Genomic DNA, 72,089 nt, shown 5'->3' on the forward strand with positions numbered 1-72,089 from the left:
ACCACCAGCAATCGTTTTACACATTGCTTTGGTATGTCTTAAAATGTCATCAAAGTACACAGGACGTGTTGCACATTCAGTCCTTGATCAGACATGAGACAGAGAGATACAAAGTAACATTGTTTATAAACATTGATCAGACACGAGACAGAGAGATACAAAGTAACATTGTTTATAAACATTGATCAGACATGAGACAGAGGGATACAAAGTAACATTGTTTATAAACATTGATCAGACACGAGACAGAGAGATACAAAGTAACATTGTTTATAAACATTGAACAGACATGAGACAGAGAGATACAAAGTAATATTGTTTATAAACATTGATCAGACACGGGACAGAGAGATACAAAGTAACTGTTTATAATCATTGATCAGACATGAGACAGAGGAAGACAAAGTAACATTGTTTATAAACATTGATCAGAAATGAGATAGAGGGAGACAAAGTAAAAGTGTTTATAAACATCGATCAGACAAAGTAACATTGTTTATAAACATCAATCAGATATGAGACAGAGGGAGACAAAGTAACATTAATTTTGTATCTACTTTGTTTCATTCTTCTGCAGATAAAAGGGATGAGCTTCCACCTGTGGATGCTGCCAGTTAAAGCAATTGAACAAGTAAAAAGTAGTTTTTTTTAAATTGTCTCCTTAACCCCTTATTAACCCTTCGTTTACTCTCATCAACCACAATTGACTCCTTCTTCCCCTTCCCCTTCATCTATGTTTTACCTGCTGTTTTTTTATGTCTAGTTTATTAGCTATTAACATTTTTTTTTTAATTATTTTTTTTTTAAGTTTGACCAAAAACTTTTGCAGGTTTGCCACCAGAGGTAATTGAGTGGAGTTTAGACCTGAACTCACTGAAAGCTGTTACATGATAGCAATCTACTAGTGGTGAAATCCCCCAGCCCACAGCCACTTGTAACAAAGGGTTAGGGGTGCTGGTGACATCCTTGGTATAATATGGCTACATGCAAGGCCGTGCTAGACTATCTTGACCCTAAGCAAGACCAGCTGCTTGTGCCCCCCCCCCCAAAAAAAGTAAAAACAGTAGAAAATATTAAATCAGCAAAACATGAAACTGTCTTTTAATTTGCAAAAATAAGTGCCATAAGATCCCACCAGCACCAATATTAAAGACAAAACATATAGTAACCAAATATAAATGAACTGTATTAACCAAGCAGACAGAGAAACAAAAAAAACAGACAGAGTTACAAAACTTTAGAATGATCAGCAGTGATCAGCAGTCGCCAGCAGTAAGGGACTGAGTCTGAGAGGAACACTGGAAGGATCGGCAGCTCAGCTGCTACAATGGCCCCAGACTCGCCTCATTCATTCACTAGCTGGCTCCCTGTTACAGCTGGAGGATCGTGTGTGCCAGTGTGTGTACTGGAGATGTACGGATCAGAGACTGCTTACCACCTGGGAGGGTCCTGGGCTAATGTCATCACTTTCCATCCTAGGGGGAGCCGACAATTCACTTCTACATGGAATACTGTCATATATATATATATATATATATATATATATATATATATATACACTAAATGCTCATATGTATGGACAGGCTGTGAGACAATTGTGCTGAGTACAGATACCATCCTCCCCTGTGTATGAGGAGAGGGGGCTCTGCAGAGAAATGAAGAATTCATACAAGAGATCCATAGGCCACAGAGAGAGAGTACTGGCCTGTGCTGCACCCAGGCGCCCCTATGTGGCAGGTGGCTGCCTAGTTTGCCTAGTCCTGGCTACATGGAACATGGATGAACCTTAGCCCATCACTAATAATGAACAACCTGTAATGCAGTACATACCCTTTGCCCCTATCAGCTGAGTCACACGAGGAATGGACAGGCCAATCCCCTTATTATAAATGTTTGGGTTCCCAGCAGCCATATTGTCCATATGTGTTGGCACCGTTAGGCCCCTTTCATACAGGCAGATAGAATTCCTCTTTAAGCTATGGATAGATAAAGGTATCCTCAGACAATGCATTCCTCTGGCCCCATTCACAAACTGCGTTTAGCGAGGGTTTTCTTTCATCCACTTTGAAGCAGTTAGAAAATAATAGATTTGACTGCGCCCAGGACTGATATATCGCAGCTGACAATTCTGTGTGTTACTTTTTCATTTTGTATTTTACATTTGACATTAGTACATGTTGTTTATTGCAGGCCAGCCCATCATGCCTTTTTTATTTTAGTAGTGGCTTGCTTATTAGTGCTACAGACAGCTCAGTGGCGTCCATAAGGGGGTGCGGGCCGCACGGGTGATACCATCACAGGGGGTGCAGGATGCCAGCAGAGCTTCTGGGCTCTGTGAAGGTCCTGGCCAGTTATTGGGGTGATCCTGGATTCCCAGCACAGTGACAGCCCCGGTGTAGCGGTAAAATGAGTATCCCGTGAAGATATGTATCCCCTGAAGCAACTGCGCATGTGCCGGTTTCAGGCTGAAGAAGCCGATCGCCGATCTCCGACTTTAGCACAGAGCTGCCACAGTTAACCCCTTACAGGCTGCAAACCGCTAAAGCTGATCCCCCAGATCACTATGGGTTGCAAGATCAGTTAACCCCGTATAGGTTCAACCTATAAAGTCAGAGATCGGCTTCTTCGGCCTGAAACCGGCACATGCGCAGTTGCTTCAGGTGATACATATCTTCACGGGTCCGGTATACTAATTTTACCGCTACACTGGCACCGCTCCTTCCTCTCTGGAGGGGTGACACCACGTGTTACCGTACCGGGTGACACCGACCCTAGGGACGCCTCTGAGACAGCTAACAAGTTTTTTGCCCCCCACCATAGAATTTAGTAGGGTTCAACACAAAGTTCACAAACTTTGAGCAAATTTTGCAAAACTGTTCATTCGCTGAACCCAGGCAGATTGGCCATCACTATTACCACAACATGGCGCTTATTGTGTATCCATTGCGTTGCATTGGATGTCCTTGTGTAATGCGCAAGACCTTTGTGCTGACCCCTAGTGGTAACCTAGTGTAACTGTAATGTGTGATGTCGGGAAAATGGTATCCAGTTGACCTGCATGTCCACATTAGTTAACTTAGCCCTTAGTTATATTCCTTCCTTCTTCTTCTTGTGCCCTAAGTTAGTATCCAGCCATCATAGTGGGCACAAAGTGTAGAAGATCATTGTCCATTTACACTTTGATATGACCAGTTAACAATCATGTACTGCATTTTGACAAGTAAAACTACTGTATGTTGGTTTAAACTGCCATGTCCTATTGAAGAGTTGAGCTGTATGTGGAGCAGATGATCATAGTGGCTGGATGGACTGAGGTCTAACAGAAGTCTGTCAATGCATAATGTGGTGTTTGAAAGAGAACAATGTTAAAGTGTTACTAAACCCACAACAGTAAAATCAGTCTGTATATGCAGTAAAGCATGCTTGTTATACTCACTGTGGAACCTAAGGGGTTAATCCTCTGCATTGTGTTAAAAGGCTGTCTGATTCTCCTCTTCTTCTACTGTCCCCAATCCATCTGCTGATAGTACAGAGCTCTAAGAGTCACTCTGCACATGCTCAGTTTAGTGTGTATTGCTAAAGAGTTTTTATTTCTTTGAGGAGAATGCATGTGATCAGCACAGGGCCATATAGCACTGTCCAGACAGAGGGTCTACTGTTATACAGCCTCATAGGACAGTCAGAGGAGAATGAAAACTCCTCCTACAAGCTTTAGAAAATACTGTTTATTGTTTTCTTGGTTGTACAATAAAAAAACACACAAGGAAAAACCGGGGTCCAAAGCCATCCAATCCCAGAGGACGCCATTTTTGGAGAAACATTTTCTGTGAAGTCACCTCATTCCGGCCGGTGGTCTTACACCACAGGAATTTTAAATGTTTACACTGCCTTTATGCACCTTATCTAAGTAAGTGCAATACTTTAATACATTTTTTGCTGGTTTATCAGGTCGCACTATGAAGTTTTCTTCTTCTGTTTTAAACCTTTCCTTGCATGATGTGGAGAGCTGTCTAATGTGATGGATTTGTTCAAGTGAACCTGCAGTTGTCCATTCATCTTCTATTCTTCTTCTTGATATGGCTAATTAGGGTGTCAGTGTGGGATCTGAACACCATCTGCTCGTTTGATCTCTTGATTGGAGATCAAAGTGTCTGGTAAGAGGCTGATTTTTTCTTTTGTGTCAAGCATTTGTGGACACCTATGCACTTTCTGTTGGAGGATTTCTTTAGCACACAACACTGAGTTATTGGATTTTGGGACTTTTAATTATTTAATATATGAATGTGGACTTATATCATTTCAGTTAATTTATGCACATTTTTATGTAGCAGTATTTATTTGATTTATTATTGTTTATGATTTTTTAGTGTACAGTGCACTCATTTTTTTATATGTTTTGTATTTTCTGGTGTTCAGGGAAAGAGTAGCAGCAGTTCACTAATTGTTACAGAATATATATTTTTTCACAAATTTATTCGCTTATTGTATTATCTGGGGTGTAGCGCAGGTTTTGTCCCCCTTTTATCTATACAGCTTGATTTGTTAGCATTTATTAGCGCCCTCTTAGGGATTTGATTAGTAGCACTTTGAGGGCTAGTTCACACTAGATGCAGTTCAGCACGCTTTTTTTCTGCATCACAAATGCATGCACAGTATTTTCCATATATTACAATGGCCCTGGTTCACATTAGTGCAGTCAGTTCCAATCGGTTTCCGGTGCAGAAAAACAAAGTAGAACATACTGCATTTTTTTCTGCACAAAATCATACTGGAACATAGCAAACTGCATCAGAACTGTGCGTAGTGCAGGGGCGGACTGAAAACTCACGGGGCCCCCGGGCAATAGGGGATCATGGGGCCCCTGTGTCCTTGCCCAAACTCAAAAAAGCCTATGAAAAAGGTACCAGGGGCATCTCATGGGGCCCCCTACTGACCCCAGGCCCTCAGGCAGTGCCTGAGTTTCCATATGGTCAGTCCGCCCCTGGTGTAGTGTGAACTGTAACCAAAAACGTATCCAGAAAGCATTCGTAGTGCATTTTTGTGGTGTAAACTGGCCCTGAATGTATTTATCACGTACACAGAGAGTCAGCTTTTATTTCACATTTCTTTAATTTGAGTTGTATGTACACATACAACTTGGTGTTCATCAGAACATTATTTCATTCACATTCAGTGGCGTCCCGAGGCAGGTACGGTCCGCACTGGGTGACACCGACCGCACGGGGTGACACTGGACCCGCTCCATGAAAAGGTAAGTTGTAAAGCAAGGTGACGATCCCCGCAGGATGGATCCGATCCATCCTGCAGGGATCGTCGGCTTTCTTTACAACTTACCTTTTCTTGGAGCTGGTCCGTTGTCACCCCATATAGTTTGCATGCCGAAAATCCTGCGGGGATCATCAGCATGCAACCTATACGGGGTGACACCGGTGTAGCGGAAAGATGAGTCTTCCATGTAGATATGATCCCCTGAATCAACTACACATGTCCCGGTTTCAACCGGAACATGCGCAGTTGCTTCAGGGAGGACATATACAGTTGCAAGAAAAAGTATGTGAACCCCTTTGGATTACGTGGAGTTTTGCATGAATTGGGCATAAAATGTGCTCTGAACGTCATCTAAGTCACAACAATAGAAGAACACAGTCTGCTGAACATAATACTACACAAACATTAGATGTTGCCATGGTTTAATTGCACATAACATGTAAACATTCACAGTGCAGGGAGGAAAAAGTATGTGAACCTTTGGACTTAATAACTGGTTGACCCTCCTTCGGCAGCAATAACCTCAACCAAACGTTTCCTGCAGTTGCAGATCAGACCTGCACAACGATCTGGAGTAATTTTGGACCACTCCTCTTCACAAAACTGTTTCAGTGTAGCAATATTCTTGGGATGTTTGGTGTGAATCGCTCTCTTTAGGTCATGCCACAGCATTTCAATCGGGTTGAGGTCAGGACTCTGACTGGGCCACTCCAGAAGGCGTATTCTGTGCTGTTGCAGCCATTGTTTTGTTGAATTACTTGTATGCTTTGGGTCATTGTCCTGTTGCATCACCCATCCTCTGCAGAGCTTCAGTTGGCGGACAGATGGTCGTACGTTTTCCTGCAAAATGTCTTGATAAACTCTGGAATTCATTTTCCCATCAATGACAACAATCCGTCCAGGCCCTGAGGCAGCAAAGCAGCCCCAAACCATGATGCTCCCTCCGCCATGTTTTACAGTGGGGATGAGGTTTTGATGTTGGTGTGCTGTGCCTTTTTTTCTCCACACATAGTGTTGTGTGTTCTTCCCAAACAACTCAATCTTGGTTTCATCTATCCACAGTATATTTTGCCAGTAGTGCTGTGGAATATCCAGGCGCTCTTTTGCAAACTTCAAACGTGCTGCAATATTCTTTTTGGACAGCAATGGCTTCCTCCGTGGTGTCCTCCCATGTACTCCATTCTTGTTTAATGTTTTCCTTATTGTAGGTGTGTCAACAAAAATGTTAGCATGTGCCAGAGATTTCTGTAGGTCTTTAGCTGACACTCTGGGATTCTTCTTTACCTCATGCAGCATTCTGCGCTGTGCTCTTGCAGTCATTTTTACAGGACGACCACACCTAGGGAGAGTAGCAACAGTGCTAAACTTTCTCCATTTGTAGACAGTCTGTCTTACCATGGACACATGAACATCAAGGCTTTTGGAGATACTTTTGTAACCCTTTCCAGCTTCATGCAAGTCAACAATTCTTGATCGTAGGTCTTCTGATAGCTCTTTTCTGCGAGGCATGGTCCACATCAGACAGTGCTTCTTGAAACCAGTAAACCCAAAACAGGTGTGTGTTTTTTAAGGGCAGGACAGCTGTCAGCAACACATCCAATATCATCACACTGATTGGAGTCAAGGTTGGCTCACTCCTGGCTCCAATTAGCTCTGGGAGAAGTCATTAAGCTAGGGCTTCACATACTTTTTCCTCCCTGCACTGTGAATGTTTACATGTTATGTGCAATTAAACCATGGCAACATCTAATGTTTGTGTAGTATTATGTTCAGCAGACTGTGTTCTTCTATTGTTGTGACTTAGATGACATTCAGAGCACATTTTATGCCCAATTCATGCTAAACTCCATGTAATCCCAAGGGGTTCACATACTTTTTCTTGCAACTGTATGTTCATGGAAGACACATCTTGCCACTACACCAGACCCGCTCCAAGAAAAGGTAAGTTGTAAAGAAAGTCGATGATCCCCGCAGGATGGATCGGATCTGCGGATTGAACATAATGGATTAGAGTCCAATCCATTATGCTCAATCCGCAGATCCGATCCATTCTGCGGGGATCATCGGAGGGGGTGTCACCAAGTGTTACCGCACCAGGTGACACCAACCCTAGGGACGCCTCTGTTCACATTATTTTCATTTTTTGAACATTGAGGCACTAGTGACTATAAATGTGCTAATACTGCATAACATACATTTGCAACTGCCACTTTTTTTTTATTCTGCAAGGTCTCTACTCTCAGAAAATATGTGACATTTGGAAGTTTAAACAAATCTTTAGGCCAAAAATGTGCATTTTAACATGCGTGTGCAAAAAAAAAAAAGGATCAAAAAATGGCTCTGGTAGTAGTTAATATTTATAAAATGTTTAGAGATAAGTGTAAAGTTACACAGCATTCAGTGAATCAAGAGTTTTGGTTTCTGGAGAAAACACCTCGTATTCTTTTGAACAGTTTTGCAATGAAAAAGGAAGGCAGCTGCACCTTCTTGCAGTCCGTGGATTAAGAGAAAGGCAGGCGGTTAGTCCCAAGCTAAAAATATACCGACACGCCTAGTCCTGCATGTGATCACGGTCGGTGTTACAACAATAATGCGAAGCCTGTTAGCCAATGGGTGGCAGAATACACTGGAGGGTCACCTGTTGCTGGGCAGGAGGTTGACTCAACTTGCATCTTTTGGAGTGTTTCTGCACAAACAGCAACCTGAAGCCAATACGGGGAAATTCCTGTTCTTCTGGCACTTCGAATATCAACCAACACAATATTATATTCCCAGCCAAGCTGACAAGAGGGACTCTGAACCTTTGCTGCTGGCTATGAAAGAGTCGCAGCAAATTGCAAGACTTTTCCTACTGATGTTATGACTTTTCAGCTCATTCAGTTGGTTAACCCCTTGGTGCCAGCGCCTCCCGGCCCTTTAAGGGTTTCAGAATCTGGGAGGCGGAGCGGGGTTTTAAGGTCATGTGACATTTGCGTGCGGCTGGCGCAAAGAGGTTAAAGAATAATTTGCAATATCCAATACCTTATGACAAGGTATTAGAATTTTCAAAGCCATGGGTAGCCTTCCTCTTCCTTTTAAAGCGTAGTAAACACCACTTGGTCAGTTACATCTACAGGTAAGCTTACAATAAAGCTTACCTGTAGGTACAGTGGGGGAAAATAATGATTTGATCCCTGCGGATTCTGTAGGTTTGCCACTTACAAAGAAATGAAGGGTCTATAATTGTTATCATTGGTGTATTTTAAATGATAGAGACAGAATATAACCAAAAATCCAGAAAAAAACACAATACAAATGTTATAAATTGAATTGCAGTTCAGTGAATAAAATAATTATTTGATCCCCTACCAACCAACAATAATTCTGGCTCCCACAGACTGGCTATGTGCTCATGTGGTACACAGATTAGTCCTGTTACTTTAAGAAGGTGCTCCTAATGACAACTCGTGTGTATAAAAGACACCTGTCCACAGGATCTCTTTCTTCCATTCAAACCTCACCAACATAATTCTGGCTCCCACAGACTGGTGTATTGTGTTACCAATGGTTTATTTGGTGACTGTGGCCCCAACTCCCTTGAGATCATTCACAAGCTCCTCCCGTGTAGTTCTGGGCTGATCCCTCACTTTTCTCTTGATCATCCTTAACCCATGAGGCAAAACCATGCATGGAGCTCCAGACCGAGGGCGATTGGTGGTTATTTTGTATTTCTTCCATTTGTGAATAATCATTCCAACAGTTGTCTCCTTCTCGCCAAGCTTCTCCTTCTCGCCAAGCTTCTTGCTGATGGTCTTGTAGCCCATTCCAGCCTTGTGCAGGTCTACAATCTTGTCCCTGACATTCTTTGATAGCTCTTTGGTCTTGGGTCATGTTGGTGAGGTTTGAATTGAAGAAAGAGATTCTGTGGACAGGTGTCTTTTATACACATAACGAGTTGTCGTTAGGAGCACCTTCTTAAATTGACAGGACTAATCTGTGTACCACATGAGCAGCACATAGCCAGTCTGTGGGAGCCAGAATTATTGTTGGTTGGTAGGGGATCAAATAATTATTTTATTCACTGAACTGCAATTCAATTTATAACATTTGTGTCATGTGTTTTTTTTTTTTTGAATTTTTATGTGATATTCTGTCTCTATCATTTAGAAATACAAAGTAACCATCAATCGCCGGCGGTCTGGAGCTCCATGCATGGTTTCGCCTCATGGGGTAAGGAAGATCAAGGGAAAAGTGAGGCATCAGCCCAGAACTACACGGGAGAAACGTGTCAATGATCTCAAGGCAGTTGGGACCACAGTCACCAAACAAACCATTGGTAACACAATACGCCAGTTTGTGGGAGTCAGAATTATTGCTGGTTGGTAGGGGATCAAATAATTATTTTATTCACTGAACTGCAATTCAATTTATAACATTTGTATTGTGTTTTTTTTCTGGTCTTTTGGTTGATATTCTGTCTCTATCATTTAAAATACACCTATGATAAATATTATAGACCCTTCATTTCTTTGTAAGTGGGCAAACCTACAAAATCTGCAGGGGATCAAATCATTATTTTCCCCCACTGTACCTACAGGTAAGCTTTATTGTAAGATCACCTGTAGACCAGGGGTGGACTGACAACTTATGGGGCCCCCGGGCAATAGGGGATGATGGGGCCCCTGTGTCCTTGCCCAAACTCAAAAAAGCCTATGAAATAGGTACCAGGGGCATCTCATGGGGCTCCCTACTGACCCTGGGCCCTCAGGCAGTGCCCGAGTTTCCAAATGGTCAGTCCTCCCCTGCTGTAGACTTAACTGACCAAGTGGTGTTTACTATGCTTTTAAAGGAAGAGGAAGGCTGCCCATGGCTTTGAATAATCCTAATACCTTGTCACAGGGTACTGGATGTTGCAAATTATTCTTTAACCAACTGAAAAGGCTGAAAAGTCATAACATCAGTAGGAAAAGTCTTGCACTTTGCTGTGACTCATTCATAGCCAGCAGCAAAGGTTCAGAGTCCCTCTTGTCAGCTTGGCTAAGAATATAATATTGTGTTGGTTGATATTAGAAGTGCCAGAGCAACAGGAATTTCCTCGTATTGGCTTCAGTGTGCTGTTTGTGTAGAAACACTCCAAAAGATGCAAGTTGAGTCAACCTCCTGCCCAGCAACAGGTGACCCTCCAGTGTATTCTGCCACCCATTGGCTAACAGGCTTCGCGTTATTGTTGTAACACCGACCCTGATCACATGCAGGACTAGGCGTGCCAGTCTTTCCTTTCTCTTAATCCACAGACTGCAAGAAGGTGCAGCTGCCTTCCTTTTTCATTGCAAAATTCTCCAAAAGGTGTTTTCTCCAGAAACCTAAACTCTTGATTCACTGAATGCTGTGTAACTTTACACTCATCCCTAAACATTTTATAAATATTAACTTCAACCAGAGCCATTTTTTCATCCTTTTTTTTTTTTTTTGTACATGCATGTTGAAATGCACATTTTAGGCCTAAAGATTTGTTTAAACTTCCAAACGTCACATATTTTCTGAACGTAGAGACCTTGCAGAATAAAAAAAAAGTGGCAGTTGCAAATGTATGTAATGCAATATTAGCACATTTATAGTCACTAGTGCCTCAATGTAAAAAAAAATTAAAATAATGTGAATTAAATAATGTTCTGATTAACACCAAGTTGTATGTGTACATTCAACTCAAATTTAGGGCCAGTGCACTCCAAATGCATTCCTGGAAACATTTTTGCTTACGGTTCACACCACACGCAGTTCCAGTCCAGTTTTGATGCAGTTTGCTATGTTCCGGTATGGTTCTGTGCAGAAAAAATGCAGCATGTTCTGCTTTTTTTTCTGCACCAGAAACTGACTAGAACTTATTGTACTTGTGTGAACCAGGGTCATTGGATTATATGGAAAACACTGTGCATGCATTTTTGATGCAGAAAAAAAGCGCACTGAACTGCATCTAGGGTGAACTGGTCCTCAAAGTGCTACTGATCAAATCCCTAAGTGGGCGCTAAACCAAAAATGCTAACAAATCAAGCTATATAGACCAAAAAGGGATTTGTGAAAAGAGATTCATAGGAAAGCGGCTACATTATGAATAGAATGCAATACTCAGAAAAATTTCCAAAAATTATGCTTTATTACACTATATCAAGCTATATACCCTGTGTATCAATTAAATTATTCAATTGTGCATTTACACATAAATCTCAAGTTTATGCTTAAAGTGTTACTAAACCCAGGACCCTGCATCCACTATATCCGGTCTCCCCGGACCCTGCATCCACTATATCCGGTCTCCCCGGACCCTGCATCCACTATATCCGGTCTCCCCGGACCCTGCATCCACTATATCCGGTCTCCCCGGACCCTGCATCCACTATATCCGGTCTCCCCGGACCCTGCATCCACTATATCCGGTCTCCCCGGACCCTGCATCCACTATATCCGGTCTCCCCGGACCCTGCATCCACTATATCCGCTCTCCCCGGACCCTGCAGTCACTATATCCGCTCTCCCCGGACCCTGCAGTCACTATATCCGCTCTCCCCGGACCCTGCAGTCACTATATCCGCTCTCCCCGGACCCTGCATCCACTATATCCGCTCTCCCCGGACCCTGCATCCACTATATCCGCTCTCCCCGGACCCTGCATCCACTATATCCGCTCTCCCCGGACCCTGCATCCACTATATCCGCTCTCCCCGGACCCTGCATCCACTATATCCGCTCTCCCCGGACCCTGCATCCACTATATCCGCTCTCCCCGGACCCTGCATCCACTATATCCGCTCTCCCCGGACCCTGCATCCACTATATCCGCTCTCCCCGGACCCTGCATCCACTATATCCGGTCTCCCCGGACCCTGCATTCACCATATCCGGTCTCCCGGACCCTGCATTTACTATATCCATTCTCCCCGGACCCTGCATTCACTATATCCGCTCTCCCCGGACCCTGCATTCACTATATCTGGTCTCCCCGGACCCTGCATTCACTATATCCGCACTCTCCGAACCCTGCATTCACTATATCTGGTCTCCCCGGACCCTGCATTCACTATATCTGGTCTCCCCGGACAGTGCATTCAGTATATCCAGTCTCCTCGGACCCTGTATTCACTATATCCGGTCTCCCCGGACCCTGCATTCACTATATCCAGTCTCCCCGGACCCTGCATTCACTATATCCGGTCTCCCCGGACCCTGCATTCACTATATCTGGTCTCCCGGACCCTGCATTCACTATATCCGCTCTCCCCGGACCCTGCATTCACTATATCCGCTCTCCCCGGACCCTGCATTCACTATATCCGGTCTCCCCGGACCCTGCATTCACTATATCCGCACTCTCCGAACCCTGCATTCACTATATCTGGTCTCCCCGGACCCTGCATTCACTATATCTGGTCTCCCCGGACAGTGCATTCAGTATATCCAGTCTCCTCGGACCCTGTATTCACTATATCCGGTCTCCCCGGACCCTGCATTCACTATATCCAGTCTCCCCGGACCCTGCATTCACTATATCTGGTCTCCCGTACCCTGTATTTACTATATCCATTCTCCCTGGACCCTGCATTCACTATATCTGGTCTCCCCGGACCCTGCATTCACTATATCCGGTCTCCCCGGACCCTGCATTCACTATATCCGCTCTCCCTGGACCCTGCATTCACTATATCTGGTCTCCCCGGACCCTGCATTCACTATATCCGGTCTCCCCGGACCCTGCATTCACTATATCCACACTCCCCAGACCCTGCATTTACTATATCTGCTCTCCCACAGTACACAGAACATGAAAATGTAACTATTTCAGCAAATATAAACTGTTAAATACCTTTTCTCATCAGCAGTTAGAGCAGTCTTGTGACTTCTTTCAGTGTCCAGCAGAGCACTGGTTAAAGTTTGTAGGAGGAGTTTTCTTTCTGCTCTAGGAGGATGCAGAACCCCTGACCTCTGTCTTGACAGTGCTGATTAACCCCGTGCTGATCAGATGCACTCTCCGAAGAAAATAACAACCCTCTTTATAAATATACACCAAACTTAGCATGTACAGCGTGTCTCCACACGATATGTCTCATCAGGAGATATGAGGGGGACACTAGAAGAAGGGGAGGATCAGAGAAGACAGGATCAGACAGAATTTTTACACAATGCAGAAGATTAACCCCTTAGGTTCCACAGTGAGTATATCAGGCATGCTTTACTGCATATACAGACTGATTGTACTGTTGTGGGTTTAGTAACACTTTAAATTTTATGTACAACAAAAAGTTTTCACTTCTTCAAAAAATCTTCTTGTGATTTCACCTCCACCAGATAAAGAATCTACCAACTGTGCTCTAAGAGTAAATCACTCACCGAACCACAATGACCTCTTTAGTTATAAAGAACGTCATTAAGCGCTTGTTTGTTTTTGGGATAATCCACCACTTACACCAAATATGAAGATCTGTATCAAGATAAGAAACCTCATCTCCACCATGGAAACCAAAGAACAGGCTGATCTAGTGTAGTATATTTATTAAAACACTTGTGACAAACTTACAATATATACATTATGCTTACATTAAAAAGTGCCCCCGTGGCACCTAAAATCCTGCTCAATAAAACTGCCAAGTGAATGCTGCTGCTCCACTCACACCCTGGAGCGGGCGTGCAATCCAATTACCGGATGTGCAAGAACAGAAGTGACATGGCCGGAAGTTGTGCCTCGATGTATGTTTTGTGAAGTGACGTCATCAGGAAGCGGTTTAGCACATTGCTTTATCAAACCCATATTTTCAGTTAAAAATACACTAAAGTTAATTTTAGTGCACACAAACACATTATATTACCCAATGTTTTAGTACAGTATATAAAATGAGGTTGCATTGAGTAAATAGATACCAGACATGTCAAGCCTTAAAATTGCAAGATTTCATGAACTAGTGACAAACTTCAATACCTTAAATTGTCTATACATGATGCCTTAAAGCCTACTGGAAAATCAAATAAAAGTTAAATAAAAAAAAATAATAATAAAAAAAAAAATTAAGCCTAAGTGCAACCAAAATGTAAAAAAAACCATTAAAATCAGCACAAGGGACATAACTTACAGTCAGCAGGAAGTGTCCCGTATGCTGATGAGTCTTCTGTAATGTTAAATCTTTCTTACCCTCCTTCCCCAGGTAACCACCCACTCTTGCTCGCTCCCAAGATGGACTAGGGACTATGGACTATGTAGTTTGCAGTGTACATAGAGGAATGCATAACTGCAATTAACATACAGTGAGGGGGAAAAAAGGAAGGTTCGGGAGCTCACAGAAGACGTTACAAGGAGGCAGAAAAACACAGTAAGAAATAATTTAATGAAAAATAGATTACAGAGCCATTGGGTAGTGTAAGGATTATTTTTGGAGAATAAGTATATCATTTAGTGCCACTTGAACTTTATTGCTATTAAATATAGGCTGGTGGCCTAATGTGTGATTGTGATGTAGAAATAACAGGTAATTTCATCTAATGGGCCCCAACGAAGCTAATCAAGCACAGATCATGATTGATCAGCTTGTTCCCACACAGCAGCTGGGAAATGACAGCTCTGAACCCAGAAGTGTTAACATACTTGCAGCTTTTGGGTTCCTTCGCCACTCTACTTACCTTGCCTGTTCCAGGCCTGCATGATGACAACAGAGTCTGTTGGGGTAATTGGGTGGTGGGGTTGATACCTTTGGGAGGTGTGGAATTGATTGAGAGGCTTTAAATCCACCCTTGAGGCTGCAAATAGAGTTGGAGATTTGGTTGGGATCAATGGTGTCCTCAATGCTGAGAAATACAGGCAGAGTCCTGGAAGTGATGGTTATGCCCCCACAAAGTCCTGATCTCAACACCATGACGTCTGTCTGGGATTACAAGAAGAGACACATGGATTTGAAGCAGCCTATGTCCACAGAAGATCTGTGCTTAGTTCTCCAAGATTTTTGGAACAACCTACCTTCCGCTCTCCTTCAAAAACTGTGTGTAAGTCTACCTAGAAGAATTGATGCTGTTTTGTAGGCAAAGGGTGGTCACACCAAATATTGATTTGATTGGGATAACTCTTCTGTTCATTTACTTTTTCTTTTTTTTTTACTCATTTTGTTAATTGATAAAAATAAACTATTAACACTTTTCTGTTTCTATAAGCTTTCTTCATTTTACAGAATTCCCCTCCCCCCGCCTAAAACTTTTGCACAGGTGTGTGTATATATATATATATATATATATATATATATATATATACACACACACACACACACGCTATATTGCCAAAAGTGTTGGGACACTCCTCCAAATCATTGGATTTAGGTGTTCCAATCACCTCCATGCTTACAGGTGTATACAATCAAGCACCTAGGCATGCAGACTGCTTCTACAAACATTTGTGAAAGAATGGGTCGCTCTCAGGAGCTCAGTGACTCCAAGCGTGGTCCCGTGATAGGTTGTCACCTGTGCAATAAGTCCATCCGTGACATTTCCTGGCCACTAAATATTCCACGCTCAACTGTTAGTGGTACTATAACAAAGTGGAAGCAACTGGGAACAACAGCAACTCAGCCACTAAGTGGTAGGCCATGTAAAATGACAAAGCGAGATCAGCGCATGCTGAAGCGCACAGTATGCAGAAGTCGCCAATTGTCTGCAGAGTCAATAGCTAAAGACCTCCAAACTTGGTGTGGCCTTCAGATTAGCCCAACAACAGTGCGTAGAGAACTTCATGGAATGGGTTTCCATAGCCGAGCAGCTGCATCCAAGCCTTACATCACCAAGTGCAATGCAAAGCGTCGGATGCAGTGGTGTAAAGTACGCCACCACTGAACTCTAGAGCAGTGGAGACGTGTTCTCTGGAGTGACTCTATCTGGCAATCCGATGGACATGTCTGGGTTTGGCGGTTGCCAGGAGGACGGTACTTGCCTGACTGCATTGTGCCAAGTGTAAAGTTTGGTGGAGGGGGGATTATGGTGTGGGGGTGTTTTCAGGGGTTGGGCTTGCCCCCTAGTAACAGTGATGGGAACTCTTAAGGCATCAGCATACCAAGACATTTTGGACAATTTCATGCTCCCAACTTTGTGGGAAGAGCTTGGGGATGGCCCCTTCCTGTTCCAACATGACTACACACCAGTGCACAAAGCAAGGTCCATAGAGACATGGATGAACAAGTTTGGGGTGGAGGAAGTTGACTGGCCTGCACAGAGTCCTGACCTCAACTCGATAGAACACCTTTGAGATGAATTAGAGCGGAGACTGTGAGCCAGGCGTTCTCGTCCGACATCAGTGCCTGACCTCACAAATGTGCTTCTGGAAGAATGGTCAAACCTTCTCATAGACACCCTCCTAAACCTTGTGGACGGCCTTCCCAGAAGAGTTGAAGCTGTTATAGCTGCAAAGGGCGGGGCCAACTCAATATTGAACCCTACGGACTAAGACTGGGATGCCATTCGTTCATGTGCGTGTAAAGGCAGGTGGCCCAATACTTTTGCCAAAAAAGTGTATATAAAGACTAACTAGATTGGGCTTGATTTTGGTTATTAAATGTCAGTATTAACCCCCGTTCACATGGGTCATATGAATCTGTGCCCCATGTCAAGACTGGGATGTCATTAAAGTTCATGTGCGTGTAAAGGCAGGCGTCCCAATACTTTTGGCAATATAGTGTGTGTGCGTGTGTATATATATATATATATATATATATATATATATAAATACAGTATGCCAGGGATGGGTCCTAAGTGGTAGATACGTGTCACCATTACTTGGGTTGCAGTCTCTTTAAAGGGGGCAACAGGAGAAGCAGCCTAAATTGCTCAAGATTGGCCCATCCATGAAAGGGCATAAAGTAGACAGCATATCGAGGTATTGTGTGCAGCAGGGAACAGTGTGAAAGGACTGCGGACTGTCTGGCTAAGACACTGCTGGACTTCTGTGCCCCTTTTCCGGAGCTGGGCAACAGGCAGGAACTTAAAAACCCTGTTGTGAAAATTTTGGAGAAATAAAAAAACTGATTACAACTATACAGCTGACTAGCAGTTCTAACCCCAGATATCACAGTGTGTGTGTAAGTTATGAGTAATGCGAGAAAAATGTCAACCGAGCTCCTGTTCCCCCACCATATGTGATTCTACCTGTTTATCTTTCATTAAAGATGATCTGTTGGAATGCTGCTGTCCGGGATTTTCATTGTTCACATATGTGTATGTGTTTCTAATATGGTGGCTACAAAGGCAAGGGAATGGGTGCTCTGTCCAAGAAGAATCAGGGTGGGGATGTTGCAACTTGGCGCCATCATCTGTCCAATCAAAAGTCTCCCTTATGAACTGAGGTCATCAATCATAGACTGTGTGCTGGAGCTCCCCCTCCCCTTCAGTCTCTTGCCCAGCTTGTCAGAAATGACTCATGCAGATAGCAGAGGAACAAGGTAGCAGACAGAAATCACACAGTGTTTTGGATTCAGGCAAGTACATACTATAGAAGGATTTGCTTTGTTCATTTTTCATGGCTGAGGTTTAAAACCACTCAAAATATATGTGCATGTTCTTTAATGAAGAGTTATGGAAATATAGCCTGCATTTTTACTGCATCATATCCATAGAAATACCTGATGATCCTGCCAGTTCCCCTTCTACCCTGCCCTTCATTCTGACCACGCCAAGCACGGAAGCTGATCCATGCTGTTGTGGGCAGTTTGTGTCTTTATGCTTCTTTTGACAGAGATACAGGATACTATGCTGACACACAGAGTGTCTGTATCTACTGTAGTCCATGTGCCACGCCTCTCCAACCAGTGCTTCCCCTTCTGGAGGTTTCCTTTCTGTGTTCTATGCTGGCACTTGCTGCAGTTGCAGTTGGCTAGAGGACAGTCATCTTTATTCCAAAGTGGACAAAAGAAAAGGAGCAACTCCAGCCAGTACTAAAGCCACAGAATTTAAACTTCTAGAACACATGATATGCACACAGGGAAGAACTTTCCCTGCTGTATGACATCAATACATGCCTGACCGCTGAATAATCATGCATGCCCATCACTTTGCAGATAGGAAAGCTCTTATAAAAGTACACAAAATTCAGTTTCCAAGATAACTAGATGCCATTATGTTAAAATATGAATATTTCATTTATTTCACTGTGCTTTTGCTGTTTTGTCTTCACATTATAATTTAATGTGTATAGCATTAAGGCAGCCATGTCATCAGGAATGGGCTGCCAATGCACAGCAACAGAAAAAAAATGTTTTTTTTCTAATGCAGCACACGTAAATCAAATGCAAGGAATGTGCATTGTGGTGTGCTCCAGTATGTGTCTGTTGGCTTCTACTGTACTTGTGCATTGGGATGCCATTGTAAATGTACATTATTGCAACACATAGGTCTGAAGAACACCTTAAAGGTGTCAACTAAACCCCCTTGAACTGACCGTAGATCAGCTAGAGATATGTTCCAGAAGCCTGCACCATACTGGGTGTTGCTCAGTTAGGGGACGCCTCCTTATAGACAGCTTTTGTATTTGGGCCAATGAAGAACCCAGTACTCCTGGCACTCTGAACCCTGAGATGCCCCTGTCACCCAGCACCCCTGACTCTGAACCTTCCTGCCTCCCTTAACACTGTGACTTTCTGTCAGCAGAGAGAAGGAGAACCTGAGTGTGAAAGACCCATCCGGGTCAGGGGCTTTTGGAGGGGACTAAGGGCTAGCCTGCTACCCAATGATTATGGCCCATGGAGGAGACCAGGGATTTTGTCTACTTCTACCAGTCAGAGCATGGAAAAGAACTCACATGGAGAGTGCAGATCAGTCTGTGACGATGTATAATAGCGTGATGAACATAGAAAGCGAGGCTAGGATTATCTGAATATAGACAAAGCTTCCCTTCTAGAGTGGATGGAGAGGTGTAATATTAATCTTGTACAGGTTAATGGTCAGAGGAAATATGAGGCCTTCCTGCATACTGGGTTGGAGAAGCTCCTCCACTTGGGAGAGAAATATTTATCAACAATCTCCATCAAGAAATCTATGAAGATAAATTAAGGATAGCAAACACTGAGATGTCCACCACCTCTTTTACTATGGAACCCTTCCAATGCAGCAGCCATTTTCTAGAACATCAGCATCCAAATGTATTCTTTATAGCATTTACGTTTAAAGTAAGCTTTTTATTTGAAATAAAACACCAATAATTATCACTGCTCCCTCATATTAAACCTTCTATATTATTACTTTGAATATGTAATGTCTATATCAGACTGAAACTAAGGGGGAAACTAAAACCCAATTTTATTCCCTGTATTCTTCTTGCAGAATAAAGATAGAATAGGATGTTAATCCAAACAATAGACTTCTCTTACCTGCTCCCATTTGGTCTGATAAATATACAGTGGGACAAAAAAGTATTTAATCAGCCACCAATTGTGCAAGTTCTCCCGCTTAAAAAGATAAGAGAGGCCTGTAATTGGCATCATAGGTAGACCTCAACTATGAGAGACAAAATGAGAAAAAAATCCAGACAATCACATGACTGATTTGGAAAGAATGTATTTGCAAATTATGGTGGAAAATAAGTATTTGGTCACCTACAAACAAGCAAGATTTCTGGCTCTCACAGACCTGTACCTTCTTCTTTAAGAGGCCCCTCTGTCCTGCACTCATTACCTGTATCAATGGCACCTGTTTGAATTTGTTATCAGTAAAAAAAAGACACACTCCAAACTCCACTATGGTGAAGACCAAAGAGCTGTCGAAGGACAGCAGAAACAAAATTGTAGACCTGCACCAGGCTGGGAAGACTGAATAGGCAAGCAGCTTGGTGTGAACAAATCAACTGTGGGAGCAATAATTAGAAAATGGAAGACATACAAGACCACTGATAATCTCCCTCGATCTGGGGCTCCACGCAAGATCTCACCCCGTGGGGTCAAAATGATCACAAGAACGGTGAGCAAAACTCCCAGGACCACACTGGGGGACCTAGTGAATGACCTGCAGAGAGCTGGGACCAACATAACAAAAGCTACCATCAGTAACACACTACGCCGCCAGGGACTCAGATCCTGCAGTGCCAGACGTGTCCCCCTGCTTAAGCCAGTACATGTCCAGGCCCGTCTGAAGTTTGCTAGAGAGCATTTGGATGATCTAGAAGAGGATTGGGAGAATGTCATATGGTCAGAGGAAACCAAAATAGAACTGTTTGGTAGAAACACAACTCATTGTGTTTGGAGGAGAGAGAATGCTGAGTTGCATCCAAAGAACACCATACCTACTGTGAAGCATGGGGGTGGCAACATCATGCTTTGGGGCTGTTTCGCCGCAAAGCGACCAGGATGACTGATCCATGTACAGGACAGAATGAATGGGGCCATGTATCGTGAGATTTTGAGTGCAAACCTCCTTCCATCAGCAAGGGCATTGAAGATGAAACGTGGCTGGGTCTTCCAACATGACAATGATCCCAAACATACCGCCCGAGCAACGAAGGAGTGGCTTCGTAAGAAGCATTTCAAGGTCCTGGAGTGGCCTAGCCAGTCTCCAGATCTCAACCCCATAGAAAACCTTTGGAGGGAGTTGAAAGTCCGTGTTGCCCAGCGACAGCCCCAAAACATCACTGCTCTAGAGGAGATCTGCATGGAGGAATGGGCCAACATACCAGCAACAGTGTGTGCCAACCTTGTGAAGACTTACAGGAAACGTTTGACCTCTGTCATTGCCAACAAAGGATATATAACAAAGTATTGAGATGAACTTTTGATATTGACCAAATACTTATTTTCCACCATAATTTGCAAATAAATTCTTTCCAAATCAGCCAGTGTGATTGCCTGGATTTTTTTTCTCATTTTGTCTCTCATAGTTGAGGTCTACCTATGATGCCAATTACAGGCCTCTCTCATCTTTTTAAGTGGGAGAACTTGCACAATTGGTGGCTGACTAAATACTTTTTTGCCCCACTGTATAGTCAGGTTGCCTACTTTAGGTAGATATTTAGCAGATTTAGCAGATCAGGGTCATCAGCGTCATATTTAGCAGATCAGCAATGTAAATAAACAGGTGCAGCGCTGTGACTGATTAAAATCCAGATAATGACAAATAAAACCAACATAACTTAGGATGGTAATATATTATGAGGTAAGTAACACAATCGTCCTGTTTAAAGTGCAACACGATATCAATAAATATAGGTGCCAAAGGTGGTAATATCTTACTTAGGTGACGGTGACAGTCCCAAATAGTTATTGATAGAAAAAACACTTCTATATCCCGGTGTGAACCAGTAATAATCCAGTGACGTGCGACCAATGGAAAGATTGCCCACCCACCGGAAGCGCAATCTTAATGTGCATTGATCAAATAAGCCAGAAGCAGAGGTCCCCTTTAAGGTACAGCCTGAGACGAGATACTCTCATCTGTGGGTATGGGTACTGGAGATGTGACTCAGAGGGCCCCTTTACTGGATAAACTGCACTAGGGTCTGGTCATAGGCTTCCCTCCTCTGGTCTTGATAGATCACCTGGGGTCCTGGGTGGATTTCATTGCTCGGTACAGAGCAAGAAAAATGGATGCCCATAGTGTAGTGTGTAACCATATTTATTGGAAGATTTAGCAGATCAGCGCCTACTTTAGGTAGATATTTAGCAGATCAGCGTCATGGAGGTCCATGGCCTAGCCACTAGGTACAGGAGGAAGAGGAACAAAGTGCATGCATGAGGTCTGCACAAAGTGCATGCTGGGACCCCATTCTGTTACTGGGAGTGAGGCGACGGGAATGCTGGACAGGTGGACTGAGCAAAGGTTCAGCGTGTGCCTTCTAAATGCCAACAGTTATGGTCAAGGTGTGCATTGACATGGGACCAGAGGGTTACTTGGAGTCCAGTTTATTCACTCAGTCTACACGGTGTATGGCCCATCTCTACGTTGGAGGACTGCCTAACGTTGGCTTTTCCTGAAAATGGTTCCTGCCTTGTCCCAGGACATTGATGAGCACGACACAGCAAAAGTACCCGATGCTCAGGGTGAGTGACCCCGCCCACAGTGCCTACCGTAGCCCCAGAAGAACATAACTACCCCTTGCAAATATACCATTGAAAGTGTTTTATAAGATCTGTTGCTGGAAATCCAAGAACTTTTAACTGCTTTCTGCACAGTTATCAGCTCTGCCTCCGTCTCTGTAGACTAAAGAACACCTTTCCCTATGTTATGCTGAGAAGAAAAGGGGTGTTCTGTACTCCTAATATACTTCCTGTCCTAGGGTGACAACGCAGTTTCTCTGTAGATATAGTACAGTGAGTGAGCACTGAAACTCTTGGACAGAAAGTGTGATACTTGCAGGATCACCAGATGAAAATTAACGATGCAAAGCATGAAAGAAAAAAACGAATGCAAACACCATATCTAGGGACTGGAAAGCTGGCCTTTATTACATTTTTGTTCTTAAAGCAGACCTTCACCCTAAATTAACATTCATTTTCCCCTGCCTTCTGCCACTTTCTGCTCACTTATTTAAATACTATTTTTATTTTATTTTTTTTCTTATTCACAGAGTTTTGCAGCACTTCTGAATTTCTCACTTAGGCAGGAAAGACATTTGCCCCCCTGAATTCTGCACATGCTTTGGATCCTACCAGAGCCCTGTACAGGGATTCCTGCACAGTCACAAAGGCTGGACTAGAATGGGAGTTTAAAGCTCAGGTGGTCTGTGCATGTGCAGGCAATCCACCCACACGTGCATAGATGTTTTGCAGGGCTCTGAAAGGACCTGAATGCTAAGCAGAGCTCTGAGGCACATCGGTGTACTGGCCAGAGGGGGGGGAGAGCCAAAACTAAAGAGAACTGAAGTCTCTCTTTAAGTTTAGATATACTTTAACCACCTGCCCTCTGGAAGATTCTCCCTCTTTAACCAGGCCATTTTTTGCACTGTGCCATTTCAACTGGTAATTGCACGGTCATACAATGCTGTACTCAAACGAAATTTATGTCCCTTTTTCACACAAATAGAGCCTTGTTTTGGTAGTATGTGATCACCAAAGGTTTTTTTTATTTTTTATGATATAAACAAAAAAAAGACCGAAAATTAAAAAAACAAAACAATATTTTTTACATTCAGTTATAAAAAATATATAGTAAACTCAAAGTTAGTCATAAATTTAGGCCACCATGTATTCTGCTACATGTTTTCGATAAAAAAAAATCCCAATACATATATATTAATTGGTTTGTGTGCAAGTTATAGCGTCTACAAACTATGGTATATATATTGGAATTTATGCAGCTTTTACTTTCTGACTGCCCATCACATTTCTTGAGGTGATAAAATGCCAGGGCAGTACAAACCCCCCAAATGACCCTTTTTTGAAAAATAGATACCCCATTGAATTTGCTGTGAGGCATGGTGAGTTTTTTTTGCCACAAATTTTTGGAAAATGACAAAAAAAATGTTTATTTTACACAAAGTTGTCAGTTAAATTATATATTGCTCATGCATGCCATGGGTATATGTGGAATAACAACCCAAAACACATACATCTCCCGAGTATGGGGGTACCACATGTGAGAGACTTTTTGGCAGCCTAGCCAAATACATGCCCCCAAAATCCAATGACCACCTTCAGGCTTTCAAAGGGCATATTTCCTCACTTCACTTCCGCACTACCTATCATAGTTTCAGAGGCCCTAAAACGCCAGGATAGTACCCCTCCCCCCCAAATGACCCCTTTTTGAAATGTAGAAACCCAAAGGATTTTGATAAAAGGCACAGTGAGTATTTTACAGATATCATTTTTGTCACAGGATTTTGAAACAGAATAAAAGAATAGAAAAAATACATTTTCGTTTTCTTTCTTTGTTTTCCAAAAACTTGTGCCAACAACTGAGATCTGTAAAATACTCATCAGGCATCTTAGCAAATACCTTGGGAGTGTCTACTTTCCAAAAGGGGGGCTTTTGGGGTGGGTGCTTCTACTGTCCTGGCATTTCAGGGCCAACATTAGAAACTTCTGCCACACATCACCCTCTTTTCTAAACACTTGAAGACCAAGTCTTTTCTGACACTCTTTATTTTCTGGAAAAAAACAGTTTTTTTGCTACAAACTTACTTTGAACCCCCAAACATTTTTAATAAAAAGAGAATAAAATGGTGGGTGTTGAAATTTTTTATGTCACACAGTATTTGCGCAGCGATATTTCAAATGCAATTTTTTGGGGAAAAAATACACTTTTTAGAATTTTAATGCACAAAAACACAATATAAAGGGATTTATATGTTATCAAACAATTGCATGTGCACTGCCCTACCCACACCGCCATTTGCAGCTACAGCTGTTGATCACCGGGTCCCACCCAGTGTTTCCCTGCCGGCCCCGTGCAATCGCTGAGGAACACTGACAGGGGAGAAGTCTGTGTGTAAACAACACAAATCTTGCCCCTGTCAGCACCGACATGCTGTTTTGTATTGAGCAATGTTTCCCTAGTAAAACAGTACACAGTTAACCCTTTGATCATCCCAGATGTTAACCCCCTTCTGTCCAGTGTCATTAGCAGTGGTTTATTTAGGTTTTGTGCTGCCCTAGGCAACACAAAGATCATCTGCCCCCACGGACACGAACCAACACCCCCTCCTTCCCCCTCTCGCGGAGAGAACCTGACATTGACAAACAACACCCCTCTCCCCCACTCAGGAGAACCTTCCACTAAACCCCCCCCCCTGGCAATAAAGAGAAAGACACCTATCTTCACAGCTCTGGACATCCCTGGGAATGAGAGTCAGATCCCACCTGGTTCCCATGGCTCGCGTGTTCCTTCTCCATTTCCCTTCTTCTGGGGGGGGGGGGGGTGCTGCCCCCCTTAAAAATGTCGCCCTAGGCAAGTACCTTGTTTGCCTTCTGGTAAATACACCCCTGGTCATTAGTACAGTGTCGGTGCTTTTTATTAGCACTGATCACTGTATTAGTGTCATTGGGATGTCAGTGGCATTTAGTCAGTTCCCCCCCAGTGTCAGAATGCCTGCCGCAGTCCAACTATAAGTCGCTGATCGCCACCATTACTAGTATTAAAAAAAAAATCCAGTATATATACCGCCATTTGTAAAAGCTATAGCTTTCACATAAACCAATTCATTTACATGTATTGGGATTTCTTTAGCAAAGACATGAAGCAGAATACATTTTGGCCTAAATTCATGACGAAATGTGATTTTTTAAATTCTTTTATTGGACATTTTTAATAGAAAAAGACAAAAATATTGGGGTTTTTTTCAAAATTGTTGGCCTTTTTTTGTTTATAGCGCAAAAAATTAAAAAAGCAGAGGCAAACAAATACCACCAAAAGAAAGCTCAATTTGTGGGGAAAAAAAGGTATAAATTTGATTTGGGTGCAGTGTTGCATGATCACACAATTGTCAGTTAAAGTAACGCAGCGCCGTATCGCAAAAAATGGCCTGGTCAGGAAGGGGGGTAAATCCTCTGGAGAGCAAGTGGTTAATAAATCAGCCTCACTGTGTACTGCTGAAAACTTCTATGTGGGTTAATCAGCCTCAATATTTAACAATCATGTTTTTACCCACCATTTTATGAAATCATTTTTTTCAATATATTGTGGAATACAATTTGCACCAATCAACTTTTCTATTTTCTTCTCTTTTATTTTCAAAGGGGAAATCACAAAAGCTGTAATTTAGAACTGCTGACAGTAACATTTTTATACAAGTATTTCAGTTCTCTTAAAGCATGGGATTAAGGTTATGGTACTGAAAGCTTTGAATAGAGAGAAGATGCAGTATGCTGACTGTTCAGTATCAGATGATCTCCTAGAAGGTTTTTTTTCTTCATCCAAAATTTCATTTAGCATTTTGAAAAACTACAAATATGAAAACAGCTCAGAAGCTCAAAGATTGATGACAAAACCTGCAAAAGAAAGAAAATAAAAATGAATGTCATTTATCTAGTGTGTCATAAAAATAGATCTTAATCTTACCTGCCTCCTCTTCATATTTCCATTTTTTTGCTAGTTTTAACATAGTAAAGGTAATTAAACTATGACAAAAGTCATAGTAAAGTTTGAAGTTGTAAATTTGTATTTAAGAAAGAAGTGTGTTTTTTCCCCCACAAATTATACACACCGAGGTGGATACAGCATCGATCTGATGCTGCATCTGTACCCTGCCGGCTCATGACCACTGATTGTTCCCACCGCCGCTGTGATCAGAGAGTGGTGACTGTCAGTCACCGCTCTCTGCTCTGCCACCCCCACCCAGTGGTGTATTTAGGTTCTGTGCAGTCCTAGGCAACACAACATCCCCCCTCCCCCCATGGAGAGAGCCTGACATTGATCAACAACACCCCTGTCCCCCCACCCGAGACAGCCTTCCGCTACTGTCGCCCCCATACACCGGCCACTCCCCTCCCAGCGAGAGATAGAAAGACACTCACCTTCACAGCTCTGGACATCCCCAGGAAGGAGATTCAAGCAGCCCACAGCCTCTCCCACCTAGTTCCCAAGCCACATGTGTCCTTTCTTCCATCCCCTCTTCCAGGGGGGCGGTGCTGTCCCCCTGAAAAATTCTGCCCTAGGCAAATGCCTTGTTTGCCTTGCTTAGAATATGCCCCTGCCCCCACCCCCATGCTCACTGGAGCGCTGGGCTGTGGATGGAGCGGCTGGCTCAGGCTCGCAACAGATCACTGAGAAGCTGACGGTCAAGAATTTATGTCCTTTGCCTCTGAAAGACCAATACACTCAACAGTTGACTCTAGCTGGTGTTTTCATTACTCCATTTTCCATTACCTTTCTTATACAGATAGTTCAGCTTCACCAAAGAACTGTCTATGCAGGTAAGGGGATAAAAACAAACCGTGTGTCTCTGACTAAAGTTTATAAATGTCCTTGCTATAGGTGTAGGCCATTTATGTACCACATGAAGCCTGGCTGGAGTACTCCTAGGATATTGCTAAGTACTTCCAGAACATTGCTATGTGGGGCCTAGTCATTACTGCTCACCCCCACCATCACAGGAGTGAGCTTTTTCTCTGATTCAGACCCCCTCACATGTGCTTTCTGTCCCCTAATGCAGTAGATTCAAGTAGATCCAAGCACAACATTTGAGAGCTCACTCCTGTGATGGTGGAGGTGAACAGTAATGACTAGGCCCTAGGCCCTAGGTGAACAGCAGTGTCCTAGGAGCAGGGGCGTACCTAAGGTTGGTGTCACCCGGTGCCGGAACACTTGGTGACACCCCCTCTCTCTCTCCCTCTCCTCTCTGCCCTCTTTCTCCCTCCTCTCTGCCCTCTTTCTCCCCCCTCTCTCTCTCTGCCCTCTTTCTCCCCCCCTCTCTATCTCTCTCTGCCCTCTTTCTCCCCCCCCTCTCTATCTCTCTCTGCCCTCTTTCTCCCCCCCCTCTCTCTCTCTGCCCTCTTTCTCCCCCCCCCCTCTCTCTCTGCTCTCTTTCTCCCCCCCGCTCTCTTTCTCTCCTCCCTCTCTCTCTGCCCTCTTTCTCTCCCCCCCCCCTCTCTCCCCTCTCTCTCTCCCCCCTACCTACTACATGAAGCTGCAGTGCTGTCACCAGGGTCCAGGGATTACACACTGACCTGCTGCATACTCTGCCCGCCCCTCCAACTCTCCGACTTCAGCACCCGTGGCAGGGATGTGGACCCGCCCCTCTGCTGAGGTGTCCGAAGTGCCTGCCTCACTGTCCATCCCCTCAATGCTTGCTTATTTCAGCAGCGGCACATACAGGGATGGACTGAGCCTCTCATGGGGCCCTGTAGTGACCCTGGGCCCACGGTCAGTCCGCCCCTGGTGAAGCGGGTCCGGTGTCTCCCTGTGCAAAAGGTGTCACCCAGTGCAGCACGCACCCCCCTGCACCTGCCTAGGGACGCCCCTGCCTGGGAGTATTCTAGTCAGGCTTCATGATATCCATAAATGGCCTACACATGTAGCAAGAGCATTATTCAACTTTAGTCAGTGACACACAGTGTATTTTTATCTACAGGCACTCATGATCTGCATAAGCAGTTTTTTGGGAAAGGTGAACAATCCTTTTAAATAAAGAATTAAAGTGATACTAAAGGTTAATTTTCTTTTTTTTGTAAAATAACAAACATATCTATACTTACCTGCAGTGTGCAGTAGTTTTGCACAGAGCAGCCTGGATCCTCCTCTTCTCGGGTCCCCCGCAGCCTCCCCTCCTTTCTGTCGGGGTGCCCCCATAGCAAGCAGCTTGCTATGGGAACACCCGTTGCTCTGTGTGTCCATTCACACACGGAGCCATGGTTTGGCCCCGCCCCCTCTTTATCCTCATTGGCTAACTGGCTGTGATTGACAACAATGGGAGCCAATGGCTTGCTGTCTCAGCCAATGAAGAGGCAGAGACCTGGGATAACCGAGGCTGTTGTGTACATCGCTGGATCTCGATGGGACTCAGGTAAGTCGGGGGCTGGGGACACTGCTGCATACAGAAGGTTTTTTACCTTCATGCATAGAATCCTTGAAGGTAAAAACCTTGAGCCTTTACAAACACTTTTTAGAAAAAAAACAAAAAAACAAATGTAAAATACCTGCAGTTAGTTCCGTCTTCCTTCATTCGCATTCTTCATTCCTTTACAGATCAGCACAATTGCAGCAATGACACCACACATTCCGTAAAACAGACCCAGACCGCAGATCACATTCTCATAGGTCTCAGAAACTGGCTTGGATACATCTGGATCTGCCATAAGGGAACACAACAAACAGGTTTTAAAAGTTTTAAATTAATTATTCTGAAATATTGATCATAAAGATACACAAATCAAAATCAATTTATGTTTATCAAATCCTGTAGAACAGGGATGTCAAACTCCATTTCATCGTGGGCCATAGCAGTATTATGGCTGCCATCAAAGGGCCGGTTGTATCTGTAAGACTAGATGTCCACAGCACCCCACTCCCCATTACATCAGATATCAAGAATCCCATTCAGTCCTGGGCTCTCCTGTTTGGCAGAAGGCAGCGAGAAGAAGGAACCACCTTCTGCCCCATGCCCTGAGCGGTTCTACAGCTGCTCGGATTGTGTTTACATTATTCAATATCATCGGAATAAACATTGATACCTGAGTCATGACTGCAGCTTTAGCCATGTTTCGGGTATAACCACTTCAACCTGAGGACATATGGGTGTGTCCTACGGGCAGGAAGTTGTTATGCCATTGCCTAATTTTAGGTACTGTAGTTTGTCACCATTTTGCAGAGGCAAACAATTTCGAGACTTGACATGTTTGGTATCTATTTACTTGACAGAACCTCATATTTTATATTTTACAAAAAAGTGGGTATTATATTTTGTTTGTGTGTACTAAAATTTATTTTAGTGTATTTTTTCCTGAAAATTTGTGTTTGATAAATGGCTGTGCAAATGATATGTGACACAAAAACTTCATATTCATACTTTCTGAGATGGGAACAAAGGACACCTATTAGCTAAAGCAGCCTTTCTCAACCAGGGTGCCTTGACACTTCTTCAGGGGTGCCTTGACACTTCTTCAGGGGTGCCTTGGAAAAATGTCCAAAAATTGCCCAAAACTTGTATACAAGTCAGCGGGTGGAACAATCCTGTCTTTTAGATACACAAAGCCACAGGTTTTCATAGTGCACCATTACAACCCTCTAGCCGCCAGCATCCTGACAACCAATGGCATCATCAGTTGATAAGGAGGACGTTTGTCATCTGCACAGCATCCTAGTTTGCCCCTCCCCTGCCCCTCTCCATCAGTGCTGGGGTCACATTAGCTCAGATGGAGAAAAACTGAGGGAGAAGAGAAACACTGGCATACTAGTCAGTACCAGTGTGCAAAAGTGTATTTGCTTTGGAAGAATAAATCACCTCTAATGTTGGGTGTCCTACATGTGTGGATGTTGCTGCGTTATATAAAACTATCAGAATAGTTTTTCACATTTTAGAATGGGGTGCCTCAAGGCTGTTCATAATTTTAAAGGGTGCCTCGGAACTGTCAATAATTGTAAAGGGTCCCATGACTGAAAAAAGGTTGAGAAACACTGAGGTAACGTATGTAAGAATAAGACACACACCCTGCCACACCCCCTTTAAAGGAGAATTGTACAAAAAAAATTTTGGTTTAACTCATAAGTGCTTTTTTTTCCCTACCACTAGTATTCCTTTATATTTGACATTAACATTTACAAAGGCAGCAATTTAGAAACTGTCTGAAAGGTTTAGCACTGTAAAACACTTTGTGATACATAAATAGTGCATTTTATATGCAACTCTATAGATCAAACCAAAATGAGGGACAAATGAGGAGGAAGGAAGGACAGAGGGACCTTGTTCCAAACCAGGGACAGTCCCTCAAAATCAGGGACTGTTGGGAGCTATGCATATTCCCTAAGACCTCTGCTTTAAAAATAACAAAAACTGATAATTGGGGGGTTTCGAGTAATATTATTTAAAAAAAAAATGCTGATTTTAACATTTCAGGTACTTATATATAGCGCCGTCCATTTAGGCAGCGCTTTACATATATATAGTACATTCACATCAGTCCCTAACCCTCAAGGGGCATACAATCTAAGGTCCCTAACTCACATTCATACATACACATACTAGGGCCAATTTAGACAGGATCCAATTCACCTACCAGCATGCCTTTGGAGTGTGGGAGAAAAACCACGTAGGAAGAACATGCAAACTCCAGGCAGGTGGTGCCGTGGTTGGGATTTGAACCAACAATCCTAGTACTGCCAGGTGGAAATGCTAACCATTTAGACACTGTGCTGCCCAGTGGAAAAATTTTAAAATGGCCCCGGACTGCAAGTGGTTAAATGACAAATCTGGTTTTACTGAGTAACTATTACTTACACCAGAACTTGTTGGTGGGGTTGGTGCTCTGTCCAGCGTGTTCCACAGAACAGGTGTACACTTCTCCCTCCCGTGGGATGGTAGTTAAGTACAAGAACTTGCTGAATGATCCATCAGGTGCGGGGTAGAAGTCTGTCTCTGACACTCCTTCTGTCACAAGGTGATTGTCCTTCTGCCAGCTCATCTTGATCACTGGGGGAAAGAACTTAGTACCCATACAGATCAGTATATTAGGCTCACCCACAATCACAGGGTTTTCAGGGAATACATGAAGTTCAGGAGCAACTGCCAGGAAGAACAGAATATTATGGATTAGCATTAGTGACAGATGATGAACAGTTATATGCATAGTTACATAGTTCATCTTGTGATAAACACTCTTCAGGGAAAGATCAGTCTTCATCAAATTCTCCATCAAAAAGTCCTCAGTGAGTCCCGTCGCCATTTAAATTCGACGTCAGCACTCTAACTCCATCCAATGCATTTCATGCTCTAGAGCAGGGATGCCAAACTAGTGGTCCTCCAGCTGTTGCGAAACTACAAGTCCCATCATAGCTCTGCCTTTGGTAGTCATGCTTGTAACTGTCAATCTTGCAATGCCTCATGGGACTTGTAGTTTGGCAACAGCTGGAGGGTCGCCAGTTTCATACCCATGCTCTAGAGCATCTAGCTACAGAGTGAAACGCGTTGGGTAGAGTTGAAATCATCAAAGCCACATGTCTGGATGTGGCGGCTATAGTTGTGGATACTGTTTGTTTGTTTTATCCTGTTTGCTTTTAATATTTAAATAAATACTACACTATACACCTCTGTTTTGGTTCTGCATTTGTTCTATACAGTCCTACTGATTGTTTGGAAGCTCATATGTGACATCAACTCTGGCCGGTGCTGCACCAAGATGTTTTCTCCTTAAGAGTGTTTGCTGTGGAGATCTGGTGATTGATATTGTACCTGTTTGTTGTTCATATGATGTACAGCCATTTGTTCTGGTGAGTGCATTGGACTAGTGGTGGTACAACATGTGTAGATTCATATATAGTTTTAATTAAGTCCAATTTATTCAATCTTTTTATATACAACCTACTACACTATATATGCTATTTTACTTTTGGGGAGCATTTGTCCCCCTGCTTCTAGTCTTGCCATCTATTTACCACTTCCATGGAGGGATTACTCTAGTGGTTGCCATCTCTAAAGAGCCATTCCCTTTAAGGAGTTCTTCCAAAGAATTCAATCTACTGGGAAGGATGTGGTTGAGCTCAATTTGCTACCTATAATTTAACTCTCTGGTGAGTGCATTTGAGTGGTGTTGGGACTCATTGAGGACTTATTGGTGGAGAATTTGATATTCACTGAAGAGTGTTTATCATTAGATGAACTGTTATTACCAGATTCTCTTTAATGGATAGACTCTTTGTATGTGCTTATGTTATGACACTTGCTCACATACACTGCTCAACAAAATTAAACACTTTTTAATCAGAGTATAGTATCAAGTCAACTCCTGGGATATCGATCTGGTCATTTAAGTAGCAGAGGGGGTTGGTAATCAGTTTCAGCTGCTTTGGTGTTCATGAAATTAACAACAGGTGCACTAGATGGGCAACTGTCAGGAATGGACTTGCCAGTGGTGGTGGGACTCACCTGCCTTGTGGGCTGCAGTACCAGGGCTGGCCAGCGGGTGCTCTGAGCAACCAGAGGCTCACTCCTGCAACGAGCCATCACCTGAGGCTGATTACAGCAGGTGTATTTAAGGAATGGCTAGCCCTGTGATCAGGGCCTTGGTGTATGTTTCCCATGAGCCCCTGTACCTGCATCCTGTCTGCTTCCTGCCTGATCCTGATTCTGCTTTAATCCTGACTTTGCATGAACTCTGCCTGTCCTGACCTCGGCTATTCCTGAGTACGCTTCCGTTTGCTCCTTGTACCTTGCCTGCCCGTTTGCTACCGACCCGGCCTGCCCGACTACGTTTAGTATTGTTCTTATTGTTATCTGTTAGAGGTTTGGTTGCACTGTGTTTATGTTTAGTCTTGCACTGCGTTTATGTATTGTTTAGTCTTTAATAAATTGTATTGTTTATACTATACCTGGAGCCTGTGTTTCCCTGTGTCAGTCCACACATTTCTGGTCATACCCGGATCCCTAACAGCAACAATGAGATGACCCACAAAACAGGAATGGTTTTACAGGTGGGGGCCTCTGGCATTTTTTTCCCTACTCATCTTTTCTGACTGTTTTTCACTAGTTTTGCATTTGGCTAGGGTCAGTGTCACTACTGGTAGAATGAGGTGATACCTGGACCCTACAGAGGTTGCACAGGCAGTCCAACTCCTCCAGGATGGCACATCAATACATGCCATTGCCAGAAGGTTTGCTGTGTCTCCCAGCACAGTCTCAAGAGCATGGAGGAGATTCCAGGAGCCAGGCAGTTACTCTAGGAGAGCCAGACAGTGGCAAATAAGGTCCTTAACCCTTCAGCAGAACCGGTATCTTCTCCTTTGAGCAAGGAGGAACAGGATGAACACTGCAAGAGACCTACAAAATGACCTCCAGCAGGCCACTGGTGTGAATGTCTCTGACCAAACAATCAGAAACAGACTTCATGAGGGTGGCCTGAGGGCACGACATCCACTATTGGGCCCTGTGCTCACTGCCTGGCACCATAGAGCTCGATTGGCATTTGCATTGGCATTGAACACCAGAATTGGCAGGTCTGCCACTGGCACCCTGTGCTTTTCACAGATGAGAGCAGGTTCACCCGGAGCACATGTGACAGACGTGAAAGGGTCTGGAGAAGCCGTGGAGAACGTTCTGCTGCCTGTAACATTGTTCAGCATGGGTCAGTGATGGTCTGGGGAGGCATATCCATGGAGGGACACACAGACCTCTACAGGCTAGACAATGGCGCTCTGACTGCCATTAGGTATCTGGATGAAATCCTTCAGCCCATTGTCAGATCCTACGCTGTTGCAGTGGGTCCTGGGTTCCTCCTGGTGCACGACAATTCCCTGCCTCATGTGGGGAGAGTATGCAGGCAGTTCCTGGAAGATGAAGGAATTGATACCATTGAACGGCCCCCAAACTTACCTAACCTAAATCCAATAGAATACCTCTGGAATATCATGTTTTGGTCCATCCGACACCGCCAGGTTGCACCTCAGAATGTCCAGGAGCTCAGTGATACCCTGTTTCAGATCTGAGAGGAAATTCCCCAGGACACAATTCGTCGTCTCATTAGGAGCATGCCCCGACATTGTCAGGATTGCATACAAGCACGTGGGGGCCCATGCAAACTACTGATTACCATTCTGAGTTGCTCCAATGAAATTTCAGCAAAATGGAGTAGTCTGCTGCATCATTTTTTCACTTTGATTTTTGGGGTGTCTTTGAATTCAGTCCTCTGTAAGTAGATAATTTCAATTTCCATCAAACGATGGGGCATCCTTACGTTCCTAACATGTTACCCAGTCCATATCAGTATTGAGATCCAGCAGGAGATTTTTCCCCATTGAGATCTGATGTGTTTTCAAAGTGTTCCTTTTAATTATTTTAAACAGTGTATTTTAAAAGCTGCACTTTTCTCACAGTTAATTTTATCATAGCAACTTAGCCACCAAGTGGTAGGCCACATAAAATGACAGAGCGGGGTCAGCGCATGCTGATGCACACAGTGCGCAGAAGTCGCCAACTGTTTGCAGAGCCAATAGCTAAAGACCTCCAAACTTGGTGTGGCCTTCAGATTAGCATAACAACAGTGTGTAGAGAGCTTCATGGAATGGGTTTCCATGGCCGAGCAGCTGCATCCAAGCCTTACATTACCAAATGCAATGCAAAGCGTCGGATGTCGTGGTGTAAAGCACGCCGCCACTGGACCCTAGAGCAGTGGAGATGTATTCTCTGGAGTGATGAATCACGCTTCTCTGTCTGGCAATACGATGGACATGTCTGGGTTTGGTGGTTGCCAGAAGAATGGTACTTGCCTGACTGCATTGTGCCTAGGGTAAAGTTTGGTGGAGGGGGGATTATGGTGTGAGGTTGTTTTTCAGGGGTTGGACTTGGCCCCCTAGTTCCAGTGATGGGAACTCTCAAGGTGTTAGCATTCCAATACCTTTTTGGACAATTTCATGCTCCAAACTTTGTGGGAAGAGTTTGGGGATGGCCCCTTCCTGTTCCAACATGACTGCACACCAGTGCACAAAGCAAGGTCCATAAAGACATGGAGGAGGGAGTTTGGGATGGAGGAAGTTGACTGGCCTGCACAGAGTCCTGACCTCAACTCCATAGAACACCTTTGGGATGCATTAGAGGGGAGACTGTGAGCCAGACCTCCTCCCCCGACATCAGTGCCTGACCTGACAAATGTGCTTCTGGAAGAATGGTCCAACCTTCCCATAGACACCCTCCTAAACCTTGTGGACGGCCTTCCCAGAAGAGTTGAAGCTGTTATAGCTGCAAAGGGCGGGGCCAACTCCATATTGAACCTTACAGACTGAGACTGGGAGGCCATTGCAGTTCATGTGTGTGTGAAAGCGTGTCCCAATACTTTTGACAATATAGTGTATATAAAGATTAACTAAATCGGGGCTTGATTTGGTTTAGTGAGTATCAGTATTAAGCCCCTTTCACATGGGGCATATGAATCTGTACGCCATGTCAGGGCCATATTTACCCACACAGGGATATACAAGTGTTTTGCAAATCCCTGTGCACGCAGTCCTATTGTGAGAAATAGAGAGAGCAGAAGCAGAGAGAGCAGTATGTGTTGAGATGACCTGTCCTTTCTGGTTGTATGCACTATGGATCCCATCATGAGCATAGTGCGGAACGTTCTACCATTTTTTCTTCACGCAAAACCTGGAACTGACTGCGCTGGTGTACCGGGTCCATTTGAATACATGGAAAATGCTTTGCATGCATTTCTGATGATGAAAAAAGGCTCTGGGCAGCATCTGGATATGGAACAGTTAAAAAAACCGCTTACAAACGCAAACACTTATAAACGCAGTTAACCGCGTTTACAAGCGTTTGACGTTTGAAACGCCGGTAAAATCTACTCCTGAACGCAAGTTTGGTGCGTTCAAAAAAACGACTGTAAACTCAACTGCCTGTAAACGACGATGTGTACATGGACACATAGGAAAACATTGAATGTCAGTTTATCAGCTGCAGTGTACATGAGCCCTACACAGGGGCGGACTGACAACTCATGGGGCCCCGGGCAATAGGGGATCATGGGGCCCCTGTGCCCTTGCCCAAACTCAAAAAAGCCTATGAAAAAGGTACCAGGGGCATCTCATGGGGCCCCCTACTGACCCCGGGCCCTTGGGCAGTGCCCGAGTTTCCAAATGGTCAGTCCGCCCCTGGCCCTAAATGTCAAGTAGTAGTATAATAGCGTGACATTTAAAGCTGGGTCAATAAATATGAAAGTCATTCGCATGTTCCTAGCTAATACACGTGTACAGTGCATTTCATACATAGAAAATGTTTTTTTTTTTACCATTTTTTGCTTCTGAGAAGTTTGACCGTTTCTTATAAATATCAAGATTAAATTTCAGCACAGCAATATTCTGCAGAGCTCCAGCTGCCTCAAAGCTGGCCACTTCACCAAATTGTGGGAGCCTCCACATGGTCTGCTTTTTATCCATGTCTACATAGAAGATCTCATCCTTGTCAAACTGAAACATGTACTCTCCTATCGGATCCTGTGCCTGGTAAAAGTTTGACTGCGTCAGAACATTCTCATCTGTGGAAGACAAACATCACATCATTAATTACATGGATATATTTGACCACTGCAGCAGTTAAAGTCAACCTGTAATCTTTTAAAGTGCTAACCACTTGCCCTCCAGAGGATTTACCCCCTTCCTGACCAGGCCATTTTTCGCGATGTGGCACTGCGTTACTTTAACTGACAATTGCGCGGTCATGCAACGCCGCACCCAAATGGAATGTATGTCCTTTGTTTCCCACAAATAGAACTTTCATTTGGTGGTATTTGATCACCTCTGGGTTTTTAATTTTTTTGCACTATAAACAATAAAAGACCAACATTTTTTAGAAAAATCAATATTTTTGACATTTTGCTATTAACCACTTCCAGTCCAGACACTTTTACCCCCTTTCTGTCCAGGCCAATTTTCAGCTTTCAGCTCTATCACACAGCATATGTACCCATATGAATTTTTTAGCATTTTTTTGAGACAGATAAAGCTTTATTTTGGTGGTATTTATTCACCACTGGGATTTTTTTTTTTTTTTTTGCTATGTAAATGAAAAAGTCCAAATATTTTGAAAAAAAGTGTTTTTCTTATAAAATTTTGCAAATAAATAATATTTAATCATAAATCTTAGCCAAAATTTATTCTGTTATCTTTTTAGTAAAAAAAAAAAAAAAATAACCCAAATTAGTTTATAACCAGAAATTATAATTTTTAAACATTTTTTTTTACACTTTTATTTTATTTTTTTATATTATTATTTATGTTTTTTTTATACATACTGTCACCCTAGCAGTGACACTGTACTACTTGTGGGGGGGTGATAATGATTTTTTTTTTTTTACACTGATTGCTTTTACAACCATAAAGGCTGTAAAAGCAATAATTTCTCCTTCTCTCTGGCTGCATTCTTGCAGCCATTGAGAACTACCGTGTGAGCTGTGATTGGTAACAGCTTGTCACATGGTACAAGGCTGTTGATCATTCACAGATTTAACACGTAGTAAGCAATGATGTCAAAAGTGAAATCTTACTTACTACTCTGCATGTGATCACTGATTAGCCAATCAGTGATCACATGATCGGGACCTCGCAGAGAGGTCCCGTACGACAATCGGTGTTCCACTGTGTTCCACATCGGGCACCAGATCGCGGTGCTGCACGTTCCCAGGGAGCGCGCAATCGGGGCTTGGAGGCTGTTTATAAACGGCCACCCTACCCTGCACTGCCACTGTCCGGCCGTTTATATACAGTGCCCGGACGGGAGGTGGTTAAACATGTCCAGTAAAAAAAATTTTAAAAATCAAATTTCATCATAAATATAGGCCAAAATGTATTCTGCTCCATGTCTTTGCTAAAAAAAAATCCCAATATGTGTAAACTAATTGGTTTATGTGAAAGTTATAGCATCTGCAAATGGCGGTACATATACTGAAATTTTTTTTTATTATGCTAGTAATGGCGGCGATCAGCGATTTTTAGCGGGACTGCTGCGGACATTCTGACGCTGGGGGGGAACTGACTTGGTGTCACTGACATCCCCAGTAACACCAATACAGTGATCAGTGCTAATAAAAAGCACTGACTCTGTACTAATGGCACTGGGCAGGAAGGGGTTAACATCTGGGGAGATCAAAGGGTTAACAGTGTGCTGTGTGTTTTACTGTGTCAGCACATTGCTTTGTATTGCTCTGCTATGCAGAGCAATACAAAGCAGTATGTAGGAGGGGAGAAGGGAGGGATCTGTATTGATTACATACAGGTCTCTCTCCCTTCAGCGATCGCTGGGAGGCAGAGGGGAATCACCGGCATGGACCCAGTGACCAACAGCTGAGGCCGCCAATGGTGGTGTGGTTAATCCTACCCGGAGATGCAAAATCCCGTATACTATGCTGTACGTGATTTAGCGCAGCCCTGCAGCAGTATTTCTGCTATAGGGTGGCGGGAAAGCCGTTAAAGTGTATCTAACTCCCCTAAAAACATAATATAGCAGCTTACCAATCCTTAGATGTGGTAGCTGCATTAGTTTTCTTAGGCTTTTTTTTCTCCTCTGTTTTCTATTTTTATCTGGTTATCCAGGTAATTCTTGACCCTTCGTAGTTACACTAATTTTTTTCATTATATCTATATAGGAAGGAATTGTTTTCACATAGGGTTCTGTGTGAGTACAAGCAGCACATATACACTTGTATACACTACACTTGTTAGGCAAATTTAACCTATTAATTTCCCTGTCACACAGCCAGTGTCATTAGTACAGTGACAGTGTACAGCATTATCACTGATCACTGTATTAGTGTCCCTCCCAGCCAGTGTCAGCTAGCACCAGATTACCCACCACACTTTCACAGTCATACAAGTCGCTGATCACCACCATTACTAGTATCAGGCCTGATCTCTGCTAGCACTAGCAGTTCATTTTATTTCTAGCGCACAAAAAAGTCCATGATTGCCAGCCAGGAGTCTTTTTTTCCACTAGGTACCTGTAAAGTTAGTGCCCAAAACGTGCGAAATAAAGTACATTAGTGAAGAGGCCTACATGATTCTGAGCATGACACATTAGAACGAATGGGAGGCCTTCACTGTCAGTGTCAAGTTTAGAATATGAAACTGTAGAAATCAGTGGCACCCTGACAGCTAGCTTGGACGATAGTGAAGAGGTCCCTGCTAAAATCAGGAGTACCCAACCCCATGTTGCTGATGTGCTAGAAATAGGTCATTATGCTCCTATGCAGCAGGGTGCAAGCATTACTGCTGCACTACTTTTTGGTGATCTGGCAAGCACCAGTGGCATAGTACATCCTGACTTTTTAGACACCAACACTGCAGTAGCCCATGGTGAAGTGGTGGGTGCCAACAGTGCAGTACAAGCTGGTGATGTGGCTATCACTCGTAGCGTAATGCAACCACAGCCACCAAGATATTGAGCACAGGTCCACAGAGCCCATAGTAGCCTTTCAGGAGTGCTTGCAAACCCTATTGGCTGCCCACAGATTTAACAGCACCTGTTATCCCCCCATTAACAGCCCAGCCTTGTGGAAACAGCCAGCTTAACTACACCCCTTGACTTTTTAGCTGCTTTTTAGAAGATCTCTATAATTTGATTGGGCACCAAAGTAATGTTTATGCCCTGCAGTACATCTAACACAAATTCAATCTTTACCCTCTTGCCATGCCATTCGAATAGAAACCTATCATTGTTCCTTAATGTAAAACTTTTTTGGGTTAAGCCTTAACATTGACATTAGAAAAAAAAAATAAATTGCAGTCACATTGGTCCCCAGACACGAATTCTCATATGCCCATGACTGGTACTACAATGGCCAGGAAAAAACAATAATGCATTTTATGCTTTCAGTAATAATACACTCTGTGGTCCTTGGGGTGACCCTGACTATGATCAGCTCCACAAAATTTGGCCCCTAAAATATAACCTGTCCAAGAAATCTGCAGATGTGTATCCGACCCAACAAAACATCTGCATAGATCTGTCCCTTGAACATTTTACTGGCAGGCTTGCAATCAAGCAATATCTCCCCAGCAAGTGTATGAAGTCAAAATGTATAAGCTTTGTGAGAGGGCCACAGGCTATACATACAGCTTTAGAATTTATGAGGGAAAAGACAGTCAAGTAGAGTAGGAAAACATGGGGAACAGTGGTAAGATAGTGTGGGACTTGTCATCACCCTTGTTCCATATAGGGTACCATTTGTACATGGACAACTTTTAAGCAAGCATGCCACTTTTTAGATGTTTGATCCTTAAAAAAATTGGCTGCTGTGGCACCATGCAAATTAATTGCATGGGCTTCCCCCAATGGCTCATTAACACCCCACTTAGAAAGGGGGAGAAAGCATGCATGGAGAATAAAAAACTACACACAGTAAATGGAGCGACAAGCACGATGTATTCATTCTGTATTTCATTCACCCAGACATGACGGTCCACATTCTCATTGTGACTGGTTTAGCTGAATATCCTCTCTACGATCACAACTTTAATTTAAATAAGGGAGGTGTAGACCAAATGATGAAGCCGTATGTAGCCTCCTGCAGAGCTAGACACTGGTACAAAGAGTGTCTATATACAGTATTTATTTCAATTGGCTCTATACAATGCATTTGTTATTTACAAAGCTACTGGAAGAACTGGATCCTTCCTAGAATTTCAGGAAGCGATCATCTCAGCACTTTTGTATCCAGAAGGCATTTTCCAGATGTCCTTCCAACAAAACAGTCACCCCATAAAAGATATCTTTGGTTTTTTTTGTTCCTCCTGTCCTGGCCAACCTGGCCTCTGCATCAAGGATTGCTTCGATCACTATCACACTTTAGTGAACTATTAGTCTAGGGTACAGCACAGGACAATATTCACAATTCTGCACAAGAAGGGTATCTAAAGATGTTAGGTAATCAGGAAACTATCACATTTTGGGAGACCCTAAAATCAAAGACTGGAAAGGTTATTGCTCTGAAATGCTAAGCTACAAAAAAAATTAGTAATAATTTTTTTTTTTAAAAGTTGTTGTTTTATTGAGTTACTGTTACATTGAGTCACTGTGTGTTATTGTTAACTGCTGTTGTTTGCTTTGTAGGAACGCCAGTCAGCTGCAGCACTGATCTGTGTATTCTGACAGCAGCAGGGTGCTGCTTTCAGAGAACATATGTCAGTACTTGCAGTGTGGAAGGGGGGATTTTATCATCTGCAGTTTAAAAAAAGAATGTGTATGCCCAGCATTAGGAGCATGCGGTAGTCAGCGGGCGGTAGCTGCTATGCTTCTGAATATACTTTTTTCACTTTTTTTCTGGCAGAGATCAATGTCAATGAAGGAATCTGTTATAGTGGAGCTCCACCCAAAAGGGGAAATTCTGCTTTAAGGCCTTCTCCCCCTTTTGACAGGCAGCTGCTTCCACTTCCACTCGGATCGCTGGGGTGATCTGAGTGGAAGTTTCCCCCTCCCCACAGTCATCCGGGACATTTTGCAGGTCCCGGAAGACTGCAGGACTATTCACAATGCACAGCATGGCTTGTGCATATCCAATGGGCACTCGCCTGGGAAGCCGCAAGCTGTCACAACCAGGTGTCCAGAGTTCAGGTGCCAGCGCTGGAGAGAGAAGACCGAGGGAGGGAATGGTTCAGGTGAGCACATCGCTGGACCCTGGGACAGGTGAGTGTGTGTTTCTTTAAAGCCAGCAGCTACAGTTTTAACTGGAGCTCCTCTTTAAGTTCATGTATGCCCAGCATTAGGAGTCTGGGGTGGTGAGCGGGGATGTAGCTCCTATACTTTGGCATATACTTTTTTCACATATTTCTGCAAGAGATTTCATCATCCACATCGATCGATGTGAATGGAGGAATCTCTTGCATTCTTTTTCTTCATTTAGTCCACAGGCTGAACGAAAAAAAAAAAAAATTACGTGTATGATCAGTATTAGGAGTGCGGTGGAATCTCCCAATGTTGGCCATACACATAATGTTGTTAGAGATCCTAAAATGCCAGGGCAGTTAAAACCATCCCCAAACGACCCCTTTTTGGAAAGTAGACACTCTAAGGTATTTGCTGAGAGGCATGTTGAATCCATTTTAGATTTTATTTTTTTGCCACAAGTTATTGGATACTGACAAAAAAAAAATTCTCACAAAGTTGACGCTTTTATGAGATATTTCTCATGCATGCCATGAGTATATGTAGAATTACACCCCAAAACACATTCTGCTACTTCTCCTAAGTATGGGGTTACCACATGTGAGAAACCTTTTGAGAGCCTAGCAATGTAGGGGGGCCCAATATTCAATGACCACCTTCAGGCTTTCAAATGGTGTTAAAATATAACTAAAGGAAACACTTTTTTTTAGTTTTGTAAACAGTGGAGATGGATTAGAACACATATTTATCTTTTATTGTGTTCTGTGCCCCTGTTAGGAAGATTTACCCTCTCTATCTGTTCTGTTTACCTTTATCGAAAAAACCCCCCAAAGTCTGGGTTGTTCCCAGAAAAAAATAGAGGGGACATTTTCCAATGGGGACACTAGTTCTGGTGACCTGGGGTCCCCAAAGAATTCCCATAATTTGCGGTGATTATCTTTCACTTCACTTTTGGCTATGGGACAGGAAGTTAAGGCAAATCTCTCCAAAGGAACTACAATGGCAAAAAATACATTGATGGAGGTTATAACCCTCCCTTACTCTATCCAAAATGAAAAAAATAAAAGTTTTGCCTATAGTTCTACCTTAATTATGCAATGGATTTCTTGAATACTATCACATTTTTGAAGGCCCTAAAATGCCAGGACAGTTCAAACTCCCCCCAAAAGACCCCTTTTTGGAAAGTAGACACCCCAAGATATTTTCTGAAAGGCATGTTGAGTCTTTGGAAGATCTTATGCTTTTTGCCACAAGTATTTGGAAAATATTTTTTTTTACAGAGTTGTCACTTTACTGAGATTTTTCTCACACATGTCATGGGTATATGTGGAATTACATACCAAAACACATTCTGCTACTTCTCAGGAGTATGAGGATAGAACATGTATGAGACTTTTTTGGGAGCCTAGCCTTGTATGAGCACTTGGCTTTTAAATGGCACAGCTCACACACTTGATTTTCTGATTATGTATCACAGTTTTGGAAGCCCTAAAATGCCAGGATAGTACAAACGCCCTCCAAAAGTCCCCTTTTTGGAAAGTTGATACCCCAAGGCAGGGGCGGACTGACAACTCATGGAGCCCCTGTGCCCTTGCCCAAGCTCAAAAAAGCCTATGAAAAAGGTACCAGGGGCATCTCATGGGGCCCCCTACTGACCCTGGGCCCTCGGGCAGTGTCCGAGTTTCCAAATGGTCAGTCCGCCCCTGCCCCAAGGTATTTGTTAAGAGGCATGGTGAGTATTTTGTAAATCTCATTTTTCATCACAGCACTGAATAATAAAAATGCCCTGGTCATAAACCTCCCAGAAAGTGGATATAAATACATAAAGAAAACATGGCCCCAATGTAAATCCATCATCAAACAAGATGAAAGCTGGCTACAACTCACACAAAAGAAACCCAACACCCCCCAAACACATCTTATCCTGTCACTTCTCTATTGCGGAATAACAGCCGCTTCCCCCCACCGTTAAGTAAACATGGGGGCAGGGTCACCCGGGGAGCAATTAGGTGACCCCACCCCAAGACATTATAGGGGGCAAATGCTGAGAGCAGGGATGACTTATTATTGTTAGGATGCCAGTGAGTGCCAGCTGAGCTGGCTCAATATATTCCATTGGGAAGCTGGTGGGTGCTTAAAACACCAAAGCTCAAAAATGCACATAAAAACATCTGAGAAAACACTAAAAAATGTTTACATTTATCTATGAATGCAGCCTTAGAGGTATAAGAACTTAATATCACTTTTGATCAGCCTAGCCTTGTAAATGCTCCTCCAGGTTTTCTTCAGGTGACCCAGTTTCCTACCCAAAAAACATTCTGACAGTGCTTTCAACTGAAATTGTTCCATTCCTGTATATGACTCTTGTAAGCTCTTTCAGACACAGAAACCATTGTTGCCCATTCTATGTTCTTTGTAACTTACTGTGGAGCCAACACTACTCAAATTAATTAGTCGAATAAATACATATAGAAAAGCTGCAATTCCAATGTTATTTCTGTAAATTAAAAAAAACCTTTTGTTGTTTTTCAGCAGCATTTTACCTAAAAATGTGCACAGGAACTGAAATGTCAAATAAATATAATCACAACTCAAAACACTCTTTAAATGCTGTAATGTAGTTCTAGTAAAACATAATTTTTCGCATTCACTAAAGTCTTAACAACATGAATTATATTTAATGTTTTAACTTACGTTTTACGGCATCAATGCTGTGTAGACAGAGCACACCTATCATCAATACGCATCCCGGGTACACAATATTCCTTGCAGACATTTTGTTATTCTTGTAGGGAAAGACACAGCTTCAGCAGGATTCTCAGTGTCTGCAATTCACAAGTTTGAGCCACAGCAACTCTACCCAAGTGATAAAACGAACTTGTTCTGTTTTTCAGCCAATAGGAATTTATGTTGCTTATTACGTAATAGTTGCTGGGTAGATGGTTTCTGTTCCATGTACATATCAGAGAAGGGTTTCAGCTATTCACATGTGAATCCTTCTGTAGTGAGGTTTAAGTTGCACTGTTCTTGACGCAGACATAAGTAAGGTAATATTGTTAATCAGTGTTCTATGGAACTCTAGGGATTCTTGCTAGGGGTTCCTTGAGCAATGGGCAATTTCTGATTATTTATTATTTTATTTATTTCAGGTACTTATATAGCACCATCAATTTACGCAGTGCTTTACACATATATATTGTACATTCACATCAGTCCCTAACCCTCAAGGGGCATACAATCTAAGGTCCCTAACTCACATTCATACATATACATATTAGGGCCAATTTAGACAGGATCCAATTAACCTACCAGCAGGGGCGGACTGACCATTTGGAAACTCGGGCACTGCCCGAGGGCCCGGGGTCAGTAGGGGGCCCCATGAGATGCCCCTGGTACCTTTTTCATAGGCTTTTTTGAGTTTTGGCAAGGACACAGGGGCCCCATGATCCCCTATTGCCCGGGGGCCCCATGAGTTGTCAGTCCGTCCCTGCCTACCAGCATGTCTTCACCACCTGCCTGGAGTTTGCATGTTCTCCCTGTGCCTGCGTGGGTTTCCTCCGGGTACTCCGGTTTCCTCCCACACTCCAAAGACATGCTGGTAGGTTAATTGGATCCTGTCTAAATTGGCCCTAATATGTGTATGTATGAATGTAAGTTAGGGACCTTAGATTGTACGCCCCTTGAGGGTTAGGGACTGATGTGAATGTACAATATATATGTGTAAAGCACTACGTAAATTGACAGTGCTATATAAGTACCTGAAATAAATAAATAAATGTCTTTGGAGTGTGGGAGGAAACTGGAGCACCCAGAGGAAACCCACGCAGGCACAGGGAGAACATGCAAACTCCAGGCAGGTGGCACCGTGGTTGGGATTCGAACCAATGACACTAGTACTGCCAGGCGGAAGTGCTGATATAAACTATCACTGACACCAATGATCATTTCCGGTGTCTGTAATAGGGCATTCTTACTCCCATTGACTACCAATTTAAGGAGTATTCTGCCCAATAAACATAAATGTAAGTAACATTCTTCCCAACTTTTCTTCATTAAAAGTTATTGCAAACAGAAAACATAAAATACACATAAACAAATATACAGTCAGGTCCATAAATATTGGGACATTGACACAATTCTAACATTTTTGGCTCTATACACCACCACAATGGATTTGAAATGAAACAAACAAGATGTGCTTTAACTCCAGACTGTCAGCTTTAATTTGAGGGTATTTGCATCCAAATCAGGTGAACGGTGTAGGAATTACAACAGTTTGCATATGTGCCTCCCACTTGTTAAGGGACCAAAAGTAATGGGACAATTGGCTTCTCAGCTGTTCCATGGCCAGGTGTGTGTTTTTTCCCTCATTATCCCAATTACAATGAACAGATAAAAGGTCCAGAGTTCATTTCAAGTGTGCTATTTGCATTTGGAATCTGTTGCTGTCAACTCTCAAGATGAGATCCAAAGAGCTGTCACTATCAGTGAAGCAAGCCATCATTAGGCTGAAAAAACAAAACAAACCCATCAGAGAGATAGCAAAAACATTAGGCGTGGCCAAAACAACTGTTTGGAACATTCTTAAAAAGAAGGAACGCATCGGTGAGCTCAGCAACATCAAAAGACTCGGAAGACCACGGAAAACAACTGTGGTGGATGACCGAAGAATTCTTTCCCTGGTGAAGAAAACACCCTTCACAACAGTTGGCCAGATCAAGAACACTCTCCAGGAGGTAGGTGTATGTGTGTCAAAGTCAATAATCAAGAGAAGACTTCACCAGAGTGAATACAGAGGGTTCACCACAAGATGTAAACCATTGGTGAGCCTCAAAAACAGGAAGGCCAGATTAGAGTTTGCCAAACGACATCTAAAAAAGCCTTCACAGTTCTGGAACAACATCCTATGGACAGATGAGACCGAGATCAACTTGTACCAGAGTGATGGGAAGAGAAGAGTATGGAGAAGGAAAGGAACTGCTCATGATCCTAAGCATACCACCTCATCAGTGAAACATGGTGGTGATAGTGTCATGGCGTGGGCATGTATGGGTGCCAATGGAACTGGTTCTCTTGTATTTATTGATGATGTGACTGCTGACAAAAGCAGCAGGATGAATTCTGAAGTGTTTCGGGCAATATTATCTGCTCATATTCAGCCAAATGCTTCAGAACTCATTGGACGCCGCTTCACAGTGCAGATGGACAATGACCCAAAGCATACTGCAAAAGCAACCAAAGAGTTTTTTAATGGAAAGCAGTGGAATGTTATGCAATGGCCAAGTCAATCACCTGACCTGAATCCGATTGAGCATTCATTTCACTTGCTGAAGACAAAACTGAAGGGAAAATGCCCCAAGAACAAGCAGGAACTGAAGACAGTTGCAGTAGAGGCCTGGCAGAGCATCACCAGGGATGAAACCCAGCGTCTGGTGATGTCTATGCATTCCAGACTTCAGGCTGTAATTGACTGCAAAGGATTTGCAACCAAGTATTAAAAAGTGAAAGTTTGATTTATGATTATTATTCTGTCCCATTACTTTTGGTCCCTTAACAAGTGGGATGCACATATGCAAACTGCTGTAATTCCTACACCGTTCACCTGCTTTGGATGTAAATACCCTCAAATTAAAGCTGACAGTCTGCAGTTAAAGCACGTCTTGTTCATTTAATTTAAAATCCATTGTGGTGGTGTATAGAGCCAAAAATGTTACAATTGTGTCGATGTCCCAATATTTATAGACCTGACTGTATATATATATATATTGCCAAAAGTATTGGGCCAGCCCTTCAAATCATTGGATTCAGGTGTTCCAATCACCTCCATGGCCACGTGTGTATAAAATCGTCACCTAAGCATGCAGACTGCTTCTACAAACATTAGTGAAAGAATGGGTCACTCTCAGGAGCTCAGTGACTCCAAGCGTGGTCCCGTGATAGGTTGCCACCTGTGCAATAAATCCATCCGTGACATTTCCTGGCTACTAAATATTCCACGATCAACTGTTAGTGGGATTATAACAAAGTGGAAGCAACTGGGAACAACAGCAACTCAGCCACCAAGTGATGCCCCTTTTTGGGGGATGCAATCAACAAGGCACATTTTTCCACCCTTGGTGGTCTTGCCCCAAGATTAGAGTCTTCTGGGAGGCCATCACACCCTGGATAAAAAAAAAAACGACTCACAGACCAATAGAGAGCTCTCCCTTGCAATTTCTTTTTCATGGGGTCCCTTCCTCCACGAAATTATATAAAAGAAGCATTACTCCCCATCTGCTAAATGCAGCCAAATCATTAAATCCTTAGATTCTGAAAACAGACAACTTGCCCCACACTCCTAGATTGGAAGAGGGAAGTAGATACTGTCATGGAGGAACTTTGGGTACACACGATCAGAAGTCAACAAGAGAAATTTAAAGATGTGTGGTTGAGCTGAATTTACTACTCTGCTGAGATATCAGATGATTAATTTTTTCTCTATATGAGGTATAGCGGCATGTATGATGCCATTGCTTGACCCCCCAATTTATCTACCCTGGTGATAACTAGATAGTTTTTTTTTTTCTCAGCATGTTCCTTTTGCTCAGCCATTTGTACAGTAGTGTATTTCACCAATTGCATACTTCTAAGGTCTATCCAGGTGTGTTGGCAATGTTTCAGATTTTATCGTATTTTTGCTTGAACCTTTGGAACCACATACACCCGATATAGTCTATGTTTTGGGGTGTGAATAGGTTCCAACCTGTTGCTCAATACTCAGAATGCACCTGGGCCCTGTTTGTTTATATTGGTGCTGTCACTGAATTTCTGTGACCTGCTGTACATTGTATGTGCCTGATATAAGCTTTATATTGTATTTTTATTGTTTTGTTTGTCTTTTGGAAGTTGTATTTTCTCAAAACTTTAATAAAGTTTGATTAGCTATATATAATATAACTATAAAAAATAGCCTACAGTGATAACTTATGCAATATACTACCAAATGGTAATAATGTGGAAATATGAACACCTCCTCAGCATAGAATTAAGAGATTATAAAAATACACATAAAAAGTGACAATGGGAACCTCTTATGTGATTCTACTTTAATGTGGATTGAAACAATAATTAAACCAATCTCTAAACAGTTCCTTCTGTGCCTGTGATCCTTATGGTCTTGTGCAGCAAATCACCATGTGTTGACCCACACGAGTCACACAATTCGCTCACCCCAGGTAAGTGATCTTATATGATAAGATAGGTCTAAGAGTGTTTTCCCCACCTCCGGGGGGTCTTATTCTCTCCTTCAGGTTTTTCTCCTCATTCACTAAGCTATTTTTTTGGACCACCAGGATGTAGTTCTTCAATAAAACTTAAACTCCCAGAAAATCAAGAAAGGCCATCATCGTGTTTTACTTTTTAAAAACCATTCACACTTATTAACAGCTAAGAAAACCACTCACATTAAAAAGTGCACTCCAATCTGTGCGCAACGATATATGTTGTGCACATACAGTTGCAAGAAAAAGTATGTGAACCCCTTGGGATTACGTGGAGTTTTGCATGAATTGGGCATAAAATGTGCTCTGAACGTCATCTAAGTCACAACAATAGAAGAACACAGTCTGCTGAACATAATACTACACAAACATTAGATGTTGCCATGGTTTAATTGCACATAACATGTAAACATTCACAGTGCAGGGAGGAAAAAGTATGTGAACCTTTGGACTTAATAACTGGTTGACCCTCCTTTGGCAGCAATAACCTCAACCAAACGTTTCCTGTAGTTGCAGATCAGACCTGCACAACGATCTGGAGTCATTTTGGACCACTCCTCTTCACAAAACTGTTTCAGTGTAGCAATATTCTTGAGATGTCTGGTGTGAATCGCTCTCTTAAGGTCATGCCACAGCATTTCAATCGGGTTGAGGTCAGGACTCTGACTGGGCCACTCCAGAAGGCGTATTCTGTGCTGTTGCAGCCATTGTTTTGTTGAATTACTTGTATGCTTGGGGTCATTGTCCTGTTGCATCACCCATCCTCTGCAGAGCTTCAGTTGGTGGACAGATGGTCGTACATTTTCCTGCAAAATGTCTTGATAAACTCTGGAATTCATTTTCCCATCAATGACAACAATCCGTCCAGGCCCTGAGGCAGCAAAGCAGCCCCAAACCATGATGCTCCCTCCGCCATGTTTTACAGTGGGGATGAGGTTTTGATGTTGGTGTGCTGTGCCTTTTTTTCTCCACACATAGCGTTGTGTGTTCTTCCCAAACAACTCATTCTTGGTTTCATCTGTCCACAGTATATTTTGCCAGTAGTGCTGTGGAACATCCAGGTGCTCTTTTGCAAACTTCAAACGTGCTGCAATATTCTTTTTGGACAGCAATGGCTTCCTCCGTGGTGTCCTCCCATGTACTCCATTCTTGTTTAATGTTTTCCTTATTGTAGATGTGTCAACAAAAATGTGAGCATGTGCCAGAGATTTCTGTAGGTCTTTAGCTGACACTCTGGGATTCTTCATTACCTCATGCAGCATTCTGCGCTGTGCTCTTCCAGTCATTTTTACAGGACGACCACGCCTAGGGACAGTGCTAAACTTTCTCCATTTGTAGACAGTCTGTCTTACCGTGGACACATGAACATCAAGGCTTTTGGAGATACTTTTGTAATCCTTTCCAGCTTCATGCAAGTCAACAATTCTTGATCGTAGGTCTTCTGAGAGCTCTTTTCTGCGAGGCATGGTTCACATCAGACAGTGTTTCTTGGAACCAGTAAACCCAAAACAGGGGTGTGTTTTTTAAGGGCAGGACAGCTGTCAGCAACACATCCAATATCATCACACTGATTGGAGTCAAGGTTGGCTCACTCCTGGCTCCAATTAGCTCTGGGAGAAGTCATTAAGCTAGGGCCTCACATACTTTTTCCTCCCTGCACTGTGAATGTTTACATGTTATGTGAAATTAAACCATGGCAACATCTAATGTTTGTGTAGTATTATGTTCAGCAGACTGTGTTCTTCTATTGTTGTGACTTAGATGACTTTCAGAGCACATTTTATGCCTAATTCATGCAAAACTCCACGTAATCCCAAGGGGTTCACATACTTTTTCTTACAACTGTATATGGGTGTACTGGCTCCTTAAAGCAGAGTTCCCCTCACACTGTAAAAAAATAAAAGTCAGCAGCTACAAAAACTGTAGCTGCTGACTTTTAAAAAACAGCCACTTACCTGTCCCATGATCCCATGGTGTCATCCCCGCAGCCCGTTTCGCCTGCTGTCCTGTGATCCAGGTGCCAATATCTTCAGTGTGGGCATCTGGCTGTGACAGCTTGCGGCTTCACAGCCAGGTGCCCACTGCGCATGCGTGAGTAGCACTGCGCTTCCTGAATGGCCCTGTTGTCTTCTGGAACCTGTCACGTGTCCCAGAAGACTACGGGGAGGGAGGGTAGGAGGACAACCTCCGCTTCCGATCGCCTAGGCGATCACAGCGGAAATGGGAGTGGGTACCAGTCAATTTTGGATACCCGCTCCCCAAAGGTGCCAATCCTTAATGGGGAGCAGGGGACCAGTCTTTAAAGCGGAACTTCCCCTTTTGGGTGGAGCTCCGCTTTAAGGAGCTACACAGCCTCACAAGCCAATATCATATTTCTCAGGCTATACGAACAGCATCATTTCTGGTCCAGCATGATTACATCATAAGCCCTACCCTAATGTTTTTCATTGCCGTCACATGACTTTCTCAAGGGGAACAAAAGAGTCACCATGCCTCTGTATACCGGACTAATGGGTTTGTGTGTTGCCCGGCCATCGGCGCCATCTTTCCAACCACATCCAGCCTGATCTTACTAAAGCATAAAGCAGGAAGTAGAATCATTCCCTGGTCTCTTTTGTATTCTTACCAAGTTACCAGCAGTAGTGTATTGTTTATTATCAGACACTCAGTGCCATCTTACCAACCACATACAGCGCCATTTTGCCAATCATAGAAACAAAAACCTTAGTTAGACTTACCATCAACCGTATTTCTAAGATCTTTCAGGACAGCACCTGGACAGAGCATAGCATGTTTGTTATTTTCCAAAAATAAAAAAAAGAAAAATTAACCTTTAGGCTAGGTTCACACTAATGCGGTGCAGTACATCGCATGTGATTCACACACAAACCACACTGCATTCCTGTGAAAATCACATGCAATTTGTGTGCGGTGCGATTGGAGCCATACATTATGTATGGCTCCAATTGCACCGCATCCGCACCAAGAAGGTGCAGGACCCTTCTTTGGGTCCGTAGTAGAATCGGATCGCATGGGTATTCGCACCTATGCGATCCAATTCTGCACGTCGCACCACGTTTTACGGACCAGTTTCAGGGTGTTGTTAACTTAACATACACACCCGCAGTGGTTTGCATGAACGGGGTGCGATTCTCATGCGGTGCGGAATTCGCAGTGAAAACGCTGCAAATTCCTCACCACATCAGTGTGAACCCAGCATTAGAATTGCTTAAAACCTGCAGGGGAGACCCTTTTTTTTTCTTTTACTATCTACAGCTTTAACTATATCACTAGAGTCATGTAAGCCTGAGAACGCAGTTATTATTTTCCATGTTTTATTGTTTTCAATCAGCAGGAAAAAGAAACCAGCACAGCTACAGAGGAACTCTCCCTAGTAACAAGTGACAAAGGATACAAACATTTTGATTGGGACAGGCAGAAAAAAACGTCCAATCAAGTAACATCCAGTCTGCTGTATTTCATGATAACGACATTGTATCCTTAGTGGTTACATTTTCATTACTTTACTTTGCTATATCTTTGAGTATCTGAGCATTACCGGCAGCAAGATGAAAACAGCTTTTTTTTTCTTCGTTGTTTTACAATTTGTATTACTTCTACACATTGACATCATCCATGGAGCATATACATCAGGTATGTACCTATTTTTTTCTGTTTAGCTAACAAAAATATTATTTAGTAATCTGCAAAAGGGGCTTGGCAGATGACCTATATAGCTTGATTTTTCTAAAATGTTATATAATAAAATGTATTCGTTTGATTTCTCGCTTGCCTGTTGATAAGTAAAGTCACACTTAACTCTGGTAAAAAAAACAAAAAAACAAACGTACGCTCAGAAAAGTACCTTGCTTCCCTATTGCTCTCAGACTCCTCCAAATGTCCAAATTACTTTTTCTTTTTTTGCTGCTGTGATCTGATTTCCTGTGTTAGAGGGTGACTACGTTCGTTCTCCACTGTCCCACTGTATGTAGAAATGTAGCCACCCACTCACTCCGAAGATAGATTAGAAACTACGGACTATGGTGAAAAAAAAATCCCACTAAGTGTATATTGATTGGTTTGTGTGAAAGCTATAGTGTCTACAAACTATGGTAGATATACTGGATTTTGATTTTTTTTTTTTTTTTTTATACTAGTAATGGTGGTGATCGTCAGCTTATGATGGGACTGCAATAATGTACAGAGCAATCTAATACTGACACTGAGTGGGAACTGACTGACACTGAAATCACCAGTGACACTAAGTCCCGATCACACTGGACTGCGAATTGGCATGCGATTTGTAAGCCTTGTGACTTGCAAATCGCATGCCAAGTCGGACCCTATTGTCCACAATTAGAGCGGTCATATCAGCGCGGTTCTGACTTGGTGGGAGCCGCACCGATTTCTAAACTAGTGCATGCTCTACTTTTGGTGCAATTTGCATAGACATCTGTGTAATGCACCCCGGTCACACCAAACCCGACTTTAAAGTCGTGCGACTTACAGTGAAGTCGCACGATTTCAAAGTCGAATGGCATGCTGATTTCAGGTACACTGACGCTGGCTGGGAAGGGGTTAACATCTAGGGGCAATCAAGGGGTTACGTGCATGTCTAACAATGTAATGTGTGTAATACTTGCTGGTTTGTACTAAAGATCTGTTTGTTCCTTCTGTAGGTCATCCTACAGATTGTTCCTTTTGCACAGAGCCCTGTGTTGTTTGTCAGGACAGGGCTCTGGGCTGTGATTGGGCACAGCTGATCTTTAAAGTCGGGTTTGGTGTGACTTGGGTGTAATGCACCCCGGTCCCACCAAACCCAACTTTAAAGTCGTGCAACTTACAGTGAAGTCTCACGATTTCAAAGTTGGATGGCATGACGATTTCAGGTGCAATACTATACACTGACACTGGCTGAGAAGGGGTTAACATCTAGGGGCAATCAAGGGGTTATGTGTGTGTCTAACAATGTAATGTGTGTAATATGTGCTGGTTTGTGCTAAAGATCTGTTTGCTCCTTCTGTAGATCGTTCTGCAGATTGTTCCTTCTGTACAGAGCCCTGTGTTGTTTGTCAATGCAGGGTTCTGGGCTGCGATTGGACACAGCCAATCAGCGGGTCCCAGCCATGAATCATTGTCTGGGACCTGTTGACAAACTCCCACTGTGTTCAATCACAGTAGGAGTCAGCAGGCGGGGGCATGTGCGTGGCCTAAACCCACAAGAGGCCAGCGACATACAGGTTTGTCGCTGTGCCCATGGGCAGCTGGTCCTGTAGCGGTTAACCACTTGCCCTCTAGAGGATTTCCCCCCCCCCCCCCTTCCTGACCAGCCATTTTTTGCGACACAGCGCTGCGTTGCTTTAACTGACAATTGTGCAGTCATGCAACGCTGCATCCTTTTTTCCCACAAATTGAGCTTTCTTTCGGTGGTATTTGATTGCCTGTGCGTTTTTTTCTTTTGCGCTATAAACAAAAAAAAGACCAACAATTTTGAAAAAAAACATATATTTTAGACTTTTTGCCATTAAGCACATCTAGTAACAAAAAATTAATAAATCAAATTTCATCATAAATTTACGCCAAAATGTATTCTGCAAGATGTCTTTGCTAAAAAATAATTCCAATACGTGTAGATTAATTGGTTTACGTGAAAGCTATAGCGTTTACAAATGGCGATATACGGTATATATACTGGAATTTTTTCCTTTTTTTTTACTAGTAATGGCGGCGATCAGCGACTTATAACAGAACTGCGGCGGGCATTCTGACACTGGGGGGGGGAACTGACTTCCCCAGTGACACCAATACAGTGATCAGTGCTAAAAAAAAAGCACTGACCAGGGGCGGACTGACCATTTGGAAACTCGGGCACCGCCCGAGGGCCCCGGGTCAGTAGGGGGCCCCATGAGATGCCCCTGGTACCTTTTTCATAGGCTTTTTTGAGTTTGGGCAAGGACACAGGGGCCCCATGATCCCCTATTGCCCGGGCGCCCAATGAGTTGTCAGTCCGCCCCTGGCACTGACACTGTACTAATGACACTGGGCAGGAAGGGTTTAAGATGCGGGGTGATCAAAGGGTTAACTGTGTGCTGTTTTACTATGTGTGCTGTGTGTGTGTTTAACTGTAAGCACACTGCTTTGTGTGGCTCTGCTATGCAGAGCCATACAAAGCAGTGTGCAGAAGCTGACAGGGGAGAGATACAGTATGTATTGTTTACATACAGGTAATAGTCAGAGATCATCAAGTGCTGGCGGGGAATCATTGGCGGGGATCAGGTGATTGACAGCTGAGGCCGCAAATTTTGCCCCCTACCTGGAACTTCAAAATCACATATATATACGTGATTTTGCACACCCGTGCTGCCCTGTAGCAGTATTTCTGCTATAGGGCAGCGCAGAAGGGGTTGAAGTACGTTTCGATGAATAAATGTGAAAACAACTGGCTGTACTACTGTGTGTTATCATTACAGAGAGTATGAAGGTTTTCAGAGTCACTTCTGTTCACAGGGTCATAGAACCCCTCTGTGCATAACCCGGGTGTGCACCATGCCAGGACTTATGTAAAAATCAGGAAGGTTTACACCAACTCAAGCAGACTGCTGATGGATGTCTGTGAAGGTTCTCATTTGTTCAGTTTATAATATAGCTATTGGTAATTATTCACATTCAAATGGACGTCTTGTAGCTCATCCAAACTGCTTTTTCAGTTCTAATTAGTGTCGGAAAATACCCCAGCATTTATCCACACGGGTAACACAGACACATTAATCCAAGCAAATGTTGTTTGTTCAAGGACAAGACGGGAGTTGTAACAGTTGTGGAACCCTCTGTGATAGTTTCATAATCCCATCCTTGGTGTCATGAAGTCTGCATAGGTGTTAAACCTTTGAATTATATGGCTGAAACTGTAGTAAGAGCACCTGGGTTGTTAAAATTGAATTCGCCTAGGTTCACACTATGAACTACATATGAATCGCACAGGAATCGTACTGCATTCCTTTGCAATTGACATGCAATTCAGTGTTGTGCGATTTGAGCCCATCCATTTTGAATGGGCTCAGAACACATCATATAGCACCAAAGCTGTGCATGCAGTAATTTTGGAACCACACTGCAGTGGGATCACAGGGTCGTTTTGCACCATGCGATTCACTACAGGGAAATGCACTGCATTTGTGACCTGCATTTTGGGTGTTGTTAAGGTTGCATTGACACCCATTGCAGAACTCAAGGGCAGTGCGATTTGAATGCGGTGTGGGAAGCGCACATGGAACGCAGGTTCCAACACCACATGCTAGTATGAACCTAGGCTTATATAGTATGTGGGACACAGATGGTGTTAAAGTCCCTCACAAACTTTCAAAGCACTCCTGAGATGTCTGTGTTTGAAGACAAAAACCACAGACATCATAGGCATGCAAAAATTTGTGGCTACCAAGACTGGACTTTGGTTTAAAAACATCCTCAAGGTCAAGCAAAAATACAGGACCATCAAAGTGGAGAAGCAAAACACACACAGTGATATGAAGCAACCTTCTGAACAAATGAATGGCCCAACATAGAAGGCAAATTCTACAGGTCAAGAATCGGCAGTTCACCAGAGAGAGGAGAACAGGTAGCAAGAGGCATGAAAGAGGCCATTTATGTCAAAATGCATTTTGGGTGTTGTTAAGGTTGCACTGACACCCCCTGCAGAACTCAACAGCAGTGCGATTTGAACGCGGCTTTTCAGCACTGCATTCTAGTATGAACCTAGGCTTATATAGTATATGGGACACAGATGGTGTTAAAGTCCCTCACAAACTTTCAAAGCACTCCTGAGATGTCTGTGTTTAAAGAAAAACACCACAGACATCATAGGCATGCAAAAATTTGTGGCTACCAAGACTGGGCTTTGGTTAAGAACCATCCTGAAGGTCAAGCAAAAATACAGGACCATCAAAGTGGAGATGCAAAACACACAGAACAATATGAAGCAACCTTCTCAACAAATGAATGGCCCAACATAGAAGGCAAATTCTAGAGTGAGCAGTTCACCACAGAGAGGAGAACTGGTTCGCAAGAGAAATGAAAGAGGCCATCTATGTCAAACTGAAACCATCCTTAAAGCGGATTTCCGGCTGTTTAGCCACTTCCCGCCCGGCCTATAGTAAAATGATGGCCAGACGAGCCTCTCGGCGTGCCGGGGGGGCGTCATATGACGTCCTTCCCAGATCGCGCATTGTGCGTGCCCGCAAGGCCGCGCTGTGGTGAGACCTGTCACTAGCTGTGTATCTAGGACACGGCCGATGACAGATTTGCGTACCGGCCCCATTGCCAGTACCATGTGACCTGCTATGACCAATCACAGCAGGTCACATGACAGTTGTATACAATGGATGGCTTCCTTTCATGCCATTCACTGTATACAAGTGTGTCTAGCTGTGAATGGTCACAGTGAACACATGCACAGGCTGGGCCAATCACAGCCTGTCTGTGTCATGTGATTAGCTGTGGCCAATCACAGCTAATCACAACATGAATCGATTTCATTCAGTTAAATGCTTGCTTATAGCAAAGAAATTCTTTGCTATAAGAATTCCAATTGTGTAAAAAAAAAAAAAACAATACTGATCACTTTCCCAAAGTAGTAAAATGTTACTATGGTAATATTATACTACTTTGGTCATAGTGTAATATGAAAAAAAATCTTAAAAAAAGAGAAAACAATTTTATACAAAATTAAAAAATTTGAAAAAATTGAAAAAAAAATTATCAAACTTTTTTTTTTCGTACTGTCACCAGTCAGTGTCCCTGATCACCGCCACACCAGTTATATGATGACGCTTTACTGCACTGGTGACAGTATGTAAAAAAAAAATTGTGAAAATAGTTTTTTAATTTCATTTTCCAAAAAATTATGACAAAAAAATTACAACTTCAAAAAACTCGCCATGCCTCTTATGAAGTACGTCGGACTGTCTACTTTGCAAAAAGTGGTAATTTGGGGGATATCTGTACTGTTCTGACATTTGGGGGATATCTGTACTGTTCTGACATTTTTGGGCCTCAAGAAATTAGATTGGCCATCAGTACTTCAGGATTGATCAATTTTCAGATATATACCATAGTTTGTGAACTCTATAACTTTTTTACAGACTAAATAATACATCCTAATTTGGGTCATTTAACCAAAGACATGTAGCAGAATACATCTCGGCCTAAATTTATGAAGAACAATTATTTATTTGCAAGCTGTTATAAAAGAAACAAAGAAAAAGTGTTTTTTTTCCCCAAATTTTGTCTTTTTTTGTTAATTTAGCAAAAAATAAAAACCCCGGCGGTGATTAAATACCACCAAAAGAAAGCTATAGTTGTGTTAACAAAATTATAAAAATGTAGTTTGGGTACAATGTTGTATGACCGCGCAATTGTCATTCAAAGTGTGAGAGCGCTGAAAATTGGCCTGGACAGGAAGGGGGTAAAAGTGCCCGGTATTGAAGTGTTTTTTTTTTTTTCTAAAGGCACACACGTGAGAGTGGCAGCTTATGCAATGCAAGTTGAGATCACCTTGTAATCCTTTGCTTTCCTTATAAAAAAAAATTACTTACTGCACCCTCATATTATGACTGCTGTCATCGTAAGTGTGGGCACCTGAAGCCCGCTCGGACATTCTTCTGGGAAATAGTGCAGCTGGCTACCCAGCATGCACTTCCCGTTTTTGCACCTGCACAGTGTGAAGAAGGGGTGCTCTTGCAGGAAATCCCTGCGATTGCATCACTTCTGGTCTCATAATAATGCAAGATTTTGGTATTCGGAATTCCGTAGGACTGCTGGGATAGATGACGCCGATATCCCAAAGGCCCTAGGGACTGCCTGATGATTAAATCTCCTAGGAGGCTGGGACCGGAAGTGGAGACAGACATGAGCAATAAAAAGCGTTTAGGAAAAAAAAAAATATATATATATATATATATATATATATACATATATATACAGACTGTGAAGAGGGAGGTCATTGTCTTTCAGGGGAAAAAAAAAATAAGGCTAGAACTCCGCTTTAAATAGGAGGCCTTTGACACCATCTGTCTCCCACATGTGCCATTTTAAAATCACTATCCTGGCATCTTGACAACAATTCACACCTTCAGCCATGTACATTAAAGGTTTAAAGAGGTAGTAAATTCAGAAAATAAAAATGTTTTCCTGGCTCCCTGCAAGGTAATGTCATCATGTGCTAGTATGTGCTTAAAACGAAGCCCCCCAGCAGCACTCTATCACCACTGATAGTGCCTCCATCTTCACCTGGTCTTCCTTCCGGGTTCATGGACTCTGGCTATTTGAATGGCTGAACCACAATGACGTCACTCCCGCACATGAGCACAGGGGTCAGAGCCGTGGTACAAAGCTCTGAAGGATCGGCATAAGTATGCTGTCCCTTCAGAGCACATATGCTGGTGACATTACCAGCTTCTGCTCATTGGAACATCTTTTAAATGGGGCACATTTAGGAGATATTCATTTTAGCACAGGTAAGCTTTATTAGAAGCTCAACTGTAGATAAAGTAGCAGAAACAAGTTTACTACCAGTTTAGCACCTATGCAGACTTCCTGGGATTATTTAAAGTGTATGTAAACCCTCAACGTGTTACATAGTTAGGAAGGTTGAAAAAAAGACTCTAGTCCACAGGTGTCAAACACAATGCCCGAGGGCCGAATGCGGCCCTCCAGGCCATTTAATGTGGCCCTTAGACCTCCCATGTAGCTGTGGCACCCCCCTCATCTCCATCATATCTCAGTAGTTGGCAGAAGGGAGGAGGACTGAACTCCTCCGCCAAATCCTGCACTTCTCCATGCACCCGTGAGAGACTCATCTCTGCAACTCCCCACCCCTGGTCCCAGAAGTTGGCAGCAGAGAGGAGGATAGAACGCCTCCTACTGATTCTGCGCTTCTCTGTGCAGCCGCAGCACCCACTTGTCTCTAACTCCCATGGTCTAGGCATTCAGCAGACTCCAGCCCTCTGGTCCTCCTCCAGACCCTGCACCTCTTGCTTCCCTGCTCCTCCTCCTACTTCTTCCCGGCAGCAGCAGGTAAGGGGAGTGTACTGTGTAGGGGAGGGTGGGGTGTCCTGGACATCTAGTCTTACAGGTACAACTGGCCCTTTTGAGGGCAACCATAATGCTGATGCGGCCCACCATAAAATTGAGTTTGACACCCCTGAACCAACCAACAAGAAAAAAGCAGTCTAAATGTAGTGCTCAGTGCAGATATATACCAGAAGTGATGAAAATGTGACACCAAAGGAAATTGTGCTCTTCCTCTTCACCAGAGAGATGTACACCACACTCACTGGAGATTTTTGACCCACAAAGAGCTTTTTGTATCCCCAACTGGCAATCTCTCACACACGGCCATTGAGTTTCAATCAGCTCTCTACTCCATCTGGCATGACACCCCTTCCATGTGGATACTACTACACCCTTAGTAGCCCTCCCGTGCCTTAAAGAGACTCTGCATGTATCTCATTCACATGGAGAAAAGATAGAGGAGACTTTCATAGTGTAGTATGTTAAATTTAATGGATCAAAGGAATACAAATGCACATATATAAGATAAAAACACTCAGGCATTGAAATAGAAACTAAAAGCTCTGGTTTAAGCTCCACCTGCGATCCAAAAGGCAGAAGTGACATGTCCCGGAAGTCCCACCCAGCGTGTTTCGTCAGCAGCGTCTGATGTCGTCAGCGGTCACACATCCGGACACATCTCCGCCTATTTATACACTGAACTCCCGCCATATTTCACCACCCAATCCAATTGAAATTAAAACCATCCTACATACAAAACTTATTATGTTTATAAACGTTTGTGACAGACCCAAGCGGGACAGAGACTTTTGGAGGGGACTAGGTGCTAGCCTCCTACCCAATGATCATGGCCCATGGAGGAGATTTTGTCTGCTTCTCCTGGTCAGATCATGAAAAAGAGCTTGGTTCAGCCTCTGATCACATGGAGAGAGCTGATCAGTTTCTAATGATGGATAATAACCTGATGAACGCTGAGAGCGAGGCTTGGATTAATTCTCTGCATAAAAACAATAACATTTGCCCTCTGGAGTGGATGGAAAGGTGTAATATTAATCTTATACAGGTTAATGGTCAGAGGAAATATGGGGCCTTCCTGTGGAAATCTATGACGATAAATTACTTTTTCAAACTGTTAGAATTTTGTAAGAGTTTTTTCTTATGATGGACAGATTATACAAGTGAAAGCAAACAGCTGATAGACAGCTTGTGTATAATGTAATCCAACCCTTAATGTACGTGTATTCAGAGTTGGGCTCGGGGTGGGCTCCCGATTAATCAAAACATTGGGTGCCTGGCTGTTGATTAACTAGATTATTTAGATCACAGTTAGCTGTTGACTGTACTGTTTACTGTTTGCATTGTTTAGGATAATGTGATCACGCTATTACTAATCAGTGTGGGATGTTTATCCCAAAGTGTAATATTTCTTTCATTCTTCATGTGGGGACTGCCCCTATTTCTAAAGTATATAATAACCTGTGTTCCTGTTCAATAAAGTAGTTTTATTTGCATCTGAGCTTGCACCGTCTAGGTTAAAACAGCACTATCATAGTAAATTTAGGAAAAAAAAGGAGATTATGCGAAAAGACATCTAGTGGCCAAACAAGTCAAAAACACCATTCATCTGCTAAACTGAGAAACAGAAGGGGACATCTTGTGGTGATAATTAGACAGATCCAGTGCAAAATGGAAAAAAAGTCAAATCCTAACAAACTCCCTAGCAAAAAGTATTTATCTAAAAATCACTCAGATCACAGAATAAATTAAAATCAAATGGAGCTAATAATTGGATATAAAACAATTCAGATCAAAATCTAGATTTAGGCCAGCTGGACTCAATGTATTAAGCTTTAAAATCCACCTTGTTTCATCCATAGTTACTACCCCTCCAATGTCTTTCAATCTTGTCAATACCACAAAAGGTTAGTAAACCAGGATTCTTACTGTAGTGAAGCCTAACGTAATTGGACACACTATGTTTGGGAAAACCTTTTTTGATGTTATTTATGTGTTCACTTATACTGACAAGTAATGAATTTATCAATTTTACATTTCCTAGTAGTGGTTATTAGACCTATCTGAAGTAGTTTTTATCTATCAGTTCTTTACCATTTTACATGATATGCACCTTCCACAACAAGAGAATCTAGTTTGAAAATGTAACTAATTTCTTAGATGGATCAGGTATGTTGCAGGCTAGCATATTTTTCTGGCTGGGGGCTCTACGATAAATATATTTTGGTCTTTTTGGGAATAGACTACCAATTGTTTTGTTCCTCCACCAAATAGACCACTGTTTATTAATGATACCTTCTAATCGCTTAAAATCTTGATTTAATTCAGTTACAAAGGCTACATCAAATTATTTCCCTTCTAGTGACTTATTATTATTATCCTCTAGTGACACATTTCTGTCCATTAGCTGAACTTGACTTTTCACAGATCACAAACATATGTTTTTCATATCCTTTTTCTCTATTTTTCAATATCTGATTGTGAAAATTGTTTATATTACTATAGTTGCATCTCATATGCATAAGTTGTCCTTTTGGAATCCTCCAACCACTTGGGGTGGTGGCAGCTAGCCATAGGATTATAGCAGTTGTGATCAGTGTCGTTAAAGTGGAGTTCAAGCTGAAAAAAAAAAAATAAAAGTCAGCAGCTACAAAAACTGTAGCTGCTGACTTTTAAAATACAGTTACTTACCTGTCCCTTGGTCCAGTGGTGTCCTCACCATGGCTGGTCTCACTGGCCATCTTCTCTCCCTGGTGCCGGGATCTTCAGTGTGGGCACCCGGCTGTGACAGCTTGCGGCTTCACAGCCAAGTGCCGACTTCGCATGCTTGAGAAGCGCTGAGCTTTGTGAATGACCCCGTAGTCTTCTAGGACCTGTCACGTGTCCCAGAAGACTACGAGGAGGGGGGGGGGGAGGACAACTTCCACTTCCGATTGCCTAGGCCATTGGTGGCGAACCTATGGCACGCGTGCCGCAGCTGGCACGCAGGGCCCTCACTGTTGGCACGCCAGAGCCAAGTCACCCCAGCAGCCAAGCATCTGATAATGGCATCATTGAGCATACTTGGAAAGGAGAAGGACTCCTATAGGACTGTGTATGACTGCAGGGAGGGGCGATCAGTTACAGCAGAGAGAGTGGAGCGCACGGAGCTTGGACCAGAGGGACCATCATCCATCTGATCAGGGGAAAAGGGTCCGGTGATCGGTGACAGTCTGGTAAGTCCTCCTCACCCGGCAGGGCCGCTGATAAGGGGGTACCACCGGGCCTCCTGTAGGGAGCACGGGCCCTGTCACCTAGCAGGGGGGCCCAGGGGAGGGGCTGTGCTCTGACCAACAGTGCACCCATGGATGAGCACATCGGGCCAGCTCCATCCTTGGGGGGCACTGCTGCCATCACTCGGTATGGTGTATGGTTATCAGATGATAGAAGTCCCTGTATGCAGCCCAGCGGGAAGAGTCTGACAGCTGACCCTCACTCCTGCTCCTGTCTTCTGTCACTATGCAGCCACCATCCTCCCCTGCCTCTGTGAAATACACTACCTCTGTACCTCTGTATCTGTTTTGTCCTACCTCATTGCTCCTTCATCCTGCCACAACTCTTTTTTCCTCCACTGCCAGTGTTTAAGCTCACCACTCAACTGCTCATCCCACTCTCTTTTCCCCCTTCTGCTTCTTGTCTCTGCACCCCCATTTCCATCATCACCTTCCATTGCAGCACTTCATGTAATAGTAATAATATATGTTGCTTTCCTAATTTCTTACAGCTGGTACTACCACCAACTGCTCATGTACACTCCATACCCCTTTTCTGTACATACCACCCACCACCATACACTCCACACTCCTCTCCTGCACATACTACCCACAGCCATACACTATGTACCCCTCTCCTATACATACTGTCCACCACCATACACTGTCCTGTACATATCATCCACCGCCATACTTTTCATACCTCTTTCTTGCACATACTACCCATCGCCATACACTCCGTACCCTTCTCCTGCACATACTGCCCATCACCATACACTCCATATCCCTCTCCTGCACATACTACCCACTACCATACACTCCTTACTTCTCTCCTGTACATACCATCCACCGCAATGCACTCCATATTGGTGATTAGGTGTACAATAATTGTACAAAAGAACCCCAAATGCAAACTTTTACCTTTCAATAAAAAGCAGTTTGTATCATTGAAAGCTCTGTTATTGTGTTTTTCTTTTAAAACAAAAGATGGTAGCCTCCCTAGCAGTTTGATTATGTCCATATTTCTGTGCTCAAAGCGGTACATTTTTTTGCATGGAAATATGTTGTTTTTTTATTGTAGGCCTGTAATTTTTAGGAATAACTCACTGAAATCTGTCCGAACAAGAATCTAGTAAACATTCCGGGTATGATAAAATTTGAAACACAAACTCATAAATTATAATTTAATAAATAATCATAAAAAATAATAATACATTTAATTCAATAATGTAATCAAACCAAAAACCCTGAAATTTGAAATAGAGTGCCAAGTTAGCACATCGCTGAGCAAAGTCGCAAAATCGTTTTCAGTGTCTGATGACGAATTTCCCCCACGAATCATTATCACTCAATTCTGCAAGTGGTTCTAATTTACTATCGCTGTTCTCTAGCTGGTCTAAAACCGATTTTGACCTAAAGGGACGCTTTTGGACGCCATGGACGTTTCTTAGTTTCCAGGCAGAAAGAACAGTATACATGCAGGCAGGGCACAGGACAAAGCACTAGGGACAAAATGTATGTTAAATGCTTTGATACAGGAATGTTATACTATGTGATTTTAGTGTATTTAGCGAATGTCACTTTTTGACATTTTTAAATTTCCCGCCGTTCCGTCCCCCGTACGTCGCAGGGAACCCAGAGGAGATGGCCGGGGACGCTGCAGGGGGGACATTGCGGGAGCAAAGGACAAGGTAAGCGTAGAAGGGATCCCTGAGCAACGCTGCATGGTATTCCCGAGTGAAGCTCGGAGTTACTGCTTGTGGTGCTGAAACTTTACCCCGAGCTACACTCGGGAATACCTCCAGGGAGGTTAATGTATGAGTATTTTTTTCTAAACTAAAACCTCAGTATTCAGGTTTAATTGCAATGTTGGCACTTCGCGATAAATAAGTGAGTTTTGGGTTGCACTTTGGGCACTCGGTCTCTAAAAGGTTCGCCATCACTGGCCTAGGCGATCGCAGAAGAAGTGGGAGTGGGTACCTGTCAAATTCGGGTACCTGCACCCAAAGGTGCTGATCTTTAATGGGGAGCGGGGACAAAGACTTAAAGCGGAATTTCCCCCTTTGGGTGGAACTCCGCTTTAACCACTTTCACCCCCTTCCTGCCCAGGCCAATTTTCAGCTTTCAAGTGCTGTCATGCTTTGAATGCAATTCAAATATCATTTGCACAGTTATGCAACACTGCACCCATAATGACATTATTATTTTTTTTTCACACAAGAGCTTTCTTTTGCTGGTATTTAATCACCACTGTTTTTTTATTTTTTGCTAACTAAACAAAAAAAGACTGAAAATTTTGAAAAGAAAAAAAAAAACTAAATTTTTCATTTCTGTTATGAAATTTTGCAAGCAAATAATCTTTCTTCATAAATGTAGGCCAAAATGTATAGTGCTCAGTTTCTTTGGTAAGAATAACCCAAATAAAGGTATATCACTTGGTTTGTGTGAAAGTTATAGTTTCTATAATCTATGGTATATGCAAGAGGTCTTCAAAAAGTTTCTGCACTTTTACAATATTATAGTGTTAAAAAAGTGCCCTTAACCCCACCTCCACTCAGCACCTCACTCACCGCCCACAAGATTGCCAATCATTTCCAAAACAAGATTGACGCAATCCGAAAGGACATTGTCAACTCACAATCTACCTCTCCACCCAACCTCCTGCCCGACTTCAACCCCTCAACCCTCCCCTCCTCCGACCTCATAGCTGCACTACTCCCCACTATGCCTAACGCCCCGCACACTATCACCTCCCCAACACTCCGCTCCTTCAGCCAAGCTACCCCTGAGGAGGTCTCTAAGGTCTTCACTGAAGCCCGCCTCACCACCTGCCCCCTGGACCCTATCCTCTCATAACTCCTCCAGTCACCCCCCCCTCCACCACTCACTCCCTCACTCACATCTTCAATCTCTCCCTCTCCACTGCCACCTTCCCCTCCCCTCTAAAGCACGCGCACATCACCCCTATACTCAAAAAACCCTTCCTTGACCCCACTGACCTTAACAACCTTAGACCCATCTCCCTGCTACCACTCACTTCCAAGCTCCTTGAGCGCCTGGCCTACAATCGCCTAAGCGCCCACCTCACTGATAACAACCTCCTTGACCCTCTACAGTCTGGCTTCCGTCCCCTGCACTCCACCGAAACCCCCCTACTTAAAATCACCAACGACCTGCTAACCGCCAAAGCATGGCCACTATTTTGTCCTCCTGCTCCTTGACCACTCCGCGGCCTTCGACACTGTCGACCACCCCCTCCTCCTTACTAAACTGTACTCTCTTGGCATCAGGGATGCTGCTCTCTCCTGGTTCTCCTCTTACCTTTCCCAACGCTCCTTCAGTGTTACCTAAAACACTGCCACCTCCCCCTCCCTCCCCCTCTCTGTCGGGGTCCCCCAAAGCTCTGTCCTCGGACCCCTCCTCTTCTCCATCTACACCTCCTCCCTTGGCAAACTAATACACTCCCATGGCTTCAATTACCACCTCTATGCCAGCAACACACAAATTTATCTCTCCACCCCCCACCTCACCCCCTCACTCTCCGCCCGCATCGCCCACCTCCTGAACGACATATCAGATTGGATGTCACTCCATTTCCTCAAACTAAACCTATCCAAAACCAAGCTCCTGGTCTTCCCCCAGCCCGCGCCCCCCCCCCATCCTCTCCATCACTATTAACAACGCCACCATCACTCCTACCCCACATGCCAAAGTCCTGGGTGTCACCCTGGACTCACACCTCTCCTTCCTACCTCACGTCCAATTGCTATCTAGATCATGCACGCTCCACCTCCGCAACATCTCCAAGATACGTACATTCCTCACCCCAGACACTACTAAACAACTCGTACACTCCCTCATCATCTCACGCCTGGACTACTGCAACTCCCTTCTCACTGGCCTACCCAAACAAACGCTATCCCCACTCCAGTCGATCCTGAACTCAGCGGCGAGACCCATCCACCTCACCAACCGCTCCATATCCGCCACCCCCCTCTGCCAATCCCATCACTGGCTCCCGATCGCCCAGCGCATCAAATTCAAACTGCTAACCCTGGCCTACAAAGCCATTCACAACACCGCCCCAAACTACCTAACCGACCTGATACCCAAATACTACCCTACCCGTGCCCTTCGCTCCTCACAGGACCTCCTACTCTCTAGCTCCCTTGTCTCCTCCTCCCACGCCTGATTGCAGGATTTCTCCAGGACTTCCCCCATCCTCTGGAATTCCCTACCCCAATCCATCAGACTGTCACCTACCCTCACCACCTTCAGGCGCACCCTGAAGACCCACCTCTTCAGGGAAGCCTACCCCACCCTCACCTAACAACTGACCTCCTCCACTCCTCCCACCACTTCATTCCCCACATCCTTTTCCTCCTGTACCACTTCCCCCTCCCTCCTAGATTGTAAGCTCGAAAGAGCAGGGCCCTCGAACCCCTCGTGTATTGTATTGTTTCTGTCTTGTCTCATGTTCTGTCCCCCCTGCTATTGTACAGCGCTGAGCAAACCCTTTGGCGCTATATAAATACTGTATAATAATAATAATAATAATAATATATCTGAAAATCGATCAATCCTGATGTACTGACAGCCTTTCTCATTTTTCGAGGCCCAAAAATGCAAGGACAGTACAACTACCCCCATAATAACCCCTTTTTGGAAAGTAGACAGTCCAAGGTATTTAGTAAGAGGCATGGCAGGTTTTTTGAAGTTGTAATTTTTTGTCACAACTTTTTGGAAAATGAAGAAATTTTAAAAAGAGTCTTCCCCTTTTTTTTTTTACACACAGCTTAGTGTCATCATATAGCTGGTGTGATGTATAGTACTCCCCTAAATGTGAGAAGAGTGAATCTATACCTCTGAATATGCATCTCCCTGGGGGGTTGTCTCCATTTTTATGCACTTTAGGTAGTTATTATTATTATTATACAGTATTTATATAGCGCTAAAAGGTTTGCTCAGCGCTAGTTGATAAACCACTGGTAATCTAGGTACTTCAAGAATAAGGTATCTCACTTCTTCATACATAATATTACCCTCCTCTGTACTATTTTATTCAATTTTTTAAATTTTGCATTCTACTTATTCATAGCGTCACAAGAGAGTTTTTTATATGTAGTAGTGTCTAATTCCTTCTCATATTCAGCTTTATGTAAAACCACAATCCCCCTTTGCTGGTGTTTATTACTATGTTTTTCCTCTTCTCCAAATCCTCAATACCTTTTTGGATAATTCCTTTTTATGTTTAGACTATGCTTTTACCATTCTGATATCTTGTTCCATCATAGACTTGAAAACTTTCAGGAACTGATTAGAAAAACTTTTAGGGTTAAAAGTTGATTGATTCCTGAGCCCACTAATTGTATACTCAGGACTTTCTCTATTCCTTATTTGTGGTTTCTCAGCAACGTTTCCTAATACTAGGGGTCTTCATAAAGTTTTCCCACTTTTATATTTTCGTTGGAAACTGTGAAGGTTGGAGGAGTAGTAATTGGTTGTGTCTGAGAGTGTCATGTGACTAGTCTGTCTGGCAAGCCGGCTGACTTTGCAATTTAACATAAGAGTTGTCATGCCATGGTGAAGATGGCTGCGAAACCTATAAAAAAAAAAAGTGCAGAAACATTTTGAAGAACCCTCGTATTTAATTTTCTTACAAACTTCTGTGTACCTATATATGTACCAAATTTGTTAAACCCTTTTTCTGGAACAAATTTAGGTCCCAAATCAAGTACTTTAAGTTCATTCTCAGTAAACTCCACGTTACTCAAGTTCGAAATTTCCTGACCCAATACTCTCTTTTCTTTACAGTTCTTACGCCCTCCTCTGCAGACCTTATATCGTCTCTTGGTTGTTCCCTTGATGGCCATTGGGTGACATGTGGATGATTCCAATATTTTCCTCCCCTCCTCTTTCTCTGCATGGGTCTCCCCCTGCCTTGATTCCATGAGCCCCATCTGTTGCTGCCAGGGGTCCACATGCTCTCTCTGGTGAAAATCCCCATAATAGGGTTCTTCCCCACTTTTATATTTTCGTTGGAAACTGTGAAGGTGGGAGGAGTAGTAATTGGTTGTGTCTGAGAGTGTCATGTGACTAGTCTGTCTGGCAAGGCGGCTGAATTTGCAGTTTAACATAAGCACTCTCACACTTTGAATGACAATTATCATTATTTTTTGCTTTCTTTTGGTGGTATTTAATCACTGCTGGGTTTTTTATTTTTTGTGATATAAGCAACAAAATACTGAAAACTTTGAAGAAAACATGTTTTTCCTCGTTTCTATTATAACATTTTGCAAATAAATAGTTTTTCTTCATAAATTTAGGCCACATTTATACTGCTACATTTCATAACCCAAATCAGTGTATATTATTTAGTCTGTGAGAAAGTTATACAAGTCTACAAGGTGTGGTACGTATAATTGAAAATTGTCCTGATGTACCGGCAGCCTCTCTTTTCTTGAGACCCTAAAATGCTAGGGCCTATAACCCACCTCCCTAATGTAAGCAAAACAGTTATTTCTGCCTAGTGTTTCAGGAGTAAGAACCTAGTTCTCTGCTGGGACCTGTAGTTCCATAGCTTTTTTCCTGAGATTTTATCCTGCAAAGATCTTCAATCAACAGCAGGGCTGGGCGAAAGGCTGGATAATCTAGATCCAGTGGTCACCCCAGTCTGGCCAACGAGCACATGCAGAACTTCAGCTAAGCACTAGGTTGGCTGTAACAAGACCCATCCTGGACTGGGGCAACCAGCTAGTTAAACATCTTGCGGGGACACATATAACTGGGCGCCGGACAGCCCCCCCACTATGGTGGAGAGGGTTATCTGTCATAGGAGCCTCACCTGCACTCTCCACTGGATCAGTAAGTAGATGCCCCCTCCCTGCCCTCATCTGACGTGGTGTGGGGCGTGGGTACTCCCTGGGGTGGTTGGTCCTGCAGGGTACCCTCCTTCCCCTTGGCCTCTTGTTCCCCCTTGCTGGGCTCACTCCCCTCCTTCTACCTCCCAATCACTGATGCTTGAGTCAACTTTTACTGGCATCCCTGGATGGGAAGAGAGTCTTCTCAGTTGTCCCTATGGATACTGTAGAGTGGAGTTCCCCTCCAGGGGTTTGGGAGACCACACTGCAGCTTCTATATGCTTTACTGTGGCCGGCAGCCATTTTACTGATGATCTGGCATCCATTTTGCAGTTGACCTTCCCATTAACTTGTATGGGAGCTGGCTTGGGAAGAGGCCATCTTGCCAGTGATCCCCTGTTGACTCATATAGGAGCTGGAAGTGCTTGGTGGCCTTTTTTTTGTAGCCGCACAGTGATGGCCATCTTGCCGGTGATCTCCCTTTCAGGCTGGATACAGGCATGCTAGCTGAGGCAATGTCAGGGACTGCGGGTCTCGCCGTGGTGCACAGGTCTGCGCATACGCAGATCGCCTAGGCGCACTAATGTGCAGGCGCTAGGACCTGGGCGTCGGCAGCGGCAATTGCAGTTCACATCCAGATTTTGGAAGGCTCTATGTGAGACGCTTGGGATTAAGCTGTCGTTCTCCTCTGCATATCACCCACAAACCAATGGCCAGACAGAGCGAATGAATCAGACCCTGGCGCTGTACCTCAGGTGCTATACCACCTTCCTCCAAGATGACTGGTTGACCCTCCTGCCACTAGCGGAGTCATTCCGCTAGAAAGCAGGCTCCCTTTTTCGCGAACTATGGGTTCCACCCCGTATTCTTACTGGATCTGATTCCGGAAGTCACGGTCCTGGCCACGCAGGACATGTTAAGTTTTTTATCCTCTAATAGCAAGGTGCTGCAAGAGGCGATGGCAAAGGCCCAGGAGGACAATAAGAGGCCCTTTGATAGGAGGAGAAGGGGAGAATTAAGCTTGCACCCGGGGGACCAGGTCTGGTTAGCCACAACAAATCTTAAAATGTCCTGTCCATCAAAGAAACTGGCACCTAAGTTCCTGGGTCCGTTTAACACGTAAAGTCAATAAGGTGGCATACGAACTCACGCTCCCCGAATCTTTTAGGATTCATCCAGTCTTCCATGTGTCACTATTAAAGCCGGCGACACCAGACCCCTTTGCGGATCAGAGGTCTAAACCTCCAGAGGCGATAAACATCGACAGAGGAGAGGAGTTTGAGGTGGAGGCAATCCTAGATTGTAGGAAGAGGAGAGGCCAAACTCAGTTCTTGGTCAAATGGAAGGGGTACGGGGCTGAGGAGAATTCGTGGAAGCCAGTCCAAAATGTTCATGCCCCAAGACTCGTTCGGGAATTCTTTCAGAACCAGCCGTCTAGGAGGGGTCGGTTGGGCATCCGGAGGCAGCCCGTAGGGGGGGGGCCATGTCAGGGACTGCAGGTCTCGCTGCGGCGCACAGGTCTGCACATGCGCAGATTGCCTAGGCGCACTAATGTGCAGGCGCTAGGACCTGGGTGTCGGCAGTGGCATTTGCGGTCGCGCATGCGCACTCGCGCACGTGGGCGCGCGCCTGGCACCAATGACAGTGCAGGGCACACTAT

At 43.5% G+C, this 72,089-nt stretch overlaps 1 protein-coding gene across 1 annotated transcript; it reads right to left on the bottom strand.

The window, feature by feature from the left end:
* Positions 1 to 25,885: 25,885 nt before the first annotated feature.
* Positions 25,886 to 44,830, bottom strand: LOC149427709 (H-2 class II histocompatibility antigen, A-Q alpha chain-like). The gene is made up of 5 exons (XM_089667751.1): positions 44,672 to 44,830; positions 36,612 to 36,857; positions 31,115 to 31,399; positions 28,818 to 28,969; positions 25,886 to 26,171 (listed from the first exon to the last, which is right to left on the bottom strand). Exons 1-4 carry the CDS (start codon positions 44,751 to 44,753, stop codon positions 28,824 to 28,826), a joined length of 759 nt encoding a protein of 252 aa, XP_089523877.1. The 5' UTR covers positions 44,754 to 44,830; the 3' UTR covers positions 25,886 to 26,171; positions 28,818 to 28,823.
* Between the last annotated feature and the right edge of the window lie 27,259 nt (positions 44,831 to 72,089).

Source organism: Staurois parvus, unplaced genomic scaffold, assembly GCF_062004578.1.
Source record: "Staurois parvus isolate SC_StPar_1 unplaced genomic scaffold, SC_StPar_1.0 ptg003550l, whole genome shotgun sequence".
NCBI lineage: Eukaryota > Metazoa > Chordata > Amphibia > Anura > Ranidae > Staurois > Staurois parvus.

Bases quoted from the DNA above. Each gene is read 5' to 3' on its own strand.
- LOC149427709 (XM_089667751.1), bottom strand. From the start codon at position 44,753: ATGTCTGCAAGGAATATTGTGTACCCGGGATGCGTATTGATGATAGGT. The intron at 36,858-44,671 runs GTAAGTTAAAAC...TGTCTTCCACAG, and splicing joins CAGCATTGATGCCGTAAAAC to ATGAGAATGTTCTGACGCAG. The intron at 28,970-31,114 runs GTAAGTAATAGT...CCCTTATGGCAG, and splicing joins CCCCACCAACAAGTTCTGGT to ATCCAGATGTATCCAAGCCA.